This window comes from Patagioenas fasciata, chromosome 2 (genome assembly GCF_037038585.1).
Source record: "Patagioenas fasciata isolate bPatFas1 chromosome 2, bPatFas1.hap1, whole genome shotgun sequence".
In the NCBI taxonomy this organism is placed as follows: Eukaryota; Metazoa; Chordata; class Aves; order Columbiformes; family Columbidae; genus Patagioenas; species Patagioenas fasciata.
In genome coordinates, this window is record NC_092521.1 from 105,938,663 (window position 1) to 105,992,253 (window position 53,591).

Consider the following 53,591-nt stretch of genomic DNA (forward strand, 5'->3'; position numbering starts at 1 on the left):
GGTCTTCACAGTTTTTATAGACTTGATACAATCAGTGAGTCTACAGAAAGATCAAACAAGCAGTGCTAGTACGGTCTCCTTTCAAAGTAGAGGAAATGTTTCAACATACCCTCAATGAAACATACACAAACACTTGCAGTTTGTGGAGCCTCTACAGTTTTCAAAGAACCTCAAATCCAGATCAGAAGATAATTACATGCCTTTGCATTTCCATGGAGATACTCCAATATCTATTACACAGAGCATCAAGACAGACACACATAATAATATATACCTGTACTGAAAGAATACTTAAAGTCTCTAAATCCCTTTACTTTAAAAGCCATAAATCCACAAGGGACTAGAATCTGTCTAAAATTTTGCCTTTCAGTAGTCTTCACATACCTGGCTTTTATGGCAGTTTCTTGCATGTACCAGTATTCCAAAACAACGTTTGTGGGAAAAATAAGAGTACACAATTGCAAATGATGGAATTTGATACAATCTTCTCTCACCTACACTCTTTTTTTATTTTTTTTTCCCCCGGGGGGAGGGTGTGGATAGGGACTAATGTTTATTATTTTCAAAAGTAGTATGATGAAGAGACACTTAAGCAAGTTTAAAAAAGAAGTGCTCTTTACACAAGTATAGATGCCACAAAAAAATTTACTAGCACTTGACAAGTTCCGTTCAACTTTTTAATGCACAGTTCATAGCGTTCATCAATAAAACTCATGACAATCTTTTCTCTCATGAATGTATGGTATAACATTGCTTTAAAAATACACACAAGGAACTAACAAAATGCACTACCATTCATAAATTTCAAATACCAATGGCTAGGAGGCATGCATTAACTGGATATCATCAATTTAAATCTCACTATTTTATCTTCATTTAAGAAAAATTAAACTTCTGATCTGAAAACTCCCCTAAGATTTCATTCTTTCAGTTGACTGCAGATAAAACACTTGTAAATAGAAAAAAAAGAGGTGACAGTTTTGTGACCAATATTATATAGGATATGTAGTTACAATATAGAAGTTGACTCTGTTCCTTTTAAGAACTGGATGCATACATTTCCTGGCTCTTGCAATACAACACATTTTTCTCCACATATGACGTATAACTTTTATGTCATGTTCATAAAACAAAGCAAAGCCAAACTTAATGCATTTTAAAGAACCTTTCTTACACACTGTAGTTGCTCTTCAGTGAGAAAACATGGTCCCTCCAGTTTGCATCCTTGCAACATCACAAAGAAGTAGTATTACAAAATGAAATTAAGTGATATCTTGATTTTAAACTTTTGAATCTGATGTAGTTAAAAAAAAAGTAATACTTGACATTAAGTTTCAAGATAAATAGATGTCAGGTCTTGGCCATCACTGAGACTTTGAATCCTTCCCAATTTCATGTTTTTTATTTCAGAAGCAATAACAAATAGTAAATTTATGGCAGAAGATCCAGAGACGTAGTTCCTATTGCTACTAAAAATATAAAAGAATCATAAGTATAAAAACTGATGCATGGATAGAAAGTTAAGAAACAAGGACTAGAAGTTTGCCCACTTTTAATAACTGTAAAAGATGAAACGTAACTTTTAACACAATTTTTTGCAATCCTCTTATTGGCATTTGAAATAAAGCTTTTGAAAAATATGCTGTAATAATTCTTAATTGTTTATTAATGAATGTTTTGAAAAACCTATATTAGGCATTCCAGGTTAAGGTGTTGACAATTGATTTTACAGATGCATAGAAGCTGCACAGTTTATATGAAGAATACATAGTTTTCAGTGTTAACAATACAGATAACTCCAAAACAGTAGAGGGTCACACACAGTCTGCAAGTTTCTTTCTTTCTTCAAACTGCTTGTCTACTGCAAGTGAAAGAGCCTGAAGAAATGTTGTCATTGTAACACTGGGGGACTGAAAATAAGAGAACATTTTGTTAGTCATACTACAGTAACAGGCATACACAATAATTTACATACAAATCACAGTATTTCAAAGAGAAATATTTGACTGCTATGTTACAAAATTTTCAAAATGCTACAAACCAGAAAACTGCAAATTTATTTTAAAGCAGCTAGCACTGTAAAGTCAAAGTCAAACTATGCAAAGTCTTAGATCAATTACTATTATTGTGCATATGCTTCAAAAAGTTTTTAAACAATTTAATATTATTTATAAAGTGACAGAGGGTTTTCCTTCAGCCAGAAATTATCAGAGAACCAACATTAATGTTCTGTCACAACATTTAATTAAAAGTAGAATGCTGTTGGACAGCTAAATCCCACCCATCTTTTTCACTCTCGTTTTAAATTATGGGCAGCATAAAATTGTTTCAGACTACAAAGCTACAGAAACAGTGCAATTTAGATTAAAGGGGGGTTTAGGTCCAATCTTTTACTTCAGGCAGTGTCAAAATGTCTTCCTACCTGTCTCAAAACCAAACTAAAATATAACTAACAGAATAAACTTACTTGAATGTAATAAACTTACTTGAATATAAAGTGCATGTGCTAGGAAAGGAAGTTTTCTCAGGACTCTGCCACTAAGGCCTTCACTTCTTCTATAGTAAAATAGAGACAAGTGCTGATTAAATACTAAATATCCACTCTTAAAAGAAGAGCTTTTCTTTTTCTATGTTTCTCTTATAAATTGTTGTAAAAAAACTAGAATCACAATTCAGCAGGCCACCTGCAGTACTTTTAGCAGAAGTAGGAAATGAACAGACAACTTCAGCCTATGAAAGGCTATACAGTAGAGAAAAGCAAGCAAGAGTACAGAAATAGCTTAGTCACATTTGCCTGCCAAAGCTTCCTTGATGCCCATAACATCACTGTGGCACAGCTCATTAATTTGGAGGAATGTCTACACTGAAAGGGTGTGGTACAGATATTATCTTCCATCCACTCTTAGAAGGACTTGAAAAGTTTATTTTGAAGGCTGGTCCTCACGTCTACTGCTTATCTCCTTCTTTCCCCAATTTACACACAGCTTCCTCTACCTTACCTACTTGATAAATGCTTCTGTCCCCTCCCAGCACCACCTGTGTATGTAGAACCCGAAATTCTATGCCTGGAAAAACTTACTTCTGCTTCACTCCCTACTGGTTAAGTTTGCACACTTCAGGAACAGAAGGAAAACACACTTTCCTGACTTTATGAATGTTATTTTATTTTGTTTCCTAGGCACCAGCACTTCAGAAAAAAAATACTGCTTGATATTGTGAATATGATTTTTTTTATTGTTTCAAGAATTCTTACGCTGCAGTGAAAAACTATTTGGTCTACTAGTATACTCAGCAAATAGTAACACTCTCCATTTACACTTCACTCCTTTCCTCTTTGCTTCTGTTCACTTATATCTTGATGCTAAAAACTGACTTAGTAGATTGCAAGGCATTCCAAGGCACTTTTTAGCTTTGGCCTTAATTCCTGCTAATTTCCACTAAACTGCATTACAATCCACTGAAATTTACAGCATCTCACTAATCCAGCCAGTAATTTGTCAAGAGTACTTCAAAGGGCAGAGCAGAAACCAGAAGCAGTACTAGGACAAGCCAGATCTGAGACTAAGAATTGTTGGCAAACCCTGATTGCCTCCACTTTTTGTAACCTGAAAGGCTTTGCACTAACCCTAACAGAAAAATATCAGAATATTTCAGAACTCTAGTTGTTATGAAATTTCATCACTTTCACACATCATTCCACAACTCATTTTATTTATATATATATATACACACACACATATATATAATAAGTAGAATTTCAGAATCTTACCTTGAGATTTCTTTTAGTATAAGGCTTAACCTTGACACATTATTTTCTATGAAGCCTATCATCTCTAGCTCTCTGAGTGTCAGGAGCTGCTGTCGAGGATATATTATTTGACACTAGAAAGAAGAGTTATACAGTGTTGTATGAAAAATTTAAATATGTTCAGAATTAAATGCTACAGAAAGAGTGAAAATATTTCTGTGGATTTATTATTTAGGAAGTATTATTAAAATGTCAAATATATTAAAATAGGACATTTCACAATGTAGCTTTCAAAATATTACCTTCATCAGTTCTTCCAAGCAAGAAAGGTATATTCTAAATATTGCTGCAGTGGATGGAGGTCCAATGTATTGCTTTATGTCAGCCCTGTCTACAAAGGCCATGTCGATTTTCTCTGTAATATTTGAAGTAGTCAGGATAACTACATTGGGATGCCTTCAAGACAAAAGTAGATTTTCAGGTCACATATAGAAGAATTAATTCCTTTTGTGACTGGCAGATCGATACCTTCCTTCTTATGACTCAAACCATATTATCTAATAGTCACATCATACTTGTCAGTCAGAAATTAAATTATCTGAAGCTCTTGGCCAATTATCACCTACCTATTTCAACGCATAATCTCTTCCAGCTTTTTCTCAAGTGTCCATATTTTCTCTAACCCTATTTTAGAAGTGAATATACATTAACTATCTAGAGCCTACTGGGACAGCTTCTGCCACAAAAAAAAAAATGAAAAGGAGGCTCATAAATTTGAACCTTTAATCTACATGTTTTCCATTTAAATTCAGTAGGAAGTATATAGTTTAACAGGCAACGGGACACATTCTAACTGCGGATGACATTGGAGTGAGCTTAAAAGAGAATTAACATCTCCTTCCTCTAACAAATACTGCAAGAACATTCATAACCATAGCTAATTTTAGATGAAGCCTGTGAACTTGTACATATGAATAAGCCACTTTTATTAGCCGCAAGACAGGGCACCTTTCCTTCTGTGAAGAGTTAACTATCCCCAAAAAGGGGGAGGAAGTGGCAGAAATAAAAGAAGATAAACCCATAAAATAAATTAAAAAATAAGATAAATCCAGCAGGTAAAGTGGATCAAGAATCATCAAAGATTGCTTCTATGCCATGTGTTGTGCAAGTCTGACATCCAGAAGCTGTAAACAATGCATGAATTCTTCATTGATCTCATTCTTTTCCCTCCAAGCAGATATCATGACCATTTGTCCTGTATCTTTGCCTAGCTTCAAAGGAAGTATATCATCTGTAGATCTGATTGCTCACTTAGTTACATGCAAAATATCCTGTTGGATTACTCATCTCATTTCACAACTAGCACCATTAACAAAGAATAGTTGACTAACCAATTTGGTTTAGTATTCCAAGTAGGAATTAAGATTTAGCAGGCATCCTGAAATTGTCAATTACATTTTACTGTTGCAGTAATATGATTTTACCTTTTAATCTGATCTATTTGTGTCAGTACAGCATTCACCACACGAATAGCATCTGAAGGCTCTGTGCCTGCCTTGAAGGCACTGCGGGCTGCTGTGAGGCTTTCTACCTACAAAAAAACCCAAACAAACGAACCAAAAAAGGAACAAAAAAAATATCACCAAACACCAAAAAAACCCTACAAAAGTCTGCACATCCAGAGTGCTGGCAGCAAGCAAATAACCCAAACGATACACCTTCAAAACCTTGTGTCTGATATCTAAAACTTCATCTTTAAACTCTTTTGTTAAGTAGGAATTCGTATGGAAAGAAAAAGGAATGTCAAAGAAACAAAGTGTAATGAGAGAAATTCCTGTTTAGGCACCAGAATGGAGGCTGTTTCTCATTTTAATTAAATTTTGGGAGGGGGACACACACAGACACCAGAGTAATAAATACAATGAACTTAGAATAAGCTTCCCCATAGGAATTCCAATATAACAAAGCTGATGAGGTACACACAAAGTTGCTTATGAATGTAAGCCTGAAGAGAATCTAGACAACGGACTCAAGCATAATAATGCTTTTTAGAGCTTTACAACATACGTAAGAGCACAATTAATATAAATCTAGGCTACTCTGAAGTTTAAAACAATACTCCACTTGGAAACACACAGTGGCAAGGGAAGTTCTACCAAGATAGGTTTTACTTCATTTTCAGCTGGAATGTGCCTTTTAAATCACACTGTGTTTCTCCCAAATCTGCAGCAATAAAGATTAAAGTTTACTCTTCTGGAGAAAGTTATGTAACTTGTGAAAAGCATAAATATGCTTTTATTGTTCTTTGTGAATGAGTATTACCACATTTCCCTCCCATCAATTTACTTTGTTACTTTTTATGTACATCAATGGTATTAGAATCATACCTCGTCAATCAGTACAAATACAAGAGCATCTTTGTCATCAATTAATTCTTGAATCTTCTGGAACATCTTGGTTACAAGCTTGCCACTCTGGGAAGACACCATACGCGTATTATTTCCTTATCACACAACTTTCCATGCCTTACCATATTTAAAGATGGAAATACTTGTTTTTTAAAGCAACTTTCTAATATACTTTCTCTTTCAGGATTCCCAAACACATTCATTATTCTGACTAATCTGTGGTGTACACACGTTTTATGAAACAAGCTCAATAGTAACAGTATAATTTCTAAATCGCAACGTCTACTTAATTTGCTACATCAATACATACCTCAGAAAACCATTTTGAGAAAAGGCTATGGCTGTTTATCTCAATTAACTGTCCATACCTATACCTAAAGTACAAAGGGAAAAAAAATATCAACTCCATTGTAAATAAAATTCAGCGATATTCACTTCTGCAGGTCTCGTTCCCTACATTTCAACTCTGGAATTCTGGGAATTAGTACTTTAAATTACTTACTTTCAAAAACATAATACCTGTTTTGAGTTTGTCATTTCCAGAAATGCATCTCACTAGAAAACTTTATACTAAATTGCTATCAGAATTCCTTCATTAGAACAGGTGTTATTTAAATATAGTTTAAATAACAGTTACCATAATAATGGCCTCATTCTTCTGTTCATGGAAGACTTTGTTCAGTATGGCAAGAAAACATATAAAAGGATGAGGCTTATTTACTTAGCTCTGCATGGATATCCTTAGGACAAAATAACCACATATTATATAGCCCGCGTTTATCATAAATTCAGCTTGGGATAGAGTCAGATCACTCCAATAAGTAAATATTATTCATATTACACCTAGTATTTTATATAACATCTATTTTTTTAATATAAATTGGTGAAGGTGCTATGTAGTTTAAGGCTAATTCTCATTACTTGTCTGATATACAGACTGACCTCTGCAGACTGTGGCAGACAATCCAAGTACAAAACAAATTGTTTACATAATCACTACTTCATAAAAATAGGCTTTCTTGAACATGAAGATACAAATAGCAGGTTTGATACTCTGTGATCCTTTGTCCTTTATTATTCCTTGGCATACAACGTGAGCACAAACTAATGACTGGAATTTTACATACCTGGGCACAATTAATTACACATTTTAAAGGCATTAGAATATCCTAACCAGTGTCTCTATCAGATCAATTTTATTGCTAGCCAAGCGCACTACAAAGGAACTATAAACATTAGTACTTAGCACCAGTTACTTGAAATAAAATATTAAATCTTTAGGCTATTGAAAAAGAACAATTAAAAATAGTAAACGAAAGTGAAAAACTTCCAAATATGGTCACCTGTGTGACAGTCGAATCGTCAGCTTCTGAGCCAATGCTTTACAGAGGGAGGTTTTGCCAGTTCCAGGAGGGCCTGGTTTGAAATCAAATCCATACATTACACAGAATCTGCAACATGTTAATGACATGCAACGTATTTTTAACTGTTCTATTTCATTACAGCACTAATTGCAGAATAAAATGCAGCAGACAAATACCAGAGTATTTTCAGAAGATTGCTTACCCCACTACAGTCCTAGAGCTGAGCTCTGAATTTATATAATTTTCAATTATTAGTATAGTTAGTGTAATGGCTTATATGCAGACATCATAAAGTTAAAATACTCAACAGCAACAGAAGCAGAGTGTATCACCCTAGCAGGGATGGCACTTATTAGCATTCTCAAAAATCAGTGTTATGCTTAAACTTTTATCTTCCTGAAACAAACTCTTCTAACATGCAATACAGAAACACATCATGCCCAGTTTGATCAGCTGTCCACTTTTTCAGAAATCTCTAACTTGGGGCAACCCAAAGCATCTTAGGAAGTATGCTCTGGGACAAGTCTTTTGGATCTGGCTTGACACACTATGGAAGAGCCACACAGACTTTCTCCAAACAGACAAGAACAAGAATAGTTAAACACAGTATGAATGTATAGACGATGTGTGGATGATAAACAAACTGATAACATCAACAAGATGAGAGTGCTTTCATTCAAAACCAGTACTGCCATTTTAGCACAAGTGTATCTTGCACCACAACAGCTGTAGATTACTCAGTATTAACTTCTTTATGATCACAATAATGAGTTTATTACTAACATTAAATACATGTATCATAAATATATTAACAGTCTTTTAGACAAACAAAAACATCCTGCAGCTTCTACTGATAAATAGCAATAACTTAAGTATAACCAACGCTCATAACAAACATTTCCACTATGACCTTTTATTTTTGAATACCAGTCTTGATGACAAAATTGTGATTAAACAATGGCAAACTGTATTTTGCAAGAAAATCAATTCAGTTGATGTGACCTCGTTTATGGTATAACCTCCACAATAAGCTAAGACTGACTGAAGGTTACAGTTTCACTAAAATAGTACAATAACAACTAAATTAGCAAAAGTACTGTCTTCACACTTGGCAACAGATCACACAATGTTAAAAATACAACACACAGATTGATTTCCTCATTTCCTCAAAAGTTTTTATAAATCCATAAAAAATTTTTAATACTGCAATAGGACTGTAACTAATACATAGCTCCTAATGTCCTAATTTCCATTATTTTTGCACTTTATCTAAAACAAGCAATAATACAACTTAAAAATGAAAATTAAAAAAAAACAAATATTGTCACTATATTATCAATCAATTGCAGGAATTTAAATTCCTGCAAAACATAGTGCATGTGAATTTTGATTTGATTCTGACATTACATTCGATCTAAATGCATGTTATGGAGAGAATCTTTTTGATCATCTAATCTCACTACACAGAAGTGTGATACAAGTTTTTCCAGAAGGAAGGTATAACCAGATAGACAATGAATCTACTTGATTTAAGACAGATCATTTTTACCATGTAGCAAAACAACTCTGTTCCACGATATCAGGTTGCTGTCAACATTTTTGTCAGAAAACAGTAATGTTGTCGCCACATAATCAAGTAACTAATTGAAGAGAAGAAAAAGAAATACACGAATTAGAGACATATCAGCAAATACACTTACAAATAGAAGCAGTCTCCTAATTGTGTCCATCAAGTACTCTTAACAAAAAAAGAACTGGCCTCATGTCTTTTAGTCATAGGCAAATTTTCTTTCTGTAAAGATTGGAAATTAATTTCCTTTCTGTCCTCAGGAAAAAGAATAGCATGTACCAGGCACAAATGGAGGTCCAGAACTTTTACATGAATAAATGAAATGCTTTAAGGAAGTGAAATTATTTTCATTTTCCATTGTCCAACTTATAGTGTGTCTTTAAAACACAAGCTGCCCAAGCACAGAGAGTCGAATACTCAGACTGCAGGTCCTGCTTAGATGTTGTACAGCTATACAGTTGTTGAGTTTGTTGTAGTAAACCCACCAAAAAAAGCATCTCCTGTCACATTTTAGTTCCTTTCTGCTGAAACATTTGTATCAGGTACTGTAAGGAATTTGTAGATTGGTCATCCTTCCAAATAAGGTAAGTTGCTTGTACTTCCCTGAATGCTTGCTTCTAAACATAACGCTACTTCCTTTTAGAACTAGAGTTAGGAAGCAGAGAAATCTTTCAACAAAATGAATATGAACTTCAGGTGCAACTCTATACTGATTATTACCTATAATAACAGCTGAATAACAGCCTATTATTTTCTGTTTCTATTACCTGTAATATGCTGTTGATCCATACGCGTTAAGAGGACAACAAAATAGCCCTCCTGCAATATCTCATGCCCAAGATGGAGCAATTACACAACAGCAAAAAAAACCCTGCACTTCATCCAGCACATTTTTCAATATTATATTGACACTGACTGTACTATTTTGAAAATTCAGAGCAACTATTTCAGAGTCTGTAGAACCCAACCATATCCAGCCAGGTCCATGGTTTAAGGAATAAACATTCACCACAATCACTTTTACAGAAGTTATGGAGTTAAAATTTTAGTCATTAAAAGCTACCACTTGTTTCTACTAACAAACACTTCAAGTCAACAGCAAGCAACTTGCTGTTAATTAGTACATCAGTAACTCTAATTAGTCTTGTCATTTCACAGATGATTTGGAAAGCAGTTCCATAAATTAGGCAAATGTTGATGTGTTAACTGATGTTTACCTTATAAATGAAAAAGTACAATCACTGGATATTTTGCTTTACTATAGATAAAAAGACTTAACTATAAAGACTTAAGTGAGAATACTGTATCTATGGTATCATAAACAAGTTAATGAACACTTTTAGTGATTTACTTTCTTCAGTTAGCTTACTGCAAGGTAACAAGAGTACCAATAGGAGGGAAGTACTACAAGTACAGCTGATAGCAATACACTTCTCTTTTAGGGACAGCAAGCCACCAAAATTGCCTTATCCTTAAAAAACCTCACACCAATGACACAGCAGATCTTTTGGGGCCTATACAGTGGAGAAATAGAGAACTGATTTTGAAGAATGCTGCATACATTTTTTCTAAGTCTCTTTGAAGTTACTTTTTTTCCACCAATTTTATTTTCCCCTTCTAGAAAAACACGCAATTAATGAGCCTTAAAACAAGGTGCCAGATTTTAATAAAGTGCATTTCTACCCTATCCTACAGAACATTCATTGGTTACTTCATGCAGGCTGATTAATATGTCTAAAGCAAAAGTGAAAATCTTCTGAGAAGTTTTAAGTTGCTACCAAAACAACACCTTCAGCTGTTAAACTGAAGTTTCTTTAAAATAAGCCAATGCATATGAAGAAATTCTTTATAATTTGTGGCATAAGCATCACTGAATCTAGTTTCACAGGGAAACAGATTTTTTTTTTTGCAGAGCTGATTTCACAGTAGTACATACTGATATAAGTCTGAGGTATAATGTTTAATCTCCAAATGCCAGCTCTACCTTCTTTTAAGTGTACACCAGAGAAGTATGTAGCTATCAAAAGTTATATCAAGATTTTTTGAGCTGGTGATTTCCAAATAACATCTCCATGGGATGCAGCAAACTTCAAACAGGCTACTTTCAACTCTTACTTCTCCTCAAGCAATTGTAACTGTTATTCATTTTCAACTTACATGTGATTTTACTTCAATGTCATATATAAGACTTTCCCAAAGGCCATGGAATTCAGCTGCAAAAGCAATATATTATATACCTGTTTAGGATAAATTAATCTGGGAATTTGTACCATTGCAACACAAAGCAGTTTTCAAATTATTCTCAACTGAAATTCAGGGTTAAGAACAGATATACAAGAGCAATTAAAATATATGGAAAAAACCATGAGTTATTTTTCTCAAAATCCAAACGCTACTTTCTAACAGACAGATTCAGCAGTTTCACAACTTCTTTTTCCACAAATAATTATGAGGAGAAAGTAATGTTCTTAATACTGAAAGGAAAAATATCATTCTTTCCACCCTCAATAGAGGATGGACCCTACATTTCCCCAGGATATAGAGCTATGAAAAACTGGGTTGGGAGGAAGGTTCTAAGCCAAATTTTTCATTCAGGGTTTTTTTTTTGTTGTGTTGTTGTTTCTAACATCAACATGTAAGGGTTAAAAACACACATGCTGAATGATGCATAAAAAACTAAAGATGTGGTTTGGGTGTCAATCACTTCTAGAAATTAGTTTCTAGCTTTCAGCACAGAAAATACAGACTGAACTATTATAAACTACAATAATATGAGAATAATCTCAAAGTATCCAATTGAATTATTCCCAAAGAGAACTGTAATGGATAGTTATGCTTTTCCCACAGACAAAGAGCAAGAAATGTCTCAGAATCACTATCTCTTTGAGCTTAAGCTCACACCTGTACTTCTCCTTCCAGGCGCAGATTCCTCCTTCCCCAAGAATCAGACAGTAACAAGCAGACCACGCTCTGTTGCAGAGCGAAGGCTTAATCTTCTTTTCAGAACACACTCTGAGGACTCTAAACCTCTTCAGTTTGTTTGTTTGTTCCAAATATAAAAGCAGTACTGTCCTGGAGACTGGAAGCCAGTAATGGGCTCTGGAAAATTAATGTTTAGAATTATGAATTTCTTGTGTGTGTCCAAATAAATATTTGGAGTATGGCCTGTAGAGTTAAAAATTTACTTGTTTCTGATTATGACTATACATTTTACTTCACAAGACCAGTTATTTCCAGCCATCCACAAGTATTACAGAAATAAATGACATGTTGTGGAATGACTTGTAGTAGTTCAGTCAAAACCAGGAAGAAGAATGCCCAAATACATTGGTTCCATTGACAAAGGACAAAGTTAAACAATATACAGCTACAATACCTTTAACAGTAACCCTATAAACACTCTTAGCATTTTCAAGATCTTCTTTCTTTGTAATTGCTCTAGACCTTCCAGAAATATCACATAGGTACCTGCTGGCAGCACCCAGTGGTTAGCTGCAATGATATCCTCATTCTCTTCTTCCAGGTTTTCAGAGCTCGGTCCTTCTTCATTCAGATGAAAAATATGAAGAGAAAGACTGCTTTTGCTCAAATCAATGGGCTAGAATGGACATTGAAAGACTTTCAATATATCGTCTTTCTCATTCAGAGCTAATTATAACATAAGAAAGTTACAGTTCTCAGCTGCCATTCAGCTTTGAAGCCTGCTCCTTCTGTTTGACACTTTACTTAGGGGTGCAGGCCCAAAAACTTTGCCACCTTTTCTTGGTTATACCAGTTGGCCTAATAAAAGATACTACATCACCCTATAAACCTTGTCTTGCTTATGTCCTCAGGCTACCACTACCCTACGCACCACTAGCTCACTGGCATTTGAACAGAGCTGTAAATTCTTAACTGTGAATACCTGTCTGTCCTTCAGGTTCAGCTCTGTATCCACAATCGACACAGACTGCACATTGCTGTTAAGGAAACTATCATCAAACTCTGTCCACTTGTAATCACCAAACACGATGTTATGTCTGTTCAACAGCTTTAAGACACTCATCCTGATATCTTCTTTTTTGGCCGTGCTAACAAGAAAAAAACAGCATTATTTTTGGCATTGACCTTTATAAGGAAGCATAAACTAATATCACAGTGTTTTATTTCATACACTAAGCTGAAATACACACACACACAAAAAAAACTCAACAAAAAACACGCCAAAAAAATAAAAAATACTCCCCCTCAAAAAAAAAAAATCCTCAAACCCACTCAAGCCCCCACTACATTCTGCTGAAAAAAAAAATCCTATCAAATTCAAATTCAGTTTGTTTGCAAAAGCAAAACTATTGATACCTGGTTTTAATTTGTGCATTAAAATATACAAGCCAAAGAATACTACTTGCTCTGTTTGCAGTCATATCAGGGGACATGGAACAACACAGCTCAAAGATATCAAGAATAGACATCAGTTATGCCATCTGACTGTTTTTCACAAGGAAAAAGACAGAAAAACTCATAACCAAGCTCTGAGACTGACTTAGCTTGGAAAGTTCTAATATGCTTTCATGTCTGAGGACAGCTGATACCTCAGGATGGGGACATGCTACAAGAATTCCAGTAGAAGAGACAAAGACTACAGAGAAAGGAATAGTATTTTAAGATTTCAGAAAGGCTTTAATTTTGCAACTTCAGTGATGCATTCCCAGTGCAAATTCCCAGTTCCTTCTAAGTCTGACAAAAAGAGAGCAGTGGATATTTTACACCTTGACTTTATCAACACCCTGGACACACTCTTCCATAGTATACAGATAGCCAAACTGGTAAGATAAGGACTGGATAAATGGACAAGCTGGCTGGACTGTCCAGCTCAAAGGGTTGTGATTAATAATTAAGACTAGGCTAAGCTGCCAGTAGGTTGGGTGGGGAAAGGTGGGGTGTTGCTTTCAATGTTGGGGCTAACACTGCTTTTACATCTCCATTTATACTCTGGACAATGGGATGTAAAACAACTGCAACAAGTTTACAAATAACACCAAAGCAAGGCAAGCTGTTGGTATCCTAGAAAGCAGGGCTGCCAATCAGAGGGACCTCTGTCGATTGGAGATTTGACAGGGACCTCCTGAAGTTCAATAAAAGTAAATGCGCAATGCTGTCCCTCCATCTACTGCCCAGACAACTGAATGAAAAGTAGCTTAGCACAAAAGGACACAGGGGTACTGGTAGACAAGGTGGCAATGAGTCAGCAGTGTGCCCTGGCTACAAATAAGGCCAACTTTATTTTAGGCTGTGCTAGCAAGGGTGCAAACATTGCTGAAAGAGATTCTTTCCATCTACCAGCTGTTTGTGAGACCACATCTGGAGTATTTTATGTAGTTTTGGGCCTTACCATACGAGAGACAGTGATATACTGGAGCAAGTCCAGAATTATGGGCACCAACTTGATTACAAGACTTGGGTCACATGACACACAAAGAGCAGCTGAAAGAAATGGGTTTGTTCAAACTTATGAAGAGATACCTGTGTGGAAACTCATGGGAGAGTACAGAGAAGGCAGAGCAGAGTGCTGTGCACTCTTGTAGGTGTGCAGCACAAGGACAAAAGGCAACAGACACAAGTTGCAGCAAGTAAAGTTTTGATCAGAGAGACCTGCTTGATTTCTGAAGAACTTCCACGTGTATTTTAACACTGTTGCACAGGTTTGGAAGTGCTTGCTTCAAATCCCCAGCAGCTTCGTCCATTCTTTTCGCGCCTGAAAGGAAAGCAACTCCGAGAAGTGGGCTGTCAGCGACCGTTACGTGCCAAAGGCACAACCAGGCCTTCCCGGCACGGGAGACACCGTGTCCCGTCCGCGTGCACCCCACCCACCGCAGGAACAGACCATTCTCTCCCTCATTCTCTTCCTCCCTCCCTCCCTCGCGACACCGGACAGAGGACAGGTCGCGAGCACAGTCGCGCGCACAGGAGGTCCGCCTCCGGGCCCCACGGTGCGGACAGGACATCACCTCACGCCACAGAGCCCGCCTCAGGAACGGACCGCTGCGATCGAGACACGGGTCCCGCCGAAAAGCGGAAGGGCCAGGCAGCTCCTCTGTCCTCTCAGCACCCTGGCTGCTGCAAGGGCTACAGCCGCCTCTGCCGCACAGAGAATGGAAAAGACGCCACTCGAACACGAAAGAGAAGCTGACGCACTGGGACACCGCTGCCGCCTTTTTGTAAAAGGCGGGCGGGCGGGGCAGCAGAAGCCTGGCCCCCTCCCCGTGACCGGGATCTTCCTCCGCGGCAGGCGGAAGGGCTCCTGCCGTCGCCTGCGCTTCCGGTGGGGGCGGAGGAGAGGCCGCGGCAGTCGGTTCTGTTATGGGGAAGAAGCACAAGAAACACAAAGCAGAGAAAACGGAATGGCGCTCGGCCTCCGCCGTCGCGTACAGTGGTAAGAACTGGGGGCGGTACAGAGCTGGGGGATCCGTCTTTGTACCCGTGGGCGCGTCTACATCCTTCCCCCTGTGGCTGTCGCCAGGGCCCGGTGTCCCTTCGTGGGCTGGGTCACGACAGGGCGGTTGCGGGGAGAGGCACTTGTCTGGATGCGTGAGCTACCGGCAGCGGGCGAGCGCCCGGGGCTGAGTCGCTGATGCTGTCCCGTTGTCGAGGGTCGAGATGAAGGGTGGTGGTGCGTTGCCGGGCTGCAGGGCGGGGCGCGGCGGGGGAGATGAGGCGGGAGGTGGCGCGGAGCCAGCGCTGGTACGTAGGTGTCGGGGGTCTGGAGACCGACCGTTTTCATGGTTCGTACGGCGGTTCCTGATGGATTCCCAGGTTACTGCGCTGTTTGAGTGATACTTGTTTCCACCTTACTCTGACAAGGATCTTGTGATGTTTTCAGGGAAGACCGAGGAGTTAGTTCCTTACATATTACAGGTTTGTGGAAAGTCGTGATGTAAAATGTGTTGAACGACTCTTTCTTAGCTCGTATTTGTTAGACTTAGCTGCTAGTTTTCTGTCCAGTTGTGTTGTGTATATTTTCAACCACCAGCAAATTCTTGTAAACAGTACTTCTAGAAGAAGTATCAGTACTTGCTGTGTGCTATCACCTCTATGTGCATTTATGGAATGTTTTATTTTTTAAATTTAGATTATGTGGATAAGCCTTTGGAAAAACCTTTAAAGCTGGTGCTTAAAGTTGGAGGAAGTGAAGTGACTGAACTTTCTGGGTCAGGGCATGATTCTAGTTACTATGATGACAGATCAGATCATGAGCGAGAGCGACATAAAGAAAAAAAGAAAAAAAAGAAAAAAAAGTCCGAGAAGGAAAAACGTCTAGATGATGAGGAAAGAAAAAAGAGAAAGGTAAGCTGTGATTTTTAGAATTCAAACATACCAGTCTTCTTTATGCTTGCTTATCAGATCTAAAATCTGTTGTAGCCGAGTACCAGAACTTTTTTTTTCTTTTGATTGCTGTTGCGAGAAGGTTATTGTTTGGAGAAAGCACTTCACAAATGTAGAAAAACTCTTGTGTGTGTGTGTGTGTGTGTGTGTTCGAGTATTTCTCCCACTTAAAAGAGATATCCCTGTGATGATTTTTTGAACAAAGTAAAAGCTTGTTTCTTGTAACTGCACATTTGTCTTATCCATTTCCTTTGTAGATACGAATACTTCATCTTTAGGTTCTGTTTTGTATTTCACCCAGGTCAGAAACATGTTTTGCTTATTCTTTGAGGAGGATGTTTTCAGCATTTCAGATGAATCTAGATTGCATTTCTATTCCTGACACATGTCAAGTTATTGGACATTGAAACTGATATGTCTATTCAAATCAGCTTTCTGAAATCTGATCTCTTCAGTACTGTGGTACAGTAGTCTTGTTGGGTCTTGTTTAGAACAACCTGCATGCTAGGCTTTGTGGCTTAGTTAGTGGCAAACAGTGTGGTCACTTGTCTGTGCTGAACTTTTAGGAGTTTGGTTGAAATCAGCAAGAAGGCATTGACAGCACTGTTACCTTTACAATATAATTTTAATAGTATTTATTTTGTGTGCTAATGATTCTCTGACCTCTCTGTTTCTTTTCTGTCATGTAGTTTTACTATTCTCATATGACAATTTTTTGGTACTACTTTGTGTGTATGGCTAATATCTGTCATTTCAAATTGATTTATTTGTTAGGCTTTTATTACTTGATATATCTTGTAGGATTTCAGAAGCTCTTGAATAGAGGGCAGATAGTGGAAATTTTTCTTTGTACAAACATTTTCAAATGTTTCGCTTCAGAGTGTCGCTGGGACTTGAAATGTAGCAAAACAAATATCTTTAATAACATCTCGCAGCATCAAATCAAATTATTTGATTTGCCTTTGCTAAATTGGGCGGGCGGGTGTCTTTGTTCAGACGGTTTTTTTTTCCCCGGGACATTGTTATTACTGCATGCAAGAGAAGCTAATGGATAGATAAGTAACAAAACTGTAGTCTAAAGAAGGTTAATGAACGAATGCTCTTCTGTGTGAACATGAATAATGGCTGTAATATTATAGGAATGACTCAGGCATGCCTTTTCTTTGAAGCCCAGGAATAAATCATTAATTGCTGCCATTGTTACAGAACATTTCTTATGGTTCTTTTTCAGGCTTCCTAAATTATCATGTACTTAATTGATTCCTGTTTAATGCACCAAACAACAAAAACACATTAGTCAAAACAGAGCTGCCAGCTGATCTTTACTGAATGCAGTTCTACATACAAATAGCTTCAAAGTTCAATGTTCTTTTCAGTAGCAATATGGTAACTAACTATATTAAATGCAAAGAAGCAAAAGGTGAACAGTGTTAGTTTTAATTGGAGAAGAAAACTGGAAAAGTGACAAAGAAAATGTATGCACAGTTATTGAAAACATATTGTGGGTCAGATATATAACAGATATCCCAAACAAAAATATCACTGTCTCTTACCTTTTGGTATGTAGGATTGCGTATTCCAAGTATGATCTTCTAAAATCTGTCTTCTCCCTGCTGCTCTAGGAAGAGAAAAAGCGGAAAAGGGAAAAAGAACAGTGTGACACTGAAGGAGAAGCTGATGACTTTGATCCTGGGAAAAAAGTAGAGGTTGAACCACCTCCAGACCGTCCTGTCAGAGCATGCAGAACTCAGCCAGGTGAGCAGTGTGAAAAAGTATATAATTTTCAATGTTTTCAAAGGACACAGAACAGAGCTTTTGTCAAGACCAGAAAAATGCAAAATTTCCATGAGGATTTGCTGAAATCTAGAGGCTTTATTTTTTCCAACATTCAGAACTTTCTGCTATCGGAAGTCATTGTTCCTCTTGGTGCTTCTGGGTTTTAGTAGGTTTGTTTTCATGTGAATAAATTTGCCAAGGACAGCTGTGTCTGGCCTCTGGCTGAATAAAGCTTATATAAAAGTATTATTGTGCATAATGTTCCACTAGTACCTTCTGCTTAGTATTTCCTCAGCATTTCCAGAACAATGATCAGAAAGACTGAAACTAAGTTTTGCTCAGTTCAAGGGAAAAAAATATTGCAGAAGCTGCTTAGCTGTTGTTATGATCTTTTTTTGTAACCTATGTGGAGTTTTAATTTTAGTATCTCTATTTTCATCAAAAGTATAGCAGTAAGTTATGATGGGGTGTCTCTAAAGACCATAGTTCCATCCAGTTTTCATTTACCAGTCTTCTTTAATTCTCATCACCAGCCAAAATACTTATTGTTTGTGTGTAGTAGCTTCTACATGTTTAATCCCTTCAGATTTTGCCAATTTACTTACAGGAATTTTCAAATACATCATGATCTCTGTACATGCATGCCTGGAAATGGAACTTGGTAGCAAAAAGTTGGGTCTTTGGGAATAATTTGAGTCTTGTCTTTGGTACACTGCCATTGACTGGTCAAGTAACTTATTGGGGAATTTTCTAATTATGACTGCATGTTAAATTCAGAAATGGTGTCCATCAACTCTCAGGGTGACCTAATAGGAATAACTGAAATTTTCTGGTCCAAGCTTCATGCTTCTGGGTAATCTGGAGCCTTGAAAAACTGACAAGCTAAAAACTGATCTCTATATTGACAGGGCTGCTATTTTCATCTGCTTGAAAAATGTTATTCAAAAGCATATAAGTTACCTTACCTGTTCTGGTTAAGAAGGGAAATGTCTCTCCAGTATAATGATGAAGAGCTGGAGTTTTAATTCTAGATTTTACCATGCTGCTTTTTCAGACACCACATTAAAGCCAGTCTCTCTGAAGTGTGTACATGGAACAGGTGATTAATGTGTAGTGTTTATTGTTTAATCTGTACAGGAAGTGAAATCGTAATCAGTACCTTTCTTGCCAGCAAATCTGCATCTGTCACTCTTCTTTTTGATTGAAAAAATTCAGAGAAGCTGATTGGATGGGTGTTGTGGGAAAGAAACCATTAAAATACCGTGGATAACATGTTGTAAGAATGGGGATTTCTCAACTGCAGTATTTGAGCAACAAAATTTCGCTTCTCTTTTCCTGTAAAAATAAATAACACCTTGCTTTCACCTTATTGATACATTCTCTTACAACTGCTAGACTTAGCACTACATCTGATTTAATGTCTACTATTTTTTAATGTGATTGAAACTCAGTAAGTTGTAAAGGAGAAGAAATAGTTACTCTAAGCTTAGAAATCTGATGTGCCTCTGCTTTGAAGTCCATGTCTTTTTGACCTTCTGATCAGTACAAGCTGTACTTGTAGTTAAGTTTTTCTTTCTGGTATTTATATTTTCATGAAAATAAATATACCTGTATTATATTTCATTGCACTTACCTGTGTTTCTGTCTCAAACTGCAGCTGAAAATGAGAGCACACCGATCCAGCAATTACTAGAACATTTCCTTCGCCAGCTTCAAAGGTATTAGGCGTATTCTATCTCCAGCTGTGTCGGCAGTGTCTAATGCATGTTTATATGTGTTACTTTACAAATTCTTATTCTGGTTTTCTGTTTGAAAATAGTGCCTAACTACTGCCAGTAGTATCTTTGGTAACTTTTGCAACCATGTCAGACCTGGTAGTTTTTAAAGTTGAGTTGAGGAAAATTATTACCAGCTATGCAATTCTAGCTTTTGGTGAGGAAGTGTTTTGGGCAGAGGCTATATTGCCATCGTAAAACATATTAAACATGAACGGCTTGGTTTAGGAATTAAAAAACAGTTGTGAATTTTAGTAGTTTGAAAGACTGAACTGTTCTCATGAAATTTTGTTTTATTCTGCATCCTCTGTCAGATACCAAAGCAAGTTTATACCTGCTTACTTGGTAATCCTTTTAATTTGGAGAGGCTTTTATTTTTTTCCATAAGATGTTAGCCCTGAACGTTATATTTTTGAAAACAAACAAACAATTTCATTTTCATTTTTTCTTACATAGCAATAAATTGAACTTGGAACCAATTCAAAAATATTAACACTGTAATTATTTGCAGAGGACCTCATGAACAAGAACTGGTGATTACTCAGTGAAGCCAAAAGACCAATTTGAATTGTAAACAGAGACACAGAAAACATACAAAAAATAATTAAGTAATTCAAGAACAACCTGAATCTCTTTTAAAAAGTCTGCATATGTGTAATCAAAATGCTCTCCTTTATCAGGAAATTTTTCAAATACGCTTCTGTTTTATGAGAGTGCTTTTAGTGTTTTTTCTTTTCAAGTAGTACTATGTACAATGATCATTTTGTTTGCTGCTATAAATCTAAAAGTATTGTTTTTATTTTTAGGAAAGATCCTCATGGGTTTTTTGCTTTTCCAGTCACGGATGCCATTGCTCCTGGATATTCCATGATAATAAAGCACCCCATGGATTTTGGTACAATGAAGGAAAAAATTGCAGCAAACGAATACAAATCAGTCACTGAATTCAAGGTAAATTGATAGAGATTTAGTTATTTCAGAGCTCTCTAGTAAGGAACTGAAGATTGTTTTTAACAGTAGAAGCCTTTCTTAGATTAATTATTTTAATGTGTGTTTTTTCAGTACTAGGCGCTTTCATATATCCTGTGTGTTAGAATGAGTTTCTTTTCTTTTTTGGTGAATTTATTAGATTTTCTTTTCCTGTGGATTTATCAGATTCTATTACAATCTGCTACAAATTACTGTGGAATTTCTATGGACTTCATGCTGCTAGACATAAACAGGAGTAAGACTATCGCGAAGACTTAAGCAGTTGAAAAACCTGGAGCTCCTTTTTTTCTTTAATCTAGGCCTGTTTAGATTGATTAAGAGGCAATTTTGACATGTGTGCAAGAAAACTGGATACACTGAAGCATTTTCTATAAGATTCAATAATAACTACATAGTTTTTAGTTATCCTGTTTTCCATGTAACTTCATTTGAAATCGCCTTTTGGCAGAAACTAGTTTGGCAAGTTTATTGGCAACTTGCCTTAGCTATTTTGTGTATTACTATTGCTGTAATACTTTATTAGATACATTGTAGTTTTACAGACAGTGCAGTAAGAAATCTTTGCATGGTATTGCCAGCTCCTGGCACATGGAGGACAGGAAGGTGATTTGAGACAGCTAGTGTGGCTTCACCAGTTTATGACAGATAACCATTCAAAGGAGAAGACAAATCAGGCTTGGCTGTTCTGTTCTTTTGTTGCATCACATGTTCTTTTGTTGCATGTGATGAGCATCTAGAAGGCTGTTTCTTATGCTTTGAAGTTTCCTTTTTTTGTTCTAGTGCAAGTGACTGAAGAAGTGGTCACATTACTAGAATTAAAATTATATATAAGAAACTTTGTATCTTTCTGATGTCTGTATTTCTCAAGTCTATTCTGATTCAGAAGTTGAAAAAAACACTGAAAAGTACTTACGTTGGTCCCTCAGTCCTTTTATTAATTTATCCATTTTTTCTTGTTTGGTCCATTTGCATGAGGAGGAGATGTTACATTTGGCATTCAGGAAAAGGTTTGTGTTTTCAGTGTTTTTTTAATAACCAAAAAGCCAATTCCAAACAAAACGGAGCATCTTGAAGAAGCAAATAGGGCTCAGACCTTTGCCATTCTGTGTTACCTTTTAACTTGCATTAACTTCTCGAGCCTGCTGCTAAAATATTATTGTGTTCTTCACAGAGCTGCCATGATGGAATGGTATCTTCCAGTCATTTAACAAAGGATTTTGAAATTTTAACAGTTGTTTGTTTCATATTTTACAGGCAGATTTTAAACTGATGTGTGATAATGCAATGACTTACAACAGGCCAGATACTGTTTACTACAAGCTAGCCAAGAAGATACTGCACACAGGCTTTAAGATGATGAGCAAAGTAAGAGACCTCTTAAAAACAAAAAGTAGAAACTCTTTGGGGGTTGTTTTGCCATACTTAAAAGGAACATGATTAGTAACAAGAGTAAGTGTTATTTATTTAGTCTGTGATTAATTATGGCAGTGCCCGTTGGTGCTACTATATTTAAGGGTTTGATAGCATTCATGTTATAACCACACCCTTATTTCTCAGCCTTATCTGCACCACTGAAGTCTGTAGGAACTTCTTCTGCTGGCCTCGGTGGAAGCAGTTAAGATCCATGTGTATAAAACCCATCTGTAAAATATTGCTTCTGGCTGAAATTTAGAAAACAAGATCTCATTTAAGTTTATTTCTGCATAAACAAGAAAGCTTTTCTTTTTTGAAGGTGGTGAGTGTAGGGGAGGTTTCAGGGGTTTCGCAGGTGCATGCATGCAAACACACTCTTTACTGAAATACAGTTCTTTGCTTGTAAAATGAGGTTATTTTGATGATCTGCACCATGTGTGTATGTGTGTGTGTGAGCATGTGTTGCAGTTATGGTAAGTTTTATTTAAAATAGGCAGTTGTCTTTGCATATGCAGTTGTTTTGTTTGTTTGTTTCTCTCTTGATAGTTGAGCTGCAGAAATTACGATGCCATGCTACCATGACCAAATCATGTTGCATCGCCATTGGAAACGAGGCATTAAGAACAAAATAAGGCCATGGCCATTCCCATCCCATCCCATTATCATAGCATCTTGGCTATGAGGGAAAGGTTAAGTCCCTGCTGCTCTGTCCTTTCTGATTCTAGGAACGGCTGTTAGCTTTGAAGCGCAGCATGTCGTTTATGCAGGACATGGATTTTTCTCAGCAGGCAGCTCTTTTGGGTGATGAAGACACAGCAGTTGAGGAACCTGTCCCTGAAGCTGTTCCTGTACAAGCAGAAACTACCAAGAAATCAAAAAAGCAAAATAAAGAAGTTATTAGGTAAAGGTTTTAATGATCGTGCTTACTCTTCTCAGCCTTTCTCCTTGTGGTCCATAGCATAAATGGGCAGTTTTCTTGTATTTTATTTGTTTGTTTGTAGAAGTGTTTTAATAGCCCAACAGTTCCCAACTTGAAACAAAGAGTTCAAAGAATGACTGCATATTCTTTTAATATCTAGAATATACAGATATTTTTATCCTTTATATCTACATTAAATAATACGTAGTTTCTTCTCATTATGGTTTGAAATGTTCTTTGATTTTTAACATAGCCACAAATGCCTTTCACATTTTGTCCTTTTTTTTTTTTTTTTTTTTTTCCTGAAGTGATTGACTGTATCAAAATCTAACAGGATCTTTCTCGGAGGGCACAGTGGCCTTTAGTCTTATCTGGGAGCACATAAGTACAGCAGATTATTTCTGGAGCAGATGATAACATTTTCCCAATGAAATCGTATTAAGCTTCTTCATAAAATACATGGCTAGTGCAATAGCTATCTTCCAGCTAATAGGCACCCCAGGTGTTACAAGTCATGTTTTTATAGCTAAAATCTAGTTTTAGTCAAATTAAAGGGGTTTGTTTTCTATTTTGTGAGGAGGTTTTAGCAGAAACTGTGATTTATGAGCAAATTACGTTAGTTGTTCTTACATAGACATCCTAGGATAGATGTTGAATTTAAATTGTAGAACATTGTATCAAATGGAATTTTATTAACATAAAACTGTAACAGAGCATTATTAGTTGTATCTGATCATTAAAATATTTCTTCAGGCTTATCTCTTAAACATCCAAAGTAAAAGAAGTGAAATGTAACTTGCTTTCTCATATTTTCTAGAAGTGAACTTTAGAGTTCTGACCAGCCACATGTTTTTTGTTACACTTCAAGCATTTTTGTAGTCCTGCTTTAATGTCTGATGGAAGAAGTAGTATTTTATTTCTGTGTGCTCATTTACAAATACAGATAGCTAACAGAGCAAGAATGAACATGCAATTCAGATAGTCAAAAATAACTGACCTTTAATTTTATCTTGATAACGGTTTCCTTCCAATCAGTTGTGATATAAATTTACTTTCCTGTTCTTTCAAATGTTTATGTAACTTTAGTAGTTGGAATTAACTTTTTTTTAAATTAACTTGATCTTTTGACATCAGTAGGATAGCTATTATTCTTTTTGATGTATAATGAGAATTCTGGAGGGAGAATCAAACCAAATAGCAGATATTTTTGCCTTCAGAGAAAGAGCTGAAGTCAATGTTTGCAAAGTGTTAAGGCGATTTAGAACTCCATACTGTAGTTTAAAAAGTGACTTGGTCACTTCAACATCCTAATATCAAAGTAGTTTTTGAAAATTTTGTCCAGGATGTTGCAACCTTCTGAACATTCTCTCAAAATTCTTGTCCATTAAGTATTCTGTAGAGTGTGAGAGAAAGTGCCAGTTGTTGTGGAGTTTCCTGCTGTGTATGCTCTTTCTTAAAATCTTCAGTTAAATGAAAATCATATAACACAATTGTCTTATAATAGTATGATCCTGTGACCTTTCTGTTGTCTTTAATAGCAAAACTTTCTTGTGTATCGGATCTGAATCTCTATACAGAGAGAAATTCTTAGCTAAGCAAATGGAAGAAGATGCCCCACGAGAGAGAAATGGATTTGGTGTGAGGAGATGCTCAACCCAGTACCTAAGGTGTTTGGCCCTAGCGTCTAATGTCCATATAATGTCCTGAAAGATTTTGATGTACAAAGTTTATTTTAAATATATAATAAGGCTGACATAACCTATGATATCTTCACACTCTCCCTTATAATACTATCTTTTTCTGATTTTTATATAGTAGCTAAGGTATGTTCTTTCCCATCTTAGATATGCTTATTTGTTATGTTTTGTTAATGAGAAGGGATCTACTGAAAGATAAATGTTGAATTGTGGAATTTCAATGAGAAGGAATGGTATGATTGATAATGAGTAGGAATATTAATTGCCCATATTAGTGAGCTTAATTAGACTGGGAGCAGCATCCTACTTCTACAAGCAACTAAATTACACAATTCTCATAAATGCAGCCTGTTGTTCTGGGTTTTTTCCCTCAGGTTAGAGTTATACAGTCTCCATTCCCTCATCACATAATTTCTTTTCCTTTTATTTGGAATTTGTGAAAATAGCATATTTGTGCATGTGGCAAACTAAGGACACAACATTCGCCTTGTATTAATGCAATTTTACTCCCAGTCTCTGTTTTCTTTATTTTCATCAAGGCACAGAAACAATTAAATTTTTGAAGTTCGGTAGTTTGGTAGATCTCACCCTCTGCTGCAAAACTTCAGTTTCATAATATGATTATAATTCCATGCTGAAGTAGACTGACACTGGGAGAGGAATGTGACTGACTGTTCTAGTTAGCAAACCCAGAATTCAGGCCTTTGTTTTGTTTTAGCTTTTAATTTCTACAGCTATTCCTCTTCTCTTTCTTAGTTGCATATTTGAACCTGAGGGAAATGCATGCAGCCTGACAGATAGCACTGCTGAAGAACATGTGCTGGCACTAGTGGAACATGCAGCAGATGAAGCTCGTGACAGGATCAGTCGATACTTACCCAACAGCAAGGTCTACTGCACAACAAAGTCCACAATTCCCTTTCGTGTCTGGCTGTTGAATACTTTGTTTTGTCTTAGGAAATGGGGTTTAATATTATGTATTCTGAGACTGTAACATCTAGGATATGTGCTCTGTGTGGAATACAAATGTGACTATTGTCCATCACTTAATTTCAACTGAAGCCCATTGGAGGATGTCCTAAGTGGATCTCAAGATGTATTCTGTGTTGAACATCTTCAGAAATTCACTTCGTAGAAAACAGTGAAATGTTGCTCAGATCTGGCTTCCTTAATTGCAAACCTTAGCATTGAAAGTGATTAAAATAGCATCACACTCTTCTTATTGTTGCAACCTCAGAAAAAGCAAACTTTGGCATAGATCGAAAGGTTATTAGGATTTCCACCCCTGCAACCTAAGGAATTCAGGAATTTTGAAGTGTTAAATTACTGTTTTCAGTGAGAAGTCCAGAACCTTTTGTAGTTTTGTACCTTCAAGTAGTAACTGTCAACTGTAGCACCTTCTTGTGTGAGTACAAAATACAGACATCCTTCAGTGACTAGGAGATAGCAAGTAGTTTGTCCATGTTGGAATTTTGGACAGTGCTAACCACAGGTTTGATCATCTTGAACATTATTCTAATACTGTTCCATCTGTTTGTTTTTTGTGCTGTTCCAAGAGTTAGAAGGAAAATCTCAGTGACACTGTTACTGCAGTTGTCTGAAGACAATCTGTTTATGGGCTGTGTTTTTCATAACAAAGTGATAATGCTGGATTCTGTTGTTACTTCATGCTAGGGTTGGAGTGAATGCTACAGGCATTCACTACGGGCCTGTGTTGAGATACATTTACTCTGTTGCCTTTGCATTGTGTGGAGTCTTCTTACCACCGTTACACTTAGCCCTCATTTCTCGTTCTCTCATATACTCTAGTGACCATTGCAATAGAAAAAGGAATCAAGATGTTACTACATCCTACATTTTCCACCTTTTTTTTTTTTTTTTAACAACACTTGCAGAAGAAACACTTGGAAACATTAGATGTGGCAGTTGTGTCTTCAAACTTACATCTGTTTCTTGGACACTGGCCCTTGTCATGCAATCACCTTAGGCTCATCTGGATTAGGAAATAAAGCCTCAGAGCAATGTGGGAGAAGCTTTAGCTTCTTCAGTATATTTCTGTTTCTAACAGCTTGCTAGAATTGAAGGCTGTTTGAAACCTCCAAAGTAAGAGGAGGTGCTTTAAAGCAACACCAATCTTCTGCTAATTGCTAGCTTTACTGGAAAGGCCGATGCAGTTTTGCACTGTTCAAGAAGGAGTTGTTCTGGGTACACAACTCTGAATTGTCTAGGCTGTTAATCAGCTGGACAACCCACTGCAGATCACACTGCATCTAGGTAACACTGTGTGCTGGTTTGACTGAAAATTGGTTCATTTTCTCCATGCAGCTAGAAACCTTTCTTTTTCATAGCTAGCATGCTCAGTATTTGGACTTAGTTTGAGAACAAACAGATAACACCCCAGCACAGAGTTAATGTTTTTAATTGCTCTGGTCTGAGAGCCAAGGACATTCTGAGGATGCTTCCCACAGGTGTGAGGCATCGAGGAAGGGGGGACATAGATGGGGCAGAGCCTGACTGATATCCAAACTGATTAATAAGAGTATTCCATCCCATTTGTGTCATGCTCCAGATTTAAGAGTGGGGCCTTCCAGTTTCTCACTCTCCTCTTCTGCTCTCTCTCTGGGGTGAAGCTAGGGTTATTTTTGGTGCGGGATGTTTAGCTCAGCCTTTTGTCATTTTGCAGAGGTCTCTGGGCTTTTCTACCTTTTTCCTCTCTTCTCTCTCTCTGGGGTCGACATTAGGACCAGGTATGGCTTGCTGGGATTGGCTGCTCAGTTGTGGACAGAGTTCACGAGGAATTGCTCTGAGTATCTTTTATTTCTGTTTTTTATATATATATATATATATATATATATATATTTACTAGGAGTGTATTAGTATTTTGTTATTTTATTAAACTGTGTTTATCTCAATCCAAGTTTATCCCTTCCTTTTTGACCCTCTCCCCTGTTTGTGGGCAGGGGTAGGGCTAGGGGGTGAGCGAACAGCTATCATGGTTGTATTGCTAGCTTGGGTTAAACCATGATACACTGACACTTGCTTAGGGTTCAGTTATTGTTAACTTTTGCCATCACTTGAAGGTACTGTTTCTGTGCATTCTCTTTCCAGTATTCGTCATTTCTCTTTTTATTATATGGCAAAATTAGCTTTGGCCTTATGTATGAAGAGAGTTTTAAAACGTTTAAGAGGGATGAATTTAAAAAAAAAAAACCAGCAGGGGAGAGATTTATTGCTCAATTTACTTGGAAGTGTTTACTAATATTTATTTAGGGAGAGCGTATTTTTCATTTTCTGTATTTACTGAGAAATTACTATCTTCTCTCAGTTTCCAGCAGCTTAGTTTGTTACATCAGTTCTGGCTCTGTCTTTATTCTATCGTTTTTCACATCTCTGGCTTTCTTTTTAGCATTTTGTTTGTGTGCTCTGATTGTTCTGTCACAGCACTTCTTCCTCTTTAAGAATTTGATGGTGTGTTCATAAATGTACTTCTGAGTAGACAAAGTTGTGGGTGAGATATGAAAACAAGCAGTTCAGTCTAGATTTGAAAATGAACAGTGAGGTAGGCTGTGGATAGGAGTTATAGTTCTGTTTCTGAAAAGAAAATGTGTTCTACCAGTCAAGAGGGTCTAGCTCCAGACTAATTATAATGGAATTTTTAATTTATTTGGTGCAAACTTCAGATCTGATTTAGAAAGATGAATAAGAAGTTGTATATATGACATACAACTAAGTCTTCTGTGCTGAAGCATTTGCTAGGTGTTGATAAATAGTTGTGACCCAAGATTCTCTGTATTAAAAAGGAAATACCAGAGTGCAAGATCTGAATATAGCTAAAAATGTATAGCATTGTTTGTAAGTAAGCAACTCCTTTGTTGAGTTTGGACTGTTTTGAATGACTGCATTTATATCTTTGTGGTTCTGTTTACAGATTGGTTATCTGAAAAAAAATGGAGATGGAACTTTATTATTTAGTGTAGTAAATTCATCTGATCCAGAAGCAGAAGGTAAATGCCGTAATATTTCAAGCAGATATTTCTAATGGTGAATGTTTTGGCAGATTTTGAAGTCTTAACTGTACAGATCCTGAGTATTATAGATGAGTTTAAAAAAAAAAATATTCCCCAAACCGTTTTCCCCAACAGCTATATTTAGTATTTCCAGTATAAGATGTTGCTCTCTGCATTTCAAATTTTGACTCTTCAGATGCTCTCTTTACTGATGCTAACAGTAAGAAGATCTATTTATAAGCACTTATACATTTCTACAACTTCATAGAGAACTTGTGAGATAGGCTTTTGCTCCAAGTACCCTGTAGTGTTAAAATCTGATAGACAAAAGGTGAAAAAGCACTGCAATCCTATGTAGATGTGCAGTGCATGGATGAAAATTCAGAATCATCTTCTACTTTTTTTTAATTTCCTGCTTTAACTTATTATCTATATTTCAGATTTAAGATAATTAAGATTTGCTTAATTGTTTTTCTTTAGCCCTTGGTCTTTTATGGCGCTTTTTTTGTGTTACTACTATACATTATTTATATTGTCTTATGCTTTCTACTTGTCTTAGTTTCGAGCTCAAAATGCAGAAGTTTTGACAGTTTGTAGTGATGAAACGTCATAGTCTTTAAGCTGCTGTATGTCATGTTGATGTAGTGCTTCCTTCACTGCATCTCTTGAGACTGGAATTCATGCACAACTTACGTATTGTTGCATTGATGACTAGTAACATTTCTGTTGATTTTTTTTTTTTTTTCCTTTTAATTGAGAAATACAAGCCTGTAGCTCTGCTACTGTCTAAATTCCTCTTCTTTTGGTAGTCAGTTTTTTTGGAATGAAATTTAGCATTTTGGCTACCATCATGCACTGGCCTATTTCTGAAAAAAGTATAAATATTAAAATGGATGTGATTTAATACCTCTGAAATCATGCCAATGAAAATGTAGACAGTGGTGGTAATGGGAACAGAGCAATATTGCACTGTGTGCTGTAAAGTACTGTGCTGCTTCCTGATGTTTCTGTGCTCCAGAATCTTTTTTGTTCAAGTGGTTAATACTAGTTACACTGAATTTACAGCTAATAGTATATTCTGAATTTTTGTTGCAGTTTATATTTTTTATCCTAGTGATTTCTAGGGATAAACTTGCTTTTTGTTGTTCGGTAAATTGAGCATAATTACCATTAGATTCCGTAACAGCCAGAGAGATTTAAAATAACTGGAAGTGTCCTAAATGTTGTTGGGATTTTTTTTTTTAGTTTAGACGCATATTCCAAATAATTTTTGTCATTTTAGTTAAGCAGTTCTGAGAACTTCAGAAGAAATAAATATTGCTATGATGGTAATTATCTCAACAAGGTTCTTTATGTGGTATACAGGTTTCTGTAGACGAACTACCACATAAGAAAATGCTTTTAACACTTCATAATATCTGCATCTTGAACATTTGTGGATCAGCTAGTAAAAGAATTTCAGATGCTGCTATATACTTCAAAAGTGAAATAAATAAGTAAGCCATGGATCTTTTGAGTAAGAGATAGAAACATATTTACAGCAAGTATTTGAAATTTAAATGGAGAACCTGAATTACACTACCTATCTTAATAAAGCAACATCTAAATATTAACCATAAATAAATTTTATATGTGAAGTGCTTTTCTAAAAAATATTATCTTTGTAAAAATTATTAGAGGAAGAGACTCATCCAGTGGATCTAAGTTCGCTGCAAAGCAAATTACTACCTGGGTTCACTACACTGGGCTTTAAAGATGAGCGAAGAAATAAAGGTAAATGCCAAAGAAGGTATTTTAACTTTGTGTTAATTTGATGTTTTAGCAATTTCTTGATATAAAATAATTTCAGATTATACCTGTCTCCAAATTAAAATTCACTTGTTTATTTCTATAATATATTGTTATTTCATTTACAGCATAATACACTTTAAATAAATTGATTTTTTTGCTTATCAAACATAACTTAATTAGGAATCTGCGGATTAATTTTTTGCCTTAGTGTTATAGCCACGCTAGAAGCTTTCCAATAATGGTATTTCATTTTCTCTGGAGGAAGTAATTTTTCCTGAGCAACTGTGCTTAGAATTGAGAAAGAAACTTTTTGGTCATTTGCTTTTTTGTATCATATGACAAAGATTTCACAAGCTGTGCATTTTTTTTTTTTTTCCTAGTATTAGTGACATTTTTAATAGTTTCTAATCTGTTCTCAATAAACTGGCTGGCAAACCACAGAGAAGCAACAAGCAAAAAACAAAAATAGAAAAGGCAGGAGGTGAATCTTTTTTGTGGAAGTGGGGTGGTTAACTTAGTTAACTTAGTTCTTAGTTCTAGTATAATTAGTACATTTAGTCACACAGTTAAAGTAGCTGTGCTGATTCTTGAGTCTTCAATTTCCTTCGAGATATTGCTCTTGACTTCAGTTAGAGGAAAAAAAAACATGCTGCACTTTCTGTTTCAGAAAACAAAATCTATTTTTGATTCCCCTCCGTCCAAGTGATCTTTTACACTTGTGTTAATCATTTGTCATCTCTTTCTTCTACCTGTCTAGTAACCTTTCTTACAAGTGCTAGTACAGCACCTTCCATGCACAACAACTCTATATTTCATGATTTGAAATCAGATGAAATGGAACTCCTGTACTCAGCTTATGGTGATGAAACTGGGATACAGTGTGCCTTAAGGTAAGCACTTCCTTAGTAGGAGGAGTGACTTCTCATAGCAATTTTATGAAAAGCAGTTTAGATTAAAGGTCAACTAGGCCCCTCCAAATCCTCAAATTTTTTTCTAAAAGTTATTTAAAAAATAAGTCGCTACAAAACTTGAAGCTAGCTTTCATCCTGGTTGGTGGGGTTTTTTTGGGGGGGATTCAGTTTTTGGTTGTTTGGTTGTGCGTGTGTGTTGTTTTGAGGTTTTTTTTCCATTCTTTTTATTTGCACTTTTAGGGTACCCTATTCTCTTGCAAGACTTTTATGCATCTTGCTGTTACGGTCTTTGACCACAGGATTTTATAGGTTGCTAAAGACAGAGCATTTTGCTTTAAACCCAGCAGTAAGTAGGTTTACATACGGAAGTAGTGGACTTAGGTGACCTTAAAACAGTGATATTTTTCAAGGAGCATCAGAACAGTTAAATCTACTTCAAAAGGAAAATGCCATGTTTCATTAAATAATTAATCTTATAGGAAAAGAATTAATCCCAAGCTTTTTACTTTTCTTTGTGTTTTTTTTTTAACCCACTGCCAATGATAGTTCAAGTGAAAATTTGCTAGTAGATGTGAAAAACAAGTTTGCATGTACAGTTATTACCGTTTAAAAAAAAATTATTGGCTGAAATATTTTTACTAAAATAAACATTTTCTGTAATGCTTATATCTCCATTCCTACTAGCTTACAAGAATTTGTGAAGGATGCTGGAAATTACAGCAAAAAAATAGTAGATGATCTTCTGGACCAGATCACTAGTGGAGATCATTCCAAAACTATTTATCAGCTGAAACAGGTGTGTATTTGATGCACAGAAGTATCAAAAGTTCATCAAAACAAGAATATATCTCTTTCTCTTTTTTAATATGGTATGAAATGCTTTGTTTTCCACTATCTGTGTAAGCATTGGAGGCTTAGCTGTTCATGCAACCATGTGGTGAACCAAATTAGAAGCTGAATTGATCAGCAGGGAATTAATCTTTCTCTTTTCTAAAGATCCTCCAATGTTTTTCACGTAGTGACTTCAGAAAGGAAGAGGCAGGGGACCTTTGGAAGAAGGGACAGGAAACTCAGGAGAACTACAAGGATGTTGTGAAGTTATGCAGGGGGAAAATGCAAAGGGCCAAAATCCAACTAGAACTTAATCTGGCTACTGACACAAACAGAAAAAAAAATGTGTCTATGAATACATGAGCAACAAAAGGAGGGCTAAGAAGAATCTCCATCCTTTAGTGGATGCCTGGGAAACATAGTGACAGAGGACAAGGAAAAGACCAAGGTACTAAATGCCTTCTTTGCCTCAGCCTTTACTAAGAAGACCAGTTGTGCTCTGGGTACACAGCACCCTGAGCTGAAAGACAGGGAGCAGAATGGAGCCCAAATAATCCGAGGGGATATGGTTAGTGACCTGCTACAGTACTTAGCACAAGTCTGTGGGGCCAGATGGGATTCACCCGAGGGTTCTGCGATAGCTGGTGGAGGTACTCACCAAGCTACTTTCCGTCATTTATCAGCAGTCCTGGCTAACTGGCGAGGTCTCAGTTGACTGGAGTTTAGCAAATATGGCACCCATCTACAAGAAGGGCTGGAAGGAGAATCCGGGGAATTACAGGCCCATCAGTCTGACCTCGGTGCCAGGGAAGGTCATGGAGCAGATCATCCTGAGTGGCATTACACATACAAGACAACCCAGTGATCAGGCCCAGTCAGCATGAGTTTATGAAAGGCAGGTCCTGCTTGACTCACCTCATCTCTGTCTATTACAAGATGGCCCGTTTAGTGGATGAGGATAAGGCTGTGGATGTTGGGTACTTAGACTTCAGTAAAGCCTTTGACACTGTAACCCGCAGTATTCTTCTGAAGAAGCTGGCAGCTTATGGCTTGGACAGGCATACTCTTTCCTGTGTAAACAAGCTGAACGGCCAGGCCAAATAGAGTTAAATCCAGTTGGTGGCCAGTCATGAGTGGTGTTCCCCAGGGCTCAATATTTGAGCCAGTTCTACTTAACATCTTGATCAAGGATCTGGACAAGGGGCTTGAGTGCACCCTTAGTAAGTTTGCAGACAACACCAAATTGGATGAGAGTGTTGATCTGCTGGAGGGTAGGAAGGCCATACAGAGAGATCTGAGCCAGCTAGATTGATAGGCTGAGGCCAGTTGTATGAGGTCCAACAAGGCCAAGTGCTGTGTACTGCATTTGGGTCACAACAACCCCAGGCAGTGCTACAGGCTCGGGAAAGAGTGGCTTGAAAGCTGCCTGGTGGAAAAGGACCTGGGGGTTTTGGTTGATAAACGGCTGAATATGAGCCAGCAGTGTGCACAGGTGGCCAAAAGGCCAACGGCATCCTGGCTTGTATCAGGAGTAGTGTGGCCAACAGGACTAGGGAAGTGATTGTCCCTCTGTATTCAGCACCGGTGAGGCCACCTCAGATACTGTGTTCAGTGATGATGACATTCTGAATTATTTAAGAATAAGGAAGGAGAGGAAGGGGAGGAGGATGGAAGGTACTCAGGTTTCCTGACATGGTGGAAATGAGATTATGCTAAATCTCTGCAGACTTGGAAGTAAAACAGGGCGAGTAATGTTTGGGGAAAAGGAAACAAAAGAATGAAAAAAAAATACAGACGATCATTCAGAATTTTCTGGGTATTTTGTTCCAGTTCCTACTGGGAAAAATTGTGTATATGAAACAAGAAGAAATGTAATTGATTAGTTAAAAAAATGAGAATTCAGAAAGTTCAAAAACAATATTTTGAATATTCTTCTACATTTAGAATTGTGTGTACACAGCGTATTGAACTTACCTTTAAAACATGTGCCTTTCCCTTTTTGCCATCTTATATTGTTCCAAATGAGAATTTCTGAATGCCTTTCAAATGATCAGTGGCTATTTACACTTAGAAGGGCTGTTCAGTTTTGACATATGTGGATATGTGCAGGTTTTGTGCAATTAAGTGTGTTTCAGTGATGATGTGCCGTGGTATTTTATGCTTGAGTATTTTGTGGTGCTGCATTTGACTTAAGAATTCATATCTCTGAAAGTGCAATCTTAAATAATTTTGAATCAGAAGTTACTGATGTAATTACTAAGATACTGCATTTGAATATAAATTTCATGGGCAGAAGAAAGGGGCTGAAAGATTAGTTAAAATGCATAATACTAAAATATTTCAAAACAGTAACTGTTACAGTACAGATCTGTGAAAAAACCTCATTTTGTGTGACAAGTTTGAATATACTTGAAATTGTACAAGAGAGATATTTCTCTTATGTTGACTAAAAGTAATTGTTAGTGTTCTTTCTTTTCAGAGGCGAAACATCCCGGTAAAACCACTGGATGAAGTTAAAGTAAGTTGTGCTGATACTCAGTTTTTTGTTTCCTCTTTGTTTGCTTTCTGGAAAAATGTGTCTTGGCATTTAAAGCAGAGAAAATAATGTTCTTTGGGCTTCCAACATTGAAATTCCTAATTCTCTTTACTGTGCATCTGTTCTGTGTAAGACAGAAAAGATTGACAAGTTAAATATATAATAAAGAAGAGGTTGTTAGGTTAGTCCTAAAGAAGACGTCCTAAGAGGCTGTCCTGAATAATTCAGAGCTGTTGAGAGGAATTCATATGGTCACCCAATAAAGAAGAGCTAGTTTCTTGGGGTTTTTTTTAAAGGATTCTATGCAAACATCACAAAACATCATAGTCTTCTGTGTTGGCCTAGAATCTGGTCATGAGAAACCAGCAAATGACACAAACATTTCTTACGAAATGTGAGGGTAAGCTATGAAATGCTAATTTCTAAAATATTATTTGGTTCTTTAGGTTCTGCCAGTTCTCATAAAAGAAGAACACAAGTTGCGTAATACCTGTCCAGATTCTTCCAAACAGACTATGGTAAAATGCTTTGTGTGTAATTAAAAAAATATTGAGACATTTTGTTTCAGTGGAAGGATGTACATGCTTTTAGGTAGAAGATTAAAATTATGGTATCTAGAATAAACTTTCAGGACTTAAAGTGGATTTTCTGACAGTTGATCTATTTTAGTTAGTGGCTTTGTCTTGTTGTTCTGTATTCTCTAGTTTAATTTGGCATGCATAATTCAATCTCAGAGAGAGAAAGACCACTTAGGTATGTAAAAGATACTTGATCTGCTGATGAATATTTGAGATTCAACCTGATGTAAAAGTGGAAAAATACGGAAGTATTTATCAGTTTTACCTCATCCATTGAAAATGTTAGAAAGTGCGGATAAATAATGTGTATCTTATGCTTTCACAGCTACTAATCAAATCTTTAAGTGGTATGGATTTCATCTTGCAGATTATTTGTGGCAACAGAATATATGCACTTTATTCCATGGTGATAAACATTAAAAATGTATAGATTACATTATAGCAACAAATAAAATTTACTCTTTTATATTTCTTCTGTTTTGTAGAAAGGTTTGTATTTCTCTAGAAAGTGACTGGTTAAATTAATTCATGGAAGTGATAAGTTTTATTTTCATATTTCTAAAAGATAATACCTGGTTGTGTATTTACCTGCATGTTTTATCCCTCCTACTAGAATAGGCAAGCTCAGAGCATTCTCTTAGAATGTGTTCTGAAGCTTAAGAACTTTAACATTGATCTCTTAATTTTTGCCATTACATAGCAGTATTGCAACAGGTATGGAGAAAATGAAATCATTGTAGTGCAGGCTGTATTTCATTATCCAAATGTATAAGAAAAAATACTTGAGAGACCAGCTCCAGCTGATACTGCATATAGGGAGACCCACCTTACTGGTTTTATTAGTCACATACTAAAAATGTCAATAAATTCAGTGTTGCGTTGAGAAGCTGAGGGGAAAAGAGAATATGGGAGTGGTTCATAATGGGGGATACTGACAACGCTTCCACCTGCCATGGTTCTGCCATGAGACAGGGATGAGTTGAGCATGTAATTGAGTCCCAAAGGATTTGGTAATGTTGGTTTCAACAGACCCAGATGATGAGATGGAAGATATTTAAACTAGCCTGCAGATCCCTTGCCATTCATATGACCGGTCTGTCCTGGAGCCATGTTTGAGCTGCCTGTGAGTTGCAGGTTAGCCAAGATGGTTATGAGTGCCCTGGGCTCAAATGTTGTCATGCACATTTTTGAGAGTATGGATTCATGTATTTACCTTAAACATGAAAAAGTTATAATGACAGCTTGTCACTATTGCTAGTCTTTCTGTTAATTTTATTTTAATAGGTTGGAGAATCTGCTGGAGATAGTAACACTTCTGACTTGGACTTTCTCTCTATGAAACCATATTCAGATGTATCTCTTGATATTTCTATGTTAAGTTCGTTAGGTAAGTAATTAAATATACAAGCCATCCGTTATGGTTTAGTTTTACCATTTAGGCAAAATACCAGCTGGATTTGCTAAGAATAAAAAAGTGTTCAAAAAGGAGTAATAAGTCTACATTTTACATCAGTAAAAGTCTGGGGCTGGTACAAAATAAATGAAACCTTGGTCTGTCTTTCCTTTGAGACATCCATGTGCTACCACTGGAGAAACCGAAGTATTTGTACCTGACAATTTTGATAGCTTTGCCTGTCTTCTGTGTGGTCATAGTAATGTATATTTTAAAAAACGACGTGGAGCTTTGGCTCAGAAATATTATTACTTCATAACCTGTCTTTTGAAATAACTTGGGAAGTAGGTAAGTAAGCTCAATCATATCACCACTTGAAATGTCCCAAAACAAAAATCAGAACAAACTTTGGGCACTGGAAGGACATTAGCTACAAATAAGGCAGTTGTATGAAAGTATTAGGCTGTTGTTTCAAATACACATCTTTCATAGATGTCCTTCTTTAAAGACTAAATACATTTCTGCAGGCTTCTGAGCTGGTCAAATGTCTTCAAAAATGTCATCACAAAAAAAAAATACTGCTTATGGTTTAAGATACCTTTAATTAAGAATGTGAAAGGTGCCAGACTATCTATTATAGAACATAACCAAGGTAATTGAAAGCTTAAAGAAAAAAAAAGTCTACAGATTTCTCTCATAGGTGCAGTATTCTTTGAAAAGCAATTGTAAGCTTGATTATGCTGTCACACACTAATTTTGTTGCAGTTCAGTAAAAAATTAATAAATATCTGGTTAATAGATAGCATTTAGACATAGTCTTACTATGAAATTCTCACTCGACTAAAGCTGCTTATGTTTTTCTTCTTTGATCTTTCTGTAAATAATCGTACTTCTAGATTACTTCTGGAGAGAGTTTATGGCATTATTTCTTATCGTAATTCTTACAAAGTAAGCAAGATCTGCATTGAAGACAGCCCAAAGAGAAGGAGAGACTTTATTTTCCTGTTTAAAGTTGAGGGAAAACTTTCTTAAGTCTTCAGATGAAAGAACAGCATATGTTGGCACATATTTCCCATTCTTTCCAATTTCACTGTTTTATTTGGCTCATTGTAGACGGAGAAGATACTTTTCTTAAAACCTTTTGTGATAGGGATTTCTTCACCTCCATAAATTACATTTTCTGTTTTAACTGTATTTTAAGTTAGATATTTAAGTAATCTTTCTACTGATTTACTCACCTTTGCTGCAAACTGAATGCCTTATTTCATGTCTGGAGTTTAACAGATGAGGAAGACAAGCTGTTGTAGCTGTTTAAATACTGGGAGTCAGTTCAGTTTCAGCCATTTCCCATGGCTCTCTCTTTCATTCTCTAATCCCACCAAATGCATTTCAACATATATTGCTTGAAATTGAAGACAGATCTGCAGCTGTTGCCTTTTAGAAGTGCAAAGGAGAATGCAAGACTGAGGTCATTTGTGTAATAGACAACACTTATGTTAATTTATTTTGATAGTGACTTGATAATTCATGAGTCAATCTGCATGTGTTAATACGGGTTTTATTTGGTAACTGGTGGCCCTTAGGGAAAGTGAAGAAGGAGCTTGATCATGACGATAACCATTTACATCTGGATGAAACAACTAAGCTGCTGCAGGACCTTCATGAGGCTCAGGCTGACAGAGTGGGATCCCGGCCATCATCCAATTTGAGTTCCCTCTCCAATACCTCTGAAAGAGACCAACATCATCTTGGTAAAGTTACCTTTGTCACCAAAGTTGCAGTACTTCTGCTCTGATTGAAGCTGGTTAAAACTTACATTTTAATTTACATTAATCTTTGCATGAAACTTCTCTGATAATACGGTGTACTGACTCCAGGATCATATTTTAATTTTTAAATATGCATAACAAAGGCAACTAAGACAACATACTTTTGACATGTGCAGTTAAGGACACTAATTGTACTTATTTTTTTATTAGGTATGATTGAAGTAATTGTGAAGTAAATTGATACGGATTAGCACATCCCTATATGCGTTTGCATTTCATGCTCTTAGAAATACTAAGGAGTGTGTGTTTATTTACAGTGTAGTTGTATGTAGCAAGTAACACGTGGGATTCTACAGTAGCCTTCCATAGTATACTGTGAAATTCAGTGGTAAGGCAGGATGATGGGTGACATACCACTTAACATCTTGGTGCCATTTCTGAGGAGGTAGGAGATGTTGACTGGATGATACCCAGTTACATTTTGTATGATTTTTCAATGGATTAATAGAATAATAACTTCTTTTTCAAAGAAGATCTAAATTACTGAAGAATCTTGTAATTTATTTTTCAAAATCTCCTGTTTAAATATCATTTAAATGTCTGTCTTGCATTAAAAGTCTGAAAGGAACTTGTGAAGTAACCATACTGTTTATATACATAAATCTCTCTCCCTTATTTTTCTGTATTTTTAAAGGTATTGATTTTTTTTTTCCCATATTTTACAGGAAGCCCCTCTCATCTGAGTGTTGGAGAACAGCAAGACATGGTTCACGATCCCTATGAATTTCTTCAGTCTCCAGAAACCTCAAATGCCCCTACTAACTAGTTTGACATGTACTATATATTTTGTATTTTAATTGTATTATGTTTTTATAAAGTTTTTGTCCAGGGCAGAAACCTCAATTTTATCCTCTTTTCTATGAGGATTCCTGTATGATATTATCATATTTGCTGGATTAAACAAAATCCACCTATTTGGTACATCATCTTGTTACCAATGTACCAAAACCTGCTGTTGATTTGTTTGTTGAGGGAGGTCATTGTCTAGTCGTGTGTGATTCTTGACTGCAAAACAACAAATAATGTGTAAGAACAAATTGCATTTTATAGAAACTGAAGAGTGATAATTTTCCCAGTATCATGGCAACAGTCATTAAATGTTTCTAGTAGAATTATCTGCCAGTTCTGCTTGGGTCTTAACATGAACACCTTCAAACAGGAATATTTTATTTAAACAATGGCAGAACTGCATGAATTGTGATAATTATTAGGTTTCTCATCTCCTAATCCTAATAATCTGTAGAAGTTGTTTCTCTTTCCTTGTATTTTTAAATCTTTTGTTAATCACTCTAGAGAATACTTAATTTGAGAGTAACAACAATTAGTAGTTGCATTAAAATGCTCACTATGGGAATTCTACCTTGAATCTGAAAAATATGGATGTTTTTGTGATCCCTTGTGTCTTCAAACACAAAGAAAACATAATACTTATGTTTTATAATTTGTTATGTATACTTACCTGGACGGAAATAACAATAGATAAGGTGTGCTTTCCAGTAATTTAAAAATAAAACTTTTATCATTCAGTACTGATGCAGCTGGAGGATTTTGTACCATTGATATGTGTAAGCTGGAAAAATTTTATGAATTTGCCATAGTTTGTAAATATTAATAAAAATACAAAACCTCTTGATGTTTGCAAATACCTTGTTCTTGCACGGAGAAAATTTGCTTTCTTATCTTGCAGTTCATCTTGAAGTGAAAAGTTTTGGTCACAGAGAAAGTTTGCTGGCTAATAGTGATATTTATCTGTTACAACTTCAAATGTTGGAGTGCATTTTTAATCATTAGTCTGCAAGCTCTTTTGTTTACTTTTTTTTTCCCACAGAGTGCATACATTGTGTTGATCAAGAAAAACTGGGATGGCACAGCTAGAATGGGCAGGAGGAGAACTGGTAGAGGTCGTAGAAGAGCCAGGATACTCATCAGATGATTATTGAGGGATGGTGATTACTTTTGATGATGAAGTAAACTTATTCTGAAGCGCAAATGTGTAATTCTGTGGGGAAGGATTTGTTGAACTTGTACGATGGATTTGCTATAAAACAACTTCTATGGGGTTTTTTTGAGTTAAATGTAAGTATTACTGTATCATAGATGTTGTGTAGTAATGGAGGTTCAGATTTAACCTTTAAATTTAGGTTACTATTTAGACATCACATCCATCCCGAAGAAATGCCAAACATTCACTGTTATGTTACTAGAAGTAACCTGTAGCAACCTTAAAGGATTGGTTTGATTCTAGGCTTGGTTTATGAAAAAAACATTAGAGCAAGACATTAATCAAATGAGATATGAAATCAACAAATAGCATCTTCTGAAAGCAAGAGGACTATGTTTTACCAGCAGAATTAATTCTTTGTCCTGCTTCAGGTAAGACTAGGACAGGGCCAATTCTCCTTCCTGTTCAGTAATTTTCCGTTAAGTATCTCCTAAGGAACTGCAATTACATGTTTTTCAGACAGTGTCTGTATTATTTTATTGTTATATTTTATTGTTATTATTGTTCATCTCTTCCCTTTTGGTGTCTTGTTAAACTGTTTTTATCTCAACCCGTGAGTTTTACTTTTTTTTTTTTTTTTTTTTTTTAGTTCTCATCATTCCACCAGCAAGAAGGAGTGAGCAGCCACATGTTACTTAGTTGCTGGCTGGGGCTAAAATGTGACATCTCTAAAATTATGTGCAAATGGAGCTTGTGGACAGAGTTGTGTTCTGAAGCATCCATGTGCAGCTCAGCTGAAACTTGAGTGTTTGGTCTTTCCTGTACTGGACACTTGCAGTTGAGGGGTGACTGCTCTTTGACCCTGCAGCTGGAATTCTGCTCTTGTTCTGAAGTATACTTGTGCCTTCAGACAAATCCTCCCACCCATCTGATACTGATGGGTGGTCTGAACTCCATCCAATCCTTTGGATGATTCAGGGTGCAGCATAGTCCTGGAGTCTTACTTCAGTGGCATTTTCCTCATTCACCATAGGATGTTGTGGATGAAGGATTTATGGTTCTGCCACAGAACAATGTTTAGATCACTTAAAAGTGTGACTTAACTCAGTTGGATGGCAAGGTTCACTCTATTACTTAATGCACAGAGGAAATATGCCAAGCAGAGTGGGGTCAGAGTTGTTTCGAAGTGATTTATATTGGGGCAAGAGATGTGAAGGGGTAGAGGGAGACCCATTGAGTCACAAGATTTAGAATGGAGCCCCTTGCTTCTTAAACTTCTTCTCAGAGAGGGGTTTTGTTGGAGTGAATAAAGGATTCAGCATTCCAATTCAATGTGAATCACGCAAAGCCATCTATTACAGAAACAAGCCTCCTTATATATGCAACTAATCTCTGATCACGCGTCCACGCTCCAAGCATGCATTCACTAATTGGATATCATCTATGTTCATGAGCTGTCCGTGCGCTGAAGTCTCACTGCTGATAGGTCCGTTGATTTACGTCATGTTGAGGCCTTGTTATTGTAGAACTACTTCTCTCCCATGGCAGGTCTTGTTTTCAGCTTTTGAGTTGGCCTTGAAATTCCTGGCTGGTTCAGCAACAAATCTCCATCTAACAGAAACCCCTCCACAATTCCCCCCTTTTTGTTCTTGAACCAGCCAGGCCCCATTTACAGCATGCTGAATCATCTTTGAAATACACTGCAATATACAGCACATGATTAACACAATAATTCCAGTTACATATAATGCAACTAAGCCTTATTTAATAAGATCAAACAACTACCCACTTATTCCAAAACTTTTAAGCTATATGTCAAACCTTAATTTTATTACAGCAATCTTATAGTACTTAAGTACTTAAGTACTGTTCTAGTTTGTCTAAAGCACTTATTAATAGATTCAGAATAATCAAACAGGTTAATACAGCAAAACCATAATTCAAATGTTAAAAGTAGAAAATTTATAACTCCGTGATTTTGTAGAGTAGCATGTCTAATACCATCGACATCTATTATTAATTTAGTATTTCAGAAGTTAGATTAACCTATTTAAAAGACCAATAGCTTAACTTTGATATGTCTCCTAAAGCTTTACCAGCTGCTAGATCAGTGAGAAAGAGTGCAGTAGGTACTATGGTAGGAACGTCTCATAATTTTACCTCATTTTTGCATTGACTATCTAAGTGTAATATCGCACTTTTGGCTCTCCTGCTGTTTGTTCAAATTGTCATTCTCCACAGAAGCTACACCACCTGCTTGCTAATAGGGTTCTAGATCGCCAGGTCTGTGAGCATCTGTAACACTGAATTAGGATTCATGGTTTACATCTGAAACAGTCCTCACAACTTCTCTCTCTCCTGTCCGTCTGCATCCGTTAAATCTTTGTTGTCTTTATTCAGCCATGGCTTGACCCATTTCGCGGGAATCCACTTTGATCCTTGGCCTGTAGCAACACAAGCATAACCCTTTCCTGAAGTTATCAATTGATGTGGCCTTTTACATTGACTAGTGATTTCACCATAACTAATGTAGGTTCTTTCTGACTTAGCATGGTTTTGGGTCATACTTGCAAAGTATTTCATCACATACAGTGCTTTTGACAATTGGTTTTGTGATGTTTCCCTTACTTCCCCCCCTTTTTTAAAAACAAACAAACAAAGAAAGTTCGGAATCAGATACGTGCGTTGGATCTTGACTACATACTCAAAATCACAAATCAAATTTAGAGGTTCCTCCTTAAAAAGCTCTAAGTAATGTAAAGCTGCGCCAAGTTCTACTAATTGGGTTGAACCTTCAATAATTTTTACAGAATTATGCCAATTGTTATCTTCACACCAAACCACTACAGCTTTATGAGACTTCCCAGAACCATCAACAAAAACTTTGCAAGTCTGTAGGATCAGACCAAATACAAGTATGGCCTGTGACCTGATGTTAAAGACTTGCAGGTTCTGCATCATTCTACATTTATACATGCCAACAGCTATGCTGTTAAGAAAACCAGCTAGTGCAATTTACAAAGACATAGATTACAAACAAAAAATCAAAATTAAATTTCACAAATGGTACATATATGACAAAAGGATCATGGCCTATTAAGACTTAAATTCATTCCCTGCATTTTCTTGATCAGGGTAACAATTAGTGTGTTAGTCTGTTAGCATTCTCATCATACTGTCCAACAATAGCCACAGGTTGTTTCATAGACAAATCTGCAAGTCCAATCAAATGCAGTTAGCTTGTAAGGTTGTCAGAAATTTATTCATCAAAGTCTCTAATTCCATTTTGGTTGTCACATTTATTGGATATTGTTTTCCCTTACCGGATCGAAGTCCTGTTTCAGTTCTATCAGTGTAGCATTTGCTTTATTGAAACATTGGCTGTTAATACTAGTGGAAATACAGTATTCAAAATTTCCTTGGAGATTTCTCACTTGCAGCAAGCAGATCTGCACCATCCAAGCAGCTTCTTGTAGGCCATGCAAATAAAGAGAATTGTCAGAAAACGTTACTTCAGCTTACAATTTACTTAACAAATCTTGACCCAAGAGAGGTACAGGGCTTTCTGGCAACTACAAGAATTCGGGTATTAAAACTTTGTTCCAAATTTGGCATTCCATTGGTCTCAAAAAAAAAAAAAAAAAGGTCTGTCTTTCTTTCTTTCCCATGATCTCAAAAAACTATCATGGTGAATTTACTAAGAAGTCTTTTACAACTAGTTACCACAGAATAAGTCTATTAGCAAATTTTTGGTTTAATTTTCCAGTTTCATTAGAACGATGGATCTGCTAGGGATGCCTTTAAACTTCACCCTCAGACTGCTCTATTCAGTATTACAACATCGCTGCAGTGGCGGGGAGAGAAAACCCCCCTTTCACCGCTTTAAAAGCGGGCAGCCAGGTTTTTCCATTTTTTTTTTTCCTTTCTCTTCTTGCTGCAGTTTAGATACAGCCAAGGCCACGCAGCTGGTGTAATTGCTGGTACGAAGTAGGAGGCTCTGGCAAACTCCTCAATTACAATGAGCTGAGTTTATCTTGCAGATTGACACAGGCCTGAAATTGATGTTTAAGCACAGGCCTGGGATATTTTCTTTTTTGTTTTCCCATTTCATTCCAACCCTAATACACTTTATATGCAATTCCAAGTAGCTCAGTAATAGTTACATTCCTTAGCTCCATTTACCTTTTACAATTTACAGATGTCAAAAACCAGTATAATAAACATAAATGCATTATTATATTTTCCTAGATCCAAATCAGTTAATATTCTAGCAACTTTTAAATACAACCTCTTCCAAATTCACATCTATCATAGCATTTAGTTTTAGTTCCCATACCTCCAAGAAACACATAAATTCAATGCGAATCAAAGTTTAACAACTTAAATTATTTTCTGGTCTCAAAATTATTAGATAACAATATGAGCAATAACGCTAATGTATAAGGATGCATCCTAAAGGGGAGCAAGGTGGTATTTTAGCAGCGGAAACGGCTCCCATTTCATAATTATCTCCCCAAACAAAATTCTTTTGGTACCAAATATATATGTATGCAAATTAAAATACTGAGTTCAGATATAAAATCCAAATACCAAGTTCAAATATGCAGATGGATCACAGTTACACTAATTTAAGACATTATCTCAATTGTTGCATTGCACCTTCGAACTGCTTACTGCTCAGCCAGGCAGAGGTACCGCTAGGTCTCCCTGACAAAACAGGTCAGTGTGCACTGGAGCCCAATTGGCACCCTCCCACCTGCTACTGCAGCAGGCTGGACTGGGCAAGGCTTTTATTAGTGTCTCATCTGGTGCGCTACAACTGTTATCCCAAAACCAGGATACTTTACATGGTGTGCATACAAAAGAGCCAAATCCAGCACATCAAGATGAGACACAGCCTATCACAGAGTTGTGCAAGTCTGGTACTGGAATAAAGCTAGCATGCTAGAAAGAAAAATAACAGCTACTACACACAAAAATTTTACCATCACATTCATCAGTAAAGAACTAAATTACTCATGGTCTTCTGTATTATCACAAAGCGCACATTTTGAGTCAACGGATTCTCATGATTTAACAGTCTGTGAACTCATCATACCATAGAAGACCTACCAAAACTGTAACATACTTAAACAGATACACACAAAGAAAACAGGTTAATAAGGAAAGCATCTTGCAGACTTCAGCAAGTTTACTGTGACCTGTCTGTTATCAGTTAACTCTCTCTCAGCTTGTTGAAGTTCAAATCGCTCCGCCTGTAAAACTGTCTGAAATTATTTAATGATCTCTTGTAGAGATTTATTTTTGTCCTGTTCTTCTCACCTTAAAAACAACATTAATTGCAACAAGGTGTTATACTTCAAGATTCTATTCTCCGGACACTTTTCCCAATCATTTAACTTATACAGCAGCCAACACTAATTTCAATATTTAACAAGATCGTATTTTCTCCTATTTCTAAGTGCTTTCCTATGTTCTCAAACACTTCCCAATACCGATTACAGTCATTTCTGAACTGATCTCGTAAGTAAAAAACATGAGAAGAGGGAGGGAGCAGGGGAAGCACAGGGCTGCTTGCAACACAAGTGGGAAAAATGGGGAGAAGGTTTTACGGCGCACTTAAAAACAACCAGTAAAACAGTTAACTTACATTCCTGACAAGCTGCTTGATTTTCAGAGGGGCAATACACAGGAGCACACAATATGTACTGTAAAACTCGCAAATAACATGTTGATAGCAAACATTAGCATTCTCTACTGCTAATTTCAACACTAGTGCTTCCTTAACTTCTAAGTTTTCAACCTGCTTATTGATGGCTTCTTGAAGGTGGTCAATATATTGCATGTAATTCTCATTGGGACCCTGATAATAGTTGTAAATAATTTGGCTGCCTTGTTGGTTTCAGGCACCTTTATCATAACTTGATATGCGAGGTCTGCTGACTACTTCAGGATTTCAGAAACTAATTGTGCCTGTAATTGTAATGTGTCATTTAGTGTCTCTTCCAAGAGTTCGGGGGATACTCGCCCCTTTCAATGAATCCCCATCGTTCTGTCCTAAATTATCTATAGCTGTTACATTGCATAGGTCTAATTTTGCTTGAGTCTTTCATGGTTTTTATCTGATCTCGGGGCAACACGTACACATACTCTTTCCTGTTAACTTTCGAAGAAAATGCTGCAAACCCCCATCCTCATCCAAGTCATCAGATAACACGGACTTGAACGGTGCTGGAGAATCATTAGTAACAGAGGGGTTCGGAACAGTGCACATTCTCGCCAATACTTTCTAGCATCATAATTATTTGTATAACCTGAGTCCCCAGGCGCATCCCCTTTCCCGTCACAATCAGCGTGACTGCATTGCCGACTGCTGGATTCACTCGCTAGTAGCTAAGTCCTTCATGCAGTTCTTTAGCCCAGGTCTTATCTGGCGACTCCTTCTGCTCTCTTGTGGAAGTTGGAGGATTAAAAGGCAGTAAAGGCAGATACAAATTGGTAAAAGGACTGATAGTACACTTGTTCATGACTTTAGCATTCTCAGCTTTCACAGGTTCTTTAGGCAAGTTGTCTGACTCCAGTCCTTTGGACTTGCTATTCTCATCAGGGTTGGGTAATAGTGTAGGAGGACACCCACTTGGCATTTTTCCTCCCACCGCCCCAGACTGCTGAACTATCGGGGGTGCCGAAGGCACAGGAGGGGATGGAGTAGAGAGGGTATCAAAGACACGAACCAGGTAAACTTCACAGTGACTTTCAGGTTTCTTATCAGGCTGCAAAAACTCCGGCAGCAGCAGACCATTCAACCTTAAGATCTTTCAAGGTGGTAATTATAAGCTTCCATATAGTTGCTAGTGATTTAGCTTCTTTATCTCCGTTGCTGACCTTATCCCATAATTTCTGCTCTATATCATCCCAAAGTTCAAGTTTAAAAGCCTTCTCAGTTTCTGTCAGGTAGCCGTTAGTTCTACACCAAACTAACAGTCTACGTATGTTACTTTCTTAATATTTAAGTCCTCTCACAGAGAGAATATCAGGAGGAGCTTCACTATTCCCTTCTCCTGCCCTGCCGCTCATCTTTTCCAGTGATTTCTTCAACAAATTTGTTTGTGGAACGTCCGTACGCCCCCACCCAGTTGCCAGTCCAGCTGATCCGCCTCTGGCTGGGCCACTCCAGGCTTTTCCCCGATCGTAGTGATACGCCATTCAGAGTATCATGTCAGGGTCACCATTTGTTGGAGTGAATAAAGGATTCAGCATTCCAATTCAATGTGAATCACGCAAAGCCATTTATTACAGAAACAAGCCTCCTTATATATACAACTAATCTCTGATCACGCGTCCACGCTCCAAGCATGCATTCACTAATTGGATATCATCTATGTTCATGAGCTGTCCATGTGCTGAAGTCTCACTGCTGATAGGTCCATTGATTTACGTCATGTTGAGGCCTTGTTATTGTAGAACTACTTCTCTCCCATGGCAGGTCCTGTTTTCAGCTTTTGAGTTGGCCTTGAAATTCCTGGCTGGTTCAGTAACAAATCTCCATCTAACAGAAATCCCTCCACAGGGTTTAGGTGCAGCCCCAGACTTGATCAATAGTTCATGACGAAGAGATATAGAGGGTAAGGGAAAACAGGTAAGGGGTTATATGTATTCATGGCCAAATGATTATATGTGTACACCAGATTCTTCATATCACTTGCCTTGGGTTTCAAAGTTTAATCATTCTGCATCTCAACCTGCTTACCTGCCCTCCAGGGATCTGGTGTTAGGTCCCTTGATGTAAGCTCTCGGGCAGTGAAGTTCATTGGCAATAAGGCTGGGATCTCACGTCTCTCCAAGCAAACTCTCAGGCATCAAAGTTCGCAGAAATAAATTATTTAATGGAGTAGTACAGCAGCAGGGTTGGTTCAAGCTGGGTGCCTTTGCAGAGGTCACAGCCAAGCGTAGAAATCCCTGGGGTTTTACACCCTTACAGACTATTTACCCGCCTCTCACACCGTGATTCAGTTCAGTAGTAATATTTGAGTCTGGGGTCTTCTTGTTGCTCATTGGATCCTTTTAATTGACCTCAGACAGCCCCTTGTTCTGTTTAGCTGCAGACTTTGTTCATATTTTACCTGAATTAATCTTATTTTGTTCAGCAAAGTGTAAAACAAGCCTTATCTTGCAGGTGTCCATGATGGTCTGTAGTTGTTTTTGTTTTCATTAAGTAGATGTAAGTTTGGTGAATATGAGGAGAACTTTACAACATACAGCTTAAGATTTCAGCAAATTTAGCTTACTAAGTAATGCGAGGCAGACAGTATATTGAAAATCACACCACCTTATAATTCTAAGCGATTCATTCTATTTAAAACCATTTACTTAAGCTAAATGATTAATATAAAACTTAAATTGGGCTCACCCAGTGATCTGTAAGCAGTAAAAGATCATCGCCACACAGCCAGCTTGTTTAGCAGTAGCTCACCCAGGCAGTCATATTTATGGAATAAAGTGGTTGACTCGTAGTCGTATTGCATACAGTGAGAAAGGTCTGCACAAAACTCCCTGCACACATCACTGGGTCACTAGACCTGCCCAGCACCAAGTGAGCAGAGGCCTCTGCTAGACCCAACTTCAACTCTTCTGCCAGGCTGTCAGTCTCCTCTGTGCTCACGAGAGTTTCAGGAGGAGCTAGACCTTCTGAGAGTCTGAGTAGTGAGCCTGCAGGTCTGCAAGAATAAATGGTGAAATAAGCAGTAAGAACAAAATGACTGTGTCCTGCCTAGGAAACAGGGGATGCCATGGTCTTCCAGCATGGATTCTTCTGGGAAAGTGCTGCACATTCTGCCAAGCTTAATTGCAAGTACATTTTCCTATATTTCTTTGTAGATGCTGCACTACATCTGAGGAATCCTTATGCGGAGGGAATGGCTACATAAGGGAGTACTGCACATTCTTTGCGCCTATGCTGGTGTCTTGTTCCCATCTTGTTCCTTCATCCACATGCCAGATGGGAAAAATAAATTTAATGTTAGCAACAGTTTTTTAATGAGGAGAATTAAAGTCTTACAAAGAGAAGTTTTGCCCCTAACTCTACTCTGTTTCTTTGTTTTCTGTTGGTATGAGCTACAAGGTTACTGCTGAAATTCCTACCTGTGTGAAATCTTGGAAGATTTATGTGATTGTGTTGAGAGATTTGAATGTTGTCATGAATGCAATTCCTTTTCTTCCCTGAGATATCAGATGCAGAAACAAGGTGTTCAGCCACTGAAATGTGAAGTAAGTGTATTTTTTAGGATTTGTTTGCTTGATTAATATTTATTTTTTCCCTTTTGAGATTGGAGAAGATACATCACAACTCAAATACTGTACTTGACTACTACTACTATGTCTCACTCTACACACTCAGATTTTTATATTCCAATACCTTTTTCAGATCAGGAGTTCATTAGGCGATAACTGGTGTAGAAGGAATATTTTGTGAAAATACCACGTGGGGTTTTTTGAGTTGGTTTTGTTGTTGCTGTTCTGGTGGTGATAGTGTGGGTTTTGTTGTTGTTTTGGTTTGTTTTTTTTCCAGATTATTCCAATTCCTTCTAACTACTCTTTTATCTAATGGATTTTATCAGAGCTTTCAAGGATACTCCAAGGATGAGCTGTGTCAGTGGAAAGGGAATCTATGCTAGATGAGTTGCGGAAGTTCTATGCTTAAGGAAAGTTTTTGGTTGCTTATAACTTGAAATCACTACCTCTGCCGCACATAAATTTTTCCATCAGTTGCAGCAATGCTGAAGACAGCTTGCAGCTAAGCTTTTCTGTTTGGGAGTTGTTAGAAATGTACAGCAATGTGTTTGGGCTCCTTTGCTGCTCATCTGTTCTGATTCATCATGACCTGTGGGTTCTTGGAAGTAATGTATGATCGGCAGCACTGCAACAGCCTTGACTGTTGGAAAGTTTTTGCATGGACACACAGCCTTGTTTTGGTCTGCACTTCCCTAAAATAATTTTAATTGAAAAATGTCTTTAAAACTAATGTGGTTTTGGCCTCTAGTGCAATAGGTCTGATTTCTCATACTAAATATGTACAGCAAATATAAATTGATTCCTGTAATACTTACAGTTGGTGAGGAAATCTTTATGGATACACTTACTGTTGAACTGTCTTAGCTCTTGAATAAAATTCCACAGTAGAATGTTTAAAATATTCCTCTAGAGGAAATCTGCTGGTTTGTTTTGGTTGTTTTCTTTCTTAAACTGGTGTGTATATTATTGAAAACTGAGTTACCACCAAGTATCTTATTTGGCATCTTCATCTTGGGTTTCAGACAGAATGCATCCAAACTTTATGAAATTCTGTAAGTCAGCCTTTATGGGCTCCATGGGTCAGACGTATTAAAAAGAAAGGCTGTATATTCTTTGTGTCACGACCATACCAGGAAGCACTTTGTGTCTGGGGAAGGTTTGCTTATTAATTCAACCTATCTGACAACAATCTCTAACTGCAGTCTTAAGGGTACTAGACAATCCTTTTAATAGACCCACTGCCTACAGCCTCCAGGAAAATAATGCTTTTAAGACAAAACTTCCTCCCGAAAGCAAATATAAAAGTTTTTGTTTGTATGTTATAGTGTCTTCCCATCAATGGCAGACATTGACTTGTAACCTGTTTGTTGAATGTACTGATACACATGACTGAGCTCAATAAATGTCTCAAGAAATCTTCATTTTTCTTTGAGAAATCTCATTCTCCTGTATTTTATAGAGAGGTTGGAGTCTGAGTTTGCAGTTTCTGCTAAAACAAATTAAATACAAAGAGAGAGATCCCTGAGGTTTTAAAATAAGTGGTTGAAGGAACTTCTTTCAATTCAACTTGTGTGTAACAGTGCATTTTTACTGATTCTCAAGCAGAAAGAGAATCGCTTCTGTTTCTTATGGCTGTTTGTGTATGTGCCTATCCTTGTATTCAATGGTATGCTGTTGGATTTTCCATATGATTTGATTTTATTTCAAGAAAACCTTTAAGAAACAATTCTGCTAATCTTGTTGCTACTTATTTGAAGGGAAAAAAAATTCCCAAGCCATGTCTGATTTGCTTTGTCTATGTAGGTTCTATGTTCATACTAAAATACATTGGAAAGCATTGAGATAATCAGTGGTGGCCTGTAATCCTAAGATCCTATATAAACATTAAGAATTTGAAAAACTTTACTTGTACTCTGATTTTATTTAACATATACCTACCTCTCTGTTTAATTATAATCTCAGATACACTAGAAAAGGATGTTTTTTAAAGTTTATCTGGTAGGCATTTCATGCTTAGCTCATTTCAAAGAGGACAGTATGTTTATGGCCAACATGTTTAAATCTGTAATACGTGACATGCGTAAAATCTTCTAGCTAGGTGGCACCATATGTTAACAAACTTTATGCAAGTCATCATCAGTCTGAATTCATGTTTTTCATGCTGCCATTAAAATAGAGTTGAATTTCCCAGGATATTTTTTAAAAACCAACCCAGAGTTTCTATAATAAAATAAGAAAATGAAATGCATTTGTTCTAAATTCACCAAAGGATTTTAAGGAAACACTGAAGACTAAATTTATTTTTTCCTCTAATAATTGCTGTATCAAAAATTGTGTTGAAGTAAGGATGTGAGCAATAGTAAGAGGAATCAATTTAGTTCTATTCTTCCACAGGATAGAAATATGTCAGTGAAAATGAAGAATTGTCTAAATAACTGTGATTTTTTTTTAATTTTTGGACACCTACCAAGCTTTTTTATATCAAGCTTTAGCACAATCATCTTCTGTGGCAACAAGCACATTTCCAAAAATCTTTGTGAACATGGATTCAGCATGAAGCAAATTTCCTCCACTGTCTGTTTCAAGGGACAGAATTTACATGAAAATATTAGGGATAAATAAAAAAATCTTAGTAATATCCCCCCTTTTGAAGGGAAAGGGAAAGGGAAAGGGAAAGGGAAAGGGAAAGGGAAAGGGAAAGGGAAAGGGAAAGGGAAAGGGAAAGGGAAAGGGAAAGGGAAAGGGAAAGGGAAAGGGAAAGGGAAAGGGAAAGGGAAAGGGAAAGGGAAAGGGAAAGGGAAAGGGAAAGGAAAGGAAAGGAAAGGAAAGGAAAGGAAAGGAAAGGAAAGGAAAGGAAAGGAAAGGAAAGGAAAGGAAAGGAAAGGAAAGGAAAGGAAAGGAAAGGAAAGGAAAGGAAAGGAAAGGAAAGGAAAGGAAAGGAAAGGAAAGGAAGGAAAGGAAAGGAGGAACATTTTAAAAAGGCATGTAGTTCTTTGCTTTCTGTCAGATTAATTGCTATAACAAGAGATTAATGCAGACAAGACCTGAACAGCTGACCAGCAGAAATAACCTTTTCTCTACTCCTACATTCCAGAGTGAATGATTGGTATTCACCACACCACTCCTTTTTGACTTTGTTGATTTTCTTCTTTTTGTCTACCTGGCTACAGTAGGATTTGGAGTCTACATACCATTGCTGCCACATGGATGGAAATATGTTGGGTTTTCTGTATCTTTTTTTTTTCCTAACCTTCTGCCATCCTGCTTGAGATATGCTTTATTATAAATGCTAATCTGTGTCCAAATAATGGGAGGAAAAAAAAAAAACAAACCTACCCACCTCACCAATTATATGACAAGTAAGGGACAGGGCATCTCCAAAGGGATGACATTTATTTCCAGTGAGTTTAAACCCTCACTTAAGTGTTTTAGAACTGGATTTATGCAGATCAGTTGGGTT

General features: G+C 36.8%; 2 protein-coding genes across 15 annotated transcripts; one reads left to right on the top strand and one right to left on the bottom strand.

Moving 5' to 3' along the window:
* Window positions 1-627: 627 nt before the first annotated feature.
* Window positions 628-15,296, bottom strand: TRIP13 (thyroid hormone receptor interactor 13). Of its 3 annotated transcripts, XM_065833082.2 has the most exons (14): window positions 15,078-15,293; window positions 14,722-14,824; window positions 12,995-13,160; window positions 12,559-12,688; window positions 11,248-11,303; window positions 9,070-9,160; window positions 7,500-7,572; window positions 6,467-6,530; window positions 6,136-6,222; window positions 5,233-5,339; window positions 4,051-4,204; window positions 3,770-3,882; window positions 2,487-2,556; window positions 628-1,910 (listed from the first exon to the last, which is right to left on the bottom strand). In XM_065833082.2, exons 2-14 carry the CDS (start codon window positions 14,811-14,813, stop codon window positions 1,815-1,817), a joined length of 1,299 nt encoding a protein of 432 aa, XP_065689154.1. In that variant the 5' UTR covers window positions 14,814-14,824; window positions 15,078-15,293; the 3' UTR covers window positions 628-1,814. The 3 variants fall into 3 exon arrangements, with proteins under 3 accessions (XP_065689154.1, XP_071660766.1, XP_071660767.1); XM_071804665.1 differs by lacking the exon at window positions 15,078-15,293 and having other exon boundaries at window positions 14,593-14,824; XM_071804666.1 differs by lacking the exons at window positions 11,248-11,303; window positions 12,559-12,688 and having other exon boundaries at window positions 15,078-15,296.
* A 64-nt stretch (window positions 15,297-15,360) lies between these two features.
* Window positions 15,361-40,541, top strand: BRD9 (bromodomain containing 9). 12 transcript variants are annotated; one of them, XM_065833074.2, is made up of 18 exons: window positions 15,361-15,502; window positions 16,199-16,413; window positions 18,075-18,207; window positions 19,886-19,946; window positions 20,810-20,954; window positions 22,248-22,358; window positions 23,132-23,307; window positions 24,864-24,992; window positions 25,779-25,911; window positions 28,951-29,026; window positions 30,707-30,802; window positions 31,578-31,710; window positions 32,416-32,527; window positions 35,042-35,080; window positions 35,545-35,616; window positions 36,961-37,063; window positions 38,653-38,820; window positions 39,564-40,541. In XM_065833074.2, the coding sequence occupies exons 1-18, from the start codon at window positions 15,430-15,432 to the stop codon at window positions 39,662-39,664; spliced, it is 2,076 nt and encodes a 691-aa protein (XP_065689146.1). In that variant the 5' UTR covers window positions 15,361-15,429; the 3' UTR covers window positions 39,665-40,541. The 12 variants fall into 12 exon arrangements, with proteins under 12 accessions (XP_065689146.1, XP_065689147.1, XP_065689148.1 ...); XM_065833075.2 differs by having other exon boundaries at window positions 24,903-24,992; XM_065833076.2 differs by having other exon boundaries at window positions 23,192-23,307.
* Window positions 40,542-53,591: the final 13,050 nt, after the last annotated feature.

Coding starts and splice junctions, on each gene's coding strand:
- TRIP13 (XM_065833082.2), bottom strand. CDS start 14,813: ATGGACGAAGCTGCTGGGGATTTGAAGCAAGCACTTCCAAACCTGTGC. Junction 5,340..6,135: donor TATTTGTACTGATTGACGAG/GTATGATTCTAA, acceptor GTTTTTTTGTAG/GTAGAAAGCCTCACAGCAGC. Junction 4,205..5,232: donor CAAATAGATCAGATTAAAAG/GTAAAATCATAT, acceptor TTTGTCTTGAAG/GCATCCCAATGTAGTTATCC.
- BRD9 (XM_065833074.2), top strand. CDS start 15,430: ATGGGGAAGAAGCACAAGAAACACAAAGCAGAGAAAACGGAATGGCGC. Junction 15,503..16,198: donor CTCCGCCGTCGCGTACAGTG/GTAAGAACTGGG, acceptor TTTTAAATTTAG/ATTATGTGGATAAGCCTTTG. Junction 37,064..38,652: donor TTCTATGTTAAGTTCGTTAG/GTAAGTAATTAA, acceptor GGTGGCCCTTAG/GGAAAGTGAAGAAGGAGCTT.